At 45.5% G+C, this 72,089-nt stretch overlaps 1 protein-coding gene and 1 long non-coding RNA gene across 2 annotated transcripts; both read left to right on the top strand.

Annotated features, from left to right (window-relative positions):
- Positions 1-18,969: 18,969 nt before the first annotated feature.
- Positions 18,970-20,857, top strand: LOC124686496. The gene is made up of 2 exons (XR_006997843.1): positions 18,970-19,239; positions 20,608-20,857. It is a non-coding gene; the product is annotated as an uncharacterized LOC124686496 (long non-coding RNA).
- Positions 20,858-36,410: 15,553 nt separating this feature from the next.
- On the top strand, positions 36,411-37,723 carry LOC124686495 (polygalacturonase inhibitor-like). The gene has a single exon (XM_047220427.1). It carries the CDS (start codon positions 36,411-36,413, stop codon positions 37,437-37,439), a length of 1,029 nt encoding a protein of 342 aa, XP_047076383.1. The 3' UTR covers positions 37,440-37,723.
- The last annotated feature ends 34,366 nt before the right edge of the window (positions 37,724-72,089 follow it).

The raw sequence follows: 72,089 nt of genomic DNA, 5'->3' as shown, positions 1-72,089 counted from the left end.
ATCTTCACAGAAAATAATATGACCATCCTCCACATTTTCGAGTCACAAGATCTTTAACTATTGCAACAGAGAGGTTCAACTTTTATTTGTTCTTCAGGTTCTACAGGTTTCTTTTCACTTTTATGAACCACACTATTTATAACAGAGTACTCCTTCATTTTAGCAGGGAAATGAGTTTTTTCAATATAAACTTCAGGAATAACATGATCAGCAGTTTCAACTACAACGCATTTATTAATAGATGAATCAATTTTATCTTTATACGGTTCATGATACTTATCAAAATTCTTCTTAGGCAATTCATAATGAGAGGCAAAAGCTTTATAAAGGTTTGCAGCAACTTGAGAATCAAGACCATATGTAGCACTCATATTACGAAATTTATCAAGTATCCATAAAAGCTTCAATGCATTTATAATCATAAATTATACCTGATTCTCTATCCTTGTCGTTCTCCCAACCTTCAGTATTTTCTTGGATCCGATCAAGAAGGTCCCTTTTAAACTCTTCTTTGTTGCGTGTAAATGATCCAGAACAAGAAGTATCCAGCAAGGTCTTGTCTTGAAAAGAAAGTCTTGCATAGAAATTATCAATAATAACATTACCAGGAAGCTCATGAATGGGGCATTTGAGCATTAAAGACTTCAATCTCCCCCAAGCTTGGGCAATACTCTCTCCATCATGAGGCCAAAAATTATATATGCGATTCCGATCCTTGTGAACTTCACTTGGAGGATAGAACTTAGAATAAAACTGGGGCACAATATCATTCCATTCAAGAGAATCCCCATTATCCAGTAATTTATACCAATGCGCCGCCTTACCAGACAGTGATAAAGAGAATAGTTTCTTCCTCACTTCATCCATAGCAATACCTGCACACTTGAATAAACCGCATAATTCATGCAAGAACAATAAATGATCTCCAGGGTGGACAGTTCCATCCCCTTCATAGCGGTTATCGATAACACGTTCAATAATTTTCATAGGTATTTTATATGGTATCACTTCCTCACCTGGCGCCTCATCCACTACCGTTGCAGTAGTAGTAGATTTCCCAAATAGAAATTGAAGAGAAGATCTCTCCATAATGACTTATAGCAGCAGGCAGAAATAAAATCAGCACAGACAGTAAAGGTTTTCCTTACCAATTCCACTTACCAATAGCGCTTCACTCCCCGGCAACGGCGCCAGAAAATAGCCTTGATGACCCACAAGTATATGGGGTGTATCGTAGTATCTTCGATAAGTAAGAATGTCGATCCCAACGAGGAGCAGAAGGTGTTGACAAGCAGTTTCGATGAAGGATTCACTGTAAATGCTCACGGACAAGTATTCAGGGGGTTTTGATGTAACAGTTGAATAAAGTACGAGTAAGTAAAGTGCGAGAGTAACAATTGCAGCGAGTGGCCCAATCCTTTTTAGCACAAAGGACAAGCCGGTTTGATTTCTTATAATGACCAAGCGTTCTCGAGGACACACGGGATTTTAGTCTAGTGCTTTCGCTACATACGGCTAAATAATCTTCATTGTTATGATAAGTGTTGTGTGGGTGAACCTATGCTAATGTACCGCCCTTCCTAGGACTAATACATACTTGTGATTATACCCCTTGCAAGCATCCGCAACTACAAGAAAGTAATTAAGAATAAATCTAACCACAGCCTTAAACTCGAGATCCTGCTATCCCTCCTGCATCGATATACCAACGGGGTTTAGGTTTCGTCACTCCGGCAACCCCGCAATTGGCAAACGAGTACAAGATGCATTCTCCTAGGCCCATAAAGGTGAAGTGTCATGTAGTCGACGTTCACATGACACCACTAGAAGAATAACACCACAACTTAAATATCATACCATTGAATATTAATCAACCATAGTTCACTACTAACATTTAGACTTCACCCATGTCCTCAAGAACTAAACGAACTACTCACGAGACATCATATGGAACATGATCAGAGGTGATATGATGATGAATAACAATCTGAACATAAACCTTGGTTCAATGGTTTCACTCAATAGCATCAACAACAAGTAGAAATAGATACCGGGAGAGTTTCCCCTATCAAACAATCAAGATCAAACCCAAATTGCTACGGCGGTGACGAGGTGCTGCGGTGGAGACGGCGGTGATGATGGTGAAGATGATGGTGATGGCGGTGGAGATGATGTCCAGCTCGATGACGGTGACGATGGCGTCGATTTCCCCCTCCGGGAGGGAATTTCCCGGCGGATTCCTGCCCGCCGGAGAGCTCTTTTCTCTCTGGTGTTCTCCGCCCCGCAGAGGCGGCTGTAACTCTTCGTGAGGAACCCTCTGTGGCTTAGGTTTTCGGGACGAAGGGTTTCGCGAAGAAAAGGAGGCGAAAGGGGCTGTGGGGCCCCCACACCACATGGTGGCGCGGCCAGGCCATGGGCCGCGCCGGCCTGTGGTCTGGCCCCACCTTGGGCCTTCTCAGCTCCTCCTTCTGGCTTCCTTCGTCATCTTGAAAAATAGGATTTTTGGTATAATTTCCTTCCACAGTTGATCTTCCGAAATATTGCGTTCTGACGGTGCTTTTTCCAGCAGAATCCTGGCTCCGGTGCTTGATCCTCCAATAATGATGAAACATGCAAAATAGATGAAATAACATAAGTATTGTGTCCAAATATGAAATATATCAATGAATAACAGCAAATTATGATATAAAATAGTGATGCAAATTGGACGTATCAGACGCGCACCCGACAGAACTTTTTTGCACTCCAGGATCATGCCCGGGGACTTGATTCTGTGTAGAGTAACAATGTTTTGCCATCGGTGGTTAACCAGCAAAAGTTGGGCACGTTACTCATTATCCCTTGCATGTGGAAAATATATCGGATGACCTATGAAGACTTGTAGAAAAACTTCGGCAGAGCAAAATGTTCGAGTGGTACAACTTGAGTCTACGCACGGATTGCAAGCATCCGTACCTAGACTCGGGGGCTACTCCCATTGGGAGCGCTGACGCGCACCCGACAGAAGAAGATGATGCTGATTCAAGATGAACAAGGACAATCAAGGAGAAGAACATCAGAAGGAGACATGCTTCAGTCTCCACCCGAACTATGTTCGGCTGGACACTCGGGGGCTACTGACGTGGGCATTACCCTTCGGGTAACCGACATTGCCCTATCCCGTATTGTTTAATTGGAGGCCCATGAAAGGCACTTGGAGGCAAGACGGGCCACTTGGATGGCGCACCAGAAGATTCCTTGACGGGCAAGACAAAGAAGCAGCCGAACAAGGAGAGATTAGATTTAAAACTATTGTAAACCTAGTCGTACTCGGTTAGACCTCTTGAGACCTGGCCTCCTATATAAAGGCCAGGAGAGGGGCTGCCGAGGGACACAATCAATCTTAGCAATCTTAGCCACCAAAAGCTTAGAGCTAGGTCACCATAGCACTTAGCCTCTCGACGATATCTCAGCCGAACTATTCGGCACCCCATTGTAACCCAATATCTTCATAATCAAGATCAGACAGGCAGGACGTAAGGGTTTTACCTCATCAAGGGCCCCGAACCTGGGTAAATCGCTCTCCCCGCTTGTCTGTGAACCGATGTCTCGTATCAGCTTGCATGATTCCATCAACCCTAAGCCCCAATCGGAGGGCATTGCCGAGGAGTACCCTCGACAGCAGCAGCGGCTCATCGCCAGCAGCGACGACCCCAAGGACTGCTCAGGGCTGCGAGCGGCGTGCTTGGTGTCGCTGAACGACAAGGACGCCTGGAGGGGTGACCTTGACACGACGATCGCCATGTCCATCCGCGACATCGGCAAGCCGCTCGTGGACCTCACCGACGACGGTGAGGCAGGACCAAGCGGCATAGTGAAGGACGAGCCTGTCGACGAGCCCGACGAGCGCGTCAAGTAGGAGGTCGTCACCGACGACATATACAATTTCCACCAGTACTACGACGCCTCCGACCGCCACAACGGCCGCCGCCAGTACTTCTAGATTAGTGTTTAGTTTAAATTTAATCGAATTTCGTTCGAATCTATGTAATATATACCAAGTTTGGATGAATTCACTCAAATTTTAAATTTCAAAATTTTTATTTGGGGGACGTGGCTGGGAAGCGATGTCCCCTAAACGCGGTACGAACAAAACACATCCCTAAACGCTCGATCCTACCCTATTTGAAAGACAGTTTAAGGGACGCGAGGAGATGCTCTTAGTACATCGCTCGTCTGGCCCTGCGGTGGCAGCAGGCCTGGCGTCGGCTATTGTGATTTTGAGTACGCCGTGCCGGTCGTCAAGCTTCCGACTGTGTGCCTGAACAAGTTGGATGGATGTTGTTTTGCTTTTGCATGATACGTGCTCATAAACGATGGTGATCAGTTAGTTACCCCTGTTCCGAAAACAAATATATCTGTTGAATGATCCTACTCTGATCAATCATTTTGTCAGAAAAACATGCTGATATTGCATCATATAGTAGGAGTACATGAAACTGAATAAAAGTTACATTTTCTCGGTCTCGAAGCGAACCCAACAACAGTTTTACCGCCGATAATTGGTTCAATCCGTCCAGGGTCCGGTTTACAGGCTGCGAGCATCCCTAGAACGTCAGATTGACCAACTTCCAATAATATATGTTTTGTAATATAATATATCTTACATTACGTTGGTTAAATTTACAACCTTAAATTACGCACAGGGTCTATAAATCGGAACGGAGGTAACACTAGTAGAGAAGAGACCTTTTATCCAAAGCCCCTGGGAGCAATAGTCACGGTTTTAAAGCAAACCGGAACCAATGGGGGCGTCCCGGTTCGTTCCACGCGGGCCGATCCCACCCATTGGTTCCGGTCCGTTTGAGGTCTTTGGTGAGACTAAAGGGGCTGCAGCAGGGCACGTCAGGCCGTGTCAGGCCTCGGACCCCTTTAGTCTCGGTTTGTATTACAAACCGGGACCAAAAGACCTGGTTTTCCTTACCAACCGGGACAAAGTCCCCATCTGCGTACATATAATCTTGCCCATGTCCAAGTGTGAGCCACACTTAGCTATCACAAGAGGTGTGTATGTTGTTTTGCTCTCTTCACATGCACAAGAGGTGTTCGATGAAATGCCTAAGAGGTTTTGCCGCTTGAGTTCACACAAAACAAGCTACACTTAACTGTCTTTTTTCCTCTCCATCGAGGTTAACAACTTTATCCTTCCATCTGTCATTTATAAAATGCATGTGTGTATATATATACATATATATATATATATATATATATATATATATATATATATATATATATATCTGAAACCGGTGCTCGGAATATTATTCCGAGCACCACCGTTCCTAAAGGGGCCCGATCTGGGAAATGGCCCGAGAACAACCAACCGATTGGAAAAAAACCTAGCAATTAGGCTTCTTCCCGACCCGCCCCCATCAGCCGCGATCCCCCTGCACCCATCCACCCCGCGCCGCCGGCCACCTCCACCACGCGCCGCCGGCCAACTCCCCGCACGCTGCCGGCCACCTCCACCCGACGCCACCGGCCACCTCCACCCGACGCCGCCGGCCACCTCCACCCCGCGCCGCGGGCCACCTCCACCCTGCGCCGCTGGCCAACTCCCGCCGCCGCCGACCAACTGCCCGCGCGCTGGCGGACTCCTCCACCACGCGCCGCTCGCCGGAGCCCCGATTCCTTCCTCAGCCACCATCCAGGGCGCCAGCCGGACCTGTTCCCTACTCCCGCCCCGTCATCCAGCGCGCCGCCGCCGGTCAAGCCCCTGGTTACCTCTTTCCCCGCCGCCGGAAAGGGCGCGGCCGCCTTGCTCGTAGCCCGATGTGGAATCCCTGAGCTCCACCGCCGCTGTCGGGAGGATCTGCAGTCGATAATTCTCTCAGCCAGTTCATGGCGCGCAGTTCACCAAATGTAAGTAATTCTGCAGCTGGCTTCTTCACCAAAGGTCATTACTGGACCTAAGTACAAGATGGGGAGGGCGGGCAGTTCACTGCCTCATGCGGTGAAAATTCATGCTAGTTCATGGCGCCAGGGACGGAGCCAGGAATTGGAGATAGGGGGGGCGGAAAGTAGAAGTATTAAAATCATAGAAAAAATTTATCGCACATGACAGTAAATGTTATAAGGTATACATCATCAAAATATGCCTCTTTTTCTATGATATGAGTAAAGCTACAAATCTATCAAATTGAAATCGGTTTTACGAACACCAAAATTGAAGTTCTAAATAATTTGTTCAACACTAAATCTGTTTGATATTTCCCTCTCTATATAGAGTTATAGACCATCACACAATCGCGGGAAGTGTTTAGACTAGTCTTATCCAGTTTTATAGCAGAAAAAAGCTTGCTGTGTTGCAACTCGGAAGAGTCTCTCTTGACTAGAAATATCAACTCGATATTTCCACAAGACTACAACACAGGCACAAATAAGCATCCCAATATTTCTAATTAATTTCCCAATTTTCGAAGCAATGGACAAACTAATCTAGTAGTGTTGACGGTTAAGAGAAGGGCTAAAAAATAACTAGGAGGCTAAGACAGATCAAACCAGGAGTTTGGAAACGGGAGATCAGGAACAACCGTTTTCTTCCATCCGTCATCGCTCATGCTACGGCCGGCCGGCTTGATGCGCCCCTTCTCATCAGTACTCAAAGTCTCAAATTGTCGATTGATAACCAGAATTTTTGTCTTCTAGAATGGAGCCCGCGGTGGCGGCCGGCAAGTCGGCAAGCGAGAAAACGCCCTAGTTGCATCAAACACAGGGCGCAGGGCAACAAAAAGCGAAACGATGATCTGATCCGACCATGTGCCGTGCAAGCTGATTCCTTGACATGTCTCCCGACGGCCTTCTAATTCTAGTTTCTATACAAGTGTCCTAAGCTAGTCTGGGCCTGGATGTTGTCTCGTGCATGTTCTAATACAGTAGTAATTAACATGGGCATGGGCTTAGGTGCTTAGAAACTGGGATTGGCCAGTTGGGCCATCGGAGGTTGCTTTAGGCGCTCCATACACGGGATAGGGGGGGGGGGGGCGGACGTAGAAGGATTGCTGAAATTTAACCATAATCGCTAATCGTTACCACGGTACGAGCGGATCGATAGGGGGTTCTCGCCCCCGCTCGTCCCCCTTCCCTCCGTCCCTGCATGGCGCGTGGTACCAGTTCGTGGCACCCATTTTCGTCCCTGTTAGGTGCTCGCATGCGAGAGCTGAACTTCCATGCCATGGTTCCCCCAAATCGACCAATCGCTCGTGCTTTCTTCTCTGCAACATGTTTTGGATAGTGTCAATTAATAATGAGCAGCCGTACTATCCAGAGAATTTTAGCTAACTGAATCAACAAGTAGTCTGAGTTCTCTGAACTAGTGTTCAGCGCCAGTTCTACATATCAATCCAGGAGAAGAAAAGAGAGTAATCTGAATCCCTGCTGATTTAAAGTGGATCAGTTATACACCTATTTTCTGCTGCTGAAGCGAGAAAAACACACTGATGGCGGACTGCTTGGTGACCGCTGTGGATATGTTCCTTGCAACATTATTTATGTTTTTTAAATATAGTATGTATTCAGGACTTCAAGTGGTTATGTTCCAATAAAGACTTCTATCGGACTCAACATAATTTAATTTTCTCTTTGTTTAACATGAGTAGCAGATGCAAGCGGGAGAGGAAGAGCTCCAAGGAGAGAAACCCAATCAGGCAATCATCCGCAATGAACCCGCAAGGTCCAAGAACATCAAGAGCGGGAAGAACAAGGTATGGCTAGTACAAAATATGAAGTCGAGACGTTGATATGTCAGCACGACTGGTTTTAGGCAGCCGGTATGTAAATTCTCTCCCTTTAATGTCAAGTCATTTCTTTGGCTCGTATTTTTTCTTGTGACTAATAGTAAATTCTCTTACTCTTTCAGATGTTTTGGAGCATGAGTAGCTGTAAGTATGGCTGACGTGTTGTTTGCAGGCAGTGCTCCATCAAGGTATCAATTGTGTGTGTCTGTCTCTCGCTACTGTAAACATTTTAGCTTGCTGATGATAAAAAGCATGGGCCTGTTGATGTGATGCAACTAGTGGATCAGTGACAGCTTACTGCTGTTCATGGAGGCTTACGTCTTTCAATATTAATGTTGTTGTTATTGAAACTGTAGTATGGTGCTCCAAGAACATCTGTGTAACCTTTTATTTCCGTGGAAATGCTCAATAATCTATCGGCTTTCTCCAAGCTGGATTCTTTGTTTTAGCTATGTAACACTTTACTAGTTTCTTTCTGTAACTGTTGTATTATTAAGTAAATCATCTATATATACTTTTGTTTTTGTCATCCAATCTGAACATGTAGATCATGTGCAACATTCTTGTAATCATGGGCACATGTATCTTTTCAAGCAAACAGAGGAAATATAACATTGGAGTATCTTCTGCAGGTGATCCACTTGAAGGGAGATAAGATATGGCATGAACGTTGAAGAGAGTTCTTTGCTTCAGGTGATTCACTTCGAGTATCTTCTGCAGGGTATTCAGCCATATCTTGCATGAGTGTTGAAGAGAGTTTACTGCTACATATCTGATAAAGGAAAGGCTTTGATTTATCTAGTTTAGAATGGATTTCACTTATCGTATTCTCTGTTGTATTCTCAATTAAATACTGGCATCACGCAACATTCACTTGTCGCTGTCAATTGCGATGCTTGTGAGTTCAGTTTCATTTCAGAATTGTTGCTTGATGCTGCCATTGTCAAATTTTTTCCTATATGTTTACACAACAGTTCTGTGGATTATTATTTCCGATGAGTCTGGCCGCTGGGCGGAGCGCTGGGCGGAGCACGTATGCATGAACTAGGGTGACAAGCGATTGCTGCGTCGCTTTTGTTTGCTCTTCATTGTTTACTCGCATCGAACCTTGCCATTGTTTGTATATATGGAATAATATGTTTGTGGCATTGAAGTTTGATGCACAGAGGGTAGAAAACATACACAAAGGAAGTGGTGTTTTGCTTTGTGGTTTCATGCGGTCAACATATTTGGTGATCTGTACAAGAACTGAACATTTCTTTTTCATGTTACTCTGGTGTTTAATGCAGCTAAATTTTCTTGAGGTTTGTAACTACGAGAAGTATAGATGTCGATTAATCAGAATTACAATTTCTGAGCAAAGGCACTTCAACCACGTCTTTTTTCTCAAGTTCCTATAAATCGATTAGCAAAATGATGGTAGAATAGTACACATGAAAATATCGATGACCACGAAATCAGATTTTTTTTCCATCAACAACTACAATGATTTTGGTAGGGCAGTTCGATCTTTTTGTTAGGGAGTTGGGCAGCTCAATCTCTCTTTCCAAGCAGTGCAACAAATTGCAAGCAGGCTGATTTTTTTGAAGAAACAAATTGCAGTTATCTCTTTTTCATCTCCTTTTTGATGTGAACCAGAATTATTACTTTCGATACACCTCCGATTTGTCGCGGCGGCAACTTCTGTCCGCCCGTTCAAGTCCGACAAACGGAGGAAGTTCTGGTCTATCATTCTGTTAAGTACAACCCATTGCCCGAAGAAGTTCAAGTCAGTCCTTAGAATATTAAACTAGTTCTCATTCCATATAAAACCTTCTTGGTAATTAAAATGTCTGCTGGGAAGTACAAGCAATAGCGCCGGGAAGTACAAGACGTCAGGTTTAGAAAGTACAAGGCTTCTCTTCCAGGAAGTTCAGAGTACACGTAAAAATTTAATAAAAATCATCTAATTATTTACCTCACGGGAAGTAAAAGCGGTGATTTCCAGAAGTACAAGCGGTGACTATGGGAAGTACAAAGGGCTATTTTTGGAAGTGCAAAAGAAAATTGTAGTTGTTTTACTAAACACTTTATGTATCGCGCCAAAAAGTACAAACCACATTGCCCGCAAAGTACAAGCTCATGTCGAGGGAAGTTCAGTGCTCTATTTTTGCGGGGCAGCAATCTATTGTGCTAATATCATTTGAAAGTGCTCGAAAAAAATTAACCACGTGGATGTACAAATGTGTATTGCGGGAAGTACATGAAAATATAACAAGAAGTACATTGTATAATTCTAGGAAGTATACATATGTGGAATAATAAAAAACATCCAATATATTACTTCACGAGAAGTACAAGAAGTGGGTCCGAGGAGTGCAAGTTGTGACTACGGGAAGTATAGATGGCCATTTATTGGAAAGCTCTAAAAGATTAGAACAAAGTACAAACGTCAACATTGAGAAGTACAACAGATTAATTTTGGGAAGTACACGGTTCATCTTGTAGTACACTAAAAAAACAAAAAAGAACGTCCAAATTAATCTCATGGGAAGTACAAGATGTGATTCCCAGAAGTACATGCGGTAGCTACAAGAAGTACAAATGGTAGGTTTGAGAAGAGTAAAAGAAAATTTTAGAATTTTTCCTGAACACTTTCGTGAAACCACGCCATGAAGTACAACCGCACTTCCCAAGAAGTACAACACCATGTCGAGGGAAGTTTAATGCACTGTATTTGCGGGGTGGAAATTTGTTGTGAAAATAAAATATAGAAAACAATCTCGTCATCCATGAGGAAGTTCAAATAGTTGATGCTGAGAAGTACAACCATTCAACACGAATAGTACATCCACTTAATATTGGAAGTACAAAGAAAATCGCACAAAATCCAAATGTACAAAAACAAAAATAATCCCATCACCCGCGAGGAAGTTCATATACTTGACAACGAGAAGTACAACCATTCGACACGAGCAGTACACCCACTTAATATATGAAGTACAAGAAACCCGAGAAAAATCCAAATGTTGGAATAACAAAATAATTCCATCATCCACGAGGAAGTACAAGAAGTTATTCCGAGAAGTACAAGCAAAGACTACATGAAGTACAAGCAGTAATTACAGGAACTGCAAATTGTACAAAGAAAATACTCACACATAAGTTCACATAGCAATATTGGGAAGTTCAAATATTAAGTTCCAGGAAGTGCAGAATCTCTTAAATAGAGTCTAGGGAAAATCTAAAATTATCTTTCCGAAACAGATGTTTAATTATTGTAAAACACACTAATATCGACACATTTCCGGAAGTACAACCACGAAGGCCAAGAAGTACAAGGACATGTCCCGAGAAGTTCAGATGCGCATGGTTGTGCTACACATTTTGTGTGGTCTTGGACCTCAAATGGGCAGTGTATGAGAAACTACACCAAGAAGTACAACCGCATTGCGCGATAAGTACAAGTTCATGTCGAGGGAAGTTCAGTGCTCTGTTTTTACGGGGCGGAAATCTATTATCCAAATCTCATCGATTTGATCACCAACCACTTCAACCATTGTCACCAAAAGCTTTATATGGTAGAGTATATGTCTAATTTCATTACCTACAACATTTTACAACAAATAAATGGATCTAATCCATCAAATTCAAATCGTTATCCCACAAAATATACCGAAAATATGATTTCAAATCTTCTAAAATTACTTTTAAACCGTTCGGATTTGGCAAAAATGGTAGATACAAAAAAGATGTGCCATTTTGACACCTTTCCAACAGTATATCATTTCCATTGTTTAAATATACCGCATGAAAATCGCGGGGAGAATCATTCGGTGTCCGTCACATAAAACTGATGGACAGTAAATCGAGTTATTCTCTTAAACTGTAAGTAATTAGAGAAAACAATTTGAATAAAAAAGTTGCGCCTAGTCCATAGCTTTCCAACGCCATATCATTTGCATCATTCCGACATACGGTTGAAACAAATCATCCAAATTACTGTCCGCTCGTTTTTTGAGTACGTCCGAATTTCGGTATTTTCAAAATAATTCAAAAACTGTGAAGATTTCGAAAAAACATAAAACATGAAAAAGTTGCGAAATTTCATTATCTTTCCAACGGTATATCATTTGCATAGTTTTGATAAGCGATTCGAAAATCAAACTAAAAGTTCGTTTTCTGGCCATATAGAAGCATTTTCGTATTTTCAAAATTAAATTTAAACTGTGCAAAATCTGTGAAAAGTGTGAACATGAAAAAGTTGCGGTTTTTCATTATCTATCCAACGGTATATCATTTGCATAGTTCCGACAAATGGTTGAGAAAATAGAGGTATAATCATTACCTCTGAAGAAAACGGGAAGTTCATGTAAGTTCGATAGAAAGTTGAACCCTGTTATCCGGGAAGTACAACCTTGTGTCCAGGAAAGTACAAGTCGGTGCTCAGAATATTATTCTGCAACTGGTTGCAGAATAGTGCTGGTATATATATATATATATATATATAGGATAAATACTTCTTACCCCTGGGTGTAGTTACACCCATGTCTAATATACTACCATACGGAAGTATCTATGATACTTTATCGGTTTGAGTATGTTCGTATACTATATCTAAGATACTCCAAATAAAGTTTTGTGAAAAAAATGCAAGTGAACCCATAGTTTGCACTATATATCCGAAATACATGCATATGTGTACGTATAAAATGAGTCTACGTAAAAAATGTACATACTACCTGCAAAGTAGTATATATACTTCCAAAATAGTTTTATATACTTCATACTACATGTACATACTATCCGGTATGATAGATACTCTCTAGATTATGAGAAACACGCGTGGGTGTAACTACACCCGGGTGTAGTATGAATATGTATATATATATATATATATAGGACGTGGTTTTGGTACGTAACCTTACCCCAGCGTATGCTATCATCACCGTCCATTTGCTTTGGGATTGGTACCTCTTTTTCCCTACTAGTTTCTAGTATGAGTGATGGAAAGTGAGAAAAACTGTTTTTCTCTTTCCTTGAGTCACCCACGTGTACCGCCATGTGCAGGAATTTGAATCTTGTTTCCCCTTTTAGACTATCACATGCTGTCAAGTATGGATGTTTTTCAAATTTGTTCTAAACCTACACGGTGATACGGTTCGTTGGGCTGTAGGCCATTGATGAGTTGTTTGTTTTTACCGGGCAGGCCATTGATGAGTTTGAATATTTCTTCCACCACATGAACCAAGCCATGTCAGAAAATCAGACCATGGCAGACAACACAGTCCGGTGGGCATCTAGTATCGGTAATTTATTGTTCAAACTAGTCTGTCTGCCTGGATAAAGTGGATATTTCACATTGAAACGGGCCGGTACTCTCTCAGTAAGTGTGTGCGGACTCATTGGGAGTTGGCCGAGCTGGAGCTGGCTGACGCCAAGCTCATGCGGCACATTGAAACGATGCGCTGACCAAGCTAGGTTCCATCGTTGATGCCCATGTCCACTTAGCAACTACTCCTACCAACGAGTCACATGAATCCGTCCAAGATTAATTAAGCACTCATGGCTAAAACAATCAGTACCGCAACTTGTTTTTTCAAGCACCCTTCTATAAGTACATTCGACACATTTGTTTATAAGTAGCAAACAAAATGAGTATCTAAGGAAGGACTCAATACCACGAAATGTTGCTCAAGCTTCCTTCCACGCAACCTGTTTGACATGGGTTAGATGTGCTGCTGCTAGAAGTTCGATTGATTTGCAACTTAGGTTAGCTAGTACACGTTCTCGCTGGATCCTATAGATTGGGGATGAATTTTGTACTGGTTGATCTCGGTGAAAAGATGATGTATCTTTTCTGCTTAATTTGTCCTCCCATTTGTGCAGATAGTCAGTTAGTTTGTGCTATCTGTAGTTGCAGTTTTCTGGCTCCGGTTTACTTTTTCTGAATATTGTATGTTCATGGCGAAGCTGTTCAGAGCTTATGCAATTTCCAAGTCTGCAGGCACATGGTGCAACCTATCTATTCCAAGAATTGTTTTGTACTCAGCATGCTAGTTAGAAGGGATTCTTGTTCATAGTTATTATGCTGTTTTTAATCAGCTACGGACATTTTGTCTCATTAGTTTTTGGAGTTGGGGAGAAGTGTTTCAGAAACAACAACACCATGCCTTAAAAAGGACCATGTCTTCAAACTGAAACTTAAGAGCACTTTTAGAATTTCGAAGTTAGAGTAGATGATCAACAACGATGTATGATCAATTAAAAAATATGGTTGAGATGCCCTATGTTAATTAAGGAGTTTCTATATGTATATCATCTTGTAACTCAATATGAGTCCCATGGGGATTATTTTTTCATTTACTTGTATACATGAACTATTAAAGAAAATGAACTGGCACCATAACTGAATCAAGCTTGCATAGCACCAGTGCCACAAGTGCTTTGCATCGGTCTAGAACTAGTCAAGAAAATAAGCCGGCACCATAACTGAATCAAGCTTGCATAGCGCAGTGTCAAAAGTGCTTTGCGTCGGTCAAGCAAATTACTAGGGGCAAGCACTTACGTTTATAGCTCCCAACTTTTTATGATGGATTTATAGTCCTTCCTATACTTACTAGGGGTAAGGCTAGGTGTTGTTGTAAATCGGTACCGATAGCCCTATCACAAAGGTACGGCTTACCTCGGCGTAGGTGCTTGTAGAGAAATTTAAATCCATAAATCCTAAGTACTGGATGGTTGGTAAATCGGTACCGATAGCCCTATCACGAAGGTACGGCTTACCTCGGCGTAGGTGCTTGTAGAGAAATTTAAACCCCTAAATCCTAAGTACTGGATGATTGGTAAATCGGTACCGATAGCCCTATCAAGAAGGTACGTCTTACCTCAACATTAGTGCTCGTAGAGAAATTTAAATCCCTAAATCCTAAGTACTGGATGATTGGTAAATCGGTACGGATAGCCCTATCACAAAGGTACGGCTTACCTCGGCGTAGGTGCTTGTAGAGAAATTTAAATCCATAAATCCTAAGTACTGCATGATTGGTAAATCGGTACCGATAGCCCTATCACGAAGGTACGGCTTACCTCGGCGTAGGTGCTTGTAGAGAAATTTAAACCCCTAAATCCTAAGTACTGGATGATTGGTAAATCGGTACCGATAGCCCTATCACGAAGGTACGGCTTACCTCAACATTAGTGCTCGTAGAGAAATTTAAATCCCTAAACTAAGTATTGGACGATCGGTAAATCGGTACCGAAAGCCCCATCACAAAGGTACGGCTTACCTCGGCGTAGGTGCTTGTAGAGAAATTTAAACCCCTAAATTCTAAGTACTGGATGATTGGTATATCGGTACCGATAGCCCTATCACGAAGGTACGGCTTACCTCGACGTTAGTGCTCGTAGAGAAATTTAAAATTCTAAGTACTGAACGATCGGTAAATCGGTACCGATTTCCCTATCACGAAGGTACGGCTTACCTCGGCGTAGGTGCTTGTAGAGTGTGTGATTTATTTATATGAGGGTGTGTGAAAAGTTTAATTGTGGTGCCGTAATTTTTGAAGACCTATAAAATGTCTCGGGACACGGAATTTGCCGATTTGCAAACTTGATTACTTTATCTTTTCGTATTTAGATATTTATGTCGAGGTGTCGAATGTTTTTATAAGTGCGTGCTTCAAAAGTTAACTTGTGGTGCCATCATTTTCAATATCTATAAATAACTTGGATATTTTTTTATCATCGGGTACCAGATTAATACTAGTTGAGACACGAGTAAATAATTTAGGTACTTCGAAGTTCCAACTGGGTACTTTTTTGAGGGTGCTTCAAAAGTTATGTCGTAGTGCCGAATAATTTCACGTGATCTATAAAAGGCAATTGACATCGGGCATACCTGTTCAGAAGTTCGACTATCTTTTGGGTCAATTTTTAGGCACTTAAGAATTTCAACCGTGTGCTTGAAAAATTAAGTTGTCATGCCGAATAAGGGTGACCGACAAAATGACTCGCGGCATCGAAACTACCTATTTCCAAGTTTAAATATCTTTTGTGTCTATTTTTTTAGCTATTTATAAACCAAGTGTCGGGTGTACTTATAGGAGGGTGCTTGAAAAATCAAGTTGTGGTGTCGAATAGTTTTTCTAGACCTATAAAATGACACGCGACATCGGACCGCGTAACGATATGCAAGTTTGATTACGTATTGAGTCCTTCCTTAGATACTCATTTTGTTTGCTACTTATAAACAAATGTGTCGAATGTACTTATAGAAGGGTGCTTGAAAAAACAAGTTGCGGTACTGATTGTTTTAGCCATGAGTGCTTAATTAATCTTGGACGGATTCATGTGACTCGTTGGTAGGAGTAGTTGCTAAGTGGTCATGGGCATCAACGATGGAACCTAGCTTGGTCAGCGCATCGTTTCAATGTGCCGCATGAGCTTGGCGTCAGCCAGCTCCAGCTCGGCCAACTCCCAATGAGTCCGCACACACTTACTGAGAGAGTACCGGCCCGTTTCAATGTGAAATATCCACTTTATCCAGGCAGACAGACTAGTTTGAACAATAAATTACCGATACTAGATGCCCACCGGACTGTGTTGTCTGCCATGGTCTGATTTTCTGACATGGCTTGGTTCATGTGGTGGAAGAAATATTCAAACTCATCAATGGCCTGCCCGGTAAAAACAAACAACTCATCAATGGCCTACAGCCCAACGAACCGTATCACCGTGTAGGTTTAGAACAAATTTGAAAAACATCCATACTTGACAGCATGTGATAGTCTAAAAGGGGAAACAAGATTCAAATTCCTGCACATGGCGGTACACGTGGGTGACTCAAGGAAAGAGAAAAACAGTTTTTCTCACTTTCCATCACTCATACTAGAAACTAGTAGGGAAAAAGAGGTACCAATCCCAAAGCAAATGGACGGTGATGATAGCATACGCTGGGGTAAGGTTACGTACCAAAACCACGTCCTATATATATATATATATATATATATATACATTGTTTCACTAATCATGATGTTCTGTAATGGTTTTTGATAAGCTTAATTATATCATGCAGATGAATCGGCAATGGATGTACATTGACCGACGTTTTGACGAGTTCACTTCGGCCCTGAGTAATTTTATCGCTGTGGCTGAGGGAAACAAACATGGTGGCTTTATGTATTGTCCATGTGTTGACTGTAAGAATGTCGTAAATTACGCTCACTTGAGTACCATTCACAGCCACCTGCTGCGATCCGGTTTCGAGCAAAAGAGGCAAGCTCTATGAAACTGGGTTCATGGACCCAAACACCATTCATGAAGTTACGGTTCGACTGTACGCGAAAGACACAAAAGGTAACTTGCTAAGGTTTTTACTGAAGCAAGCAAACAAAGAGGAAATATTCTTTCCTTACAACTTCAAGTGAGTGTTATAATTGTCTTACATACATTCGATGTTGCTTACTTGATGGGAAGTCTAAATAATCCGGAGATTTATGCGTGTGCAGCTTCCACTATATTCTCCTAATCATTAAGCTTAACAAAGGAGTAGTACTTGTCATGGACTCGAAACATAAAGAACATGGGAAATGGGCGAACATGGATGTCCTGCTCCAGAGATAATTTCAATCAATATCGTATCGGCATCTTCATATGTTCTCATTCGATGATATCATAAACTAATCAATAACTCATTGAACTCATTTTTTCCGGGCAGGGCTTGGAAACGGTTCATCAATACTGTTTCGGGTAAACGGAAACCGGAGCTTACATTTAAAGATCACCCTGTAAGTAGTACTATATATATAATTATGTCCGCGAATCTCTTTGATATTTTGTTTCTATACCATGCTTGATTATTAGTTTGATCGAACTATTTTTCGTAAAGTGTTTGAAACAGGAACCCAAGAATAACTTATGTGGATACTACGTCTGCGAGTTCATTCGCGAGATGACCTGTCACAGGGAACCGGACGAGGCTATATCCACCATTTGTGTACGTGAACAATTTTTTTCGTAAAGTGTTTGAAGCATGAACCCGGGAATAACTTATATTGTTCTTCTTTTTTTAGGTTTAGATGGAACGCCTGCGGGACTCTCTCCTAACGGAGGATCGCATACGAGCAATTCAAGATGAACTTGCGAGGTTCTTTCTTACCGAGACCATAGCTCGAACTGGAGAATACCATCAGGAGTTCACATACGACGTTAGGCATATGAGATAGATATAGTAAAGAGGTCCGACTTTATATATATTGTAAACACGCATTACTTGTACTGTATTTCATGACGATGTCTATATATACATAACAATGTTTGTGGTTCTTGAATGATGTATGCATTGCAGAATTGAATGAATAATATAAATCCTGAGACTCTGTCGCGGCAGAGAAACGCTGCTCCACCCTAAACCTCTGCCGCGGCAGAGACCCTCCAGTCCCGGTTCGTATCTCGAACCGGGACCACAGATCCTCCACCACGAGCCCCCTGGCTACACCACGTGGCGGAGCCTTTGATCCTGATGCGCATTTGAACCGGGACTAAAGGGTTTTAGTTCCGGTTCGAAAATCGAGACTGATGGCCTAAATGGACCGGGACTGAAGCCCCGTTTTCCACTAGTGTAAGGCAGTATCTAAGCTTGTCATGCTAATGGCCTAAGGTTCGTAGTCTAATGCATGATCGTCCTTGTATTCGTGGATACGCCTGGCTTTCATAATCTGATCCACTTCGTCCTGCTGCTCTTCAATCGACGGTTCCCCGATATCCTCCTTGCATGATAAAATTGCAAAAAAACCATCACGTTTGATATTGTGACAAAAAAGAACATCAATTTTTCTTTTTGAAAATAGACGCCAGTTTTAGATGACACTGTTGCAGAGACTAGCCATCCTAGTGGTCTAGTTGGGTCCACGGCCAGTTCTGATGTGGTGCTAGATTAAAGGTCAATGCCAGTCAACCATTAGACACTACGATTTAATTATTACTTTCTATTTCTTTTTTCCACCACCTGTGGCATTGAGAACGTATCCAGTGAAACCGCCCAACTCGTGCACCTGCTGAACCCATGGCACATGAACCGTCAGATTGGAAAGTGAGGGACCTGATCTAACAAGAAGCTGGGCCGGTGGTACATTTTACAACTTGGACCTCGTAGAGTTATACAATCGAGTGAACAGCCCTTCCTCAATCCCATCGTCTCTTTCCTTGTGGCCTCTCCTGTACCACACGGGATGAGAGCTAGGGTTAGCAAAATTTGCTCCGCCGCCTCCCTCCCCCTCCGCCGTGCCACTCGACCTTCCCCATCTTTCCTGTACCTATGGCAGGCGTTGTTGAAGCACCAGCGCAGGCCCCTCCCCCCATCTAAAAATGGCCGCGTCTAGCGAAATCGTCTTTGCGGCCAGCGGCTGGCTGGCTGCGAGCGCAACTCCGGGACGTCGCCGCTACCACGGCAAATGAGTTGTTTATTTTTGCAGCTCACGTATCCAGGGTAATTTTCTATTGTTGGATTATCCATGTCTTCATATTTAGTTCTCCCATTTTGGAAATTTCCCCAATTCCTTTCAATCATGACATTGGGGATTTGGTTGAATAGGAGGAGCACGAAATCTGTTAGCCGCTTGTTACTATGTTAGTCATCTTACCTATTCCCGTTGCTGGAACACTAGGTTAAAGAAGTAGCTTTTCGGAAAGCAATTTTGCAAGGACCAGATGCGGTTGTAGTTCGTGTGCCAGGCAACCAATGGCAAGCATTAGGAAGAAAGAACCAGTGACAGAAATATAACCATGTCATTGTTGTCCCATTTAGCATGTGAAAGCAGTTGAGCCCTTTGCTGTTGTTTGGAAGTTGTGTTTGTCAGCTCATTTATTTGAAAACCAAGTCAGTTTTTGGGAAACCGCAGAGGCGTTTGACAATTACAGGCTAACCTAATTTTGGCACATGAATAATCAATTATTGACAGATACTCCCTCTAGTCTCTTTTAATTGACTCGAATTTAGTACAACTTTATACTAAATTTGAGTCAATTAAAAAGGACCGGAGGGAGTAGGACTTTAGAAACCGACTTACATGCAGCTAGCTAGAGGAGATCAAATGGGCGAGTTACTCCTAGTTGAATATAAAGAAAAAGTAGGCGATTTGCTTGCTGCTGCTATTACCGGTATATTGCACCTTCTTTTCTTCTCTCCCAGTTTAACAACATGTATGTGTGGTTCTACCTGCTCATGTAACAAGATGCACTTGGATGAGTTTAAGAATCCCTGCAAGGGCTATTGACTCTGAGCCTCTGAGCTTAGAGGATGCGTGACGCGATGATTTTATCTTTTCCCAGTTTAGAAAAAACCAGGGTCAGGCCTGTTTTTTAATACTAAAAAATACTACAGTTTTATGAATGCTATAGTTTTTAAAACTGCGGTATTAGTCAGAGCCAAACAACTCGGATTATTTTGAACTGCAGTATTTTTAGAAACTGAAATATTTGCAGAATACTTCAAAATGCAGAGCTATCAAGTGGGGCCAAATAGTTTATTTCAGCTCCTTGAAACTTTTTGCAACATCTTGCGTAAAATAGTGTATTTTTTTAATGTCCAGTCATGTGTTGTTTAATGCCGAGTGAACAGAGCAGTTGTCATGCTGATTGAATTTTCCAATTTCTAGGATGTAATGTAAACTACGTTTGTCTAGGAGTTGAGCAAGTGAGCAGTACGTACTACACATGGCTCTTGGCTGACCATATGATACAATATACTGGTCTGCCATGGATTACCAAACTTTTTCATTACTGAGATCTAAAGACCAAGTTCTGTGTGACTAGAATGGTTGCTTTTCTGACTTTGATATATTTGTCTTATCTTCAGGAAAAATTTATGCAGTATTGCATCAGTGAAGTGATTACATCTGACACGACCCATGCCTGAATTTCGGAAAATTATGGAACAGTGTAATAGGAGTAACGCCAGAGATGTATGGATATCTGTAGAGTAAGCATTTTAGTGACCGTGTGTTGTAACTGATCCTATCATGTGTATCTCAGCATAAAAAGAAGAAGATTAAGCCTGTGTATATGAAGGCATGAGTTATCTTTAATGTCTATTTTTGTTTGATTGAGCTTATGTTTTGAACTATGTATTGTACATAGAAACTTGACATTGTGCGGTTGTATCAGCTCATGCACTTGTTACCTGATTGCTCATTGCCGATTTTTGCAAAAGAGTCATGTAATTGATTGATTGAGCTTCTGTTTGGACATTGTACCTGAGAAAATTGAGAAGCTCTGCTTCTTGTATCGGCTCATGTACTTGGGCAGAAACTTCATGTAATTTACTTTTCTGTCGGTTGAAAAGCTCAAGCTTGATAATTGAGCTAATAAGTATCATAAAATAATTGCTTCTAAGCTCAGTACACAGTATCTCCTTTTTAACAACCTATGGATCACAAATAAACATTTTATATGCTATACTGGAATACACAGAAAACTCATCGCCCTTTTTACGGGAAGACTCCAAGTGCATAAATGACAGTGCATATACAGTGACATGGATTGGTTCCGATTATATCAATTTACACAAGGAAATGATTTAACAATATAGCTGCATCGCATACATCGATTTGGTGCTCGTACTGTTCAATATCCGAAACAATGGGGGAAAATGACGAATCCGAAGAACCAGATGAGACCATACACATGAATAATAGAAGAATTAATACCTAGGACAACTGATCTGTGGCCAATTTCCGTCCGCTGTTCCTGGATCTACAGCACGCCGTTGCTAACTGATTGGATGTCCTAGCATCCAATCGTGGAGGGCGCCGCCGGTGAGCTGGTCGGATTTGGATGCTGCGCACCAGGCTTCAATGTCAACGAGAGCAAGTACAAGAGAGTGGGAGAGTGATAAAGAGACGCGATCCTCCGAAGCTTTCTTAACCCTAGCTCGCCGCGATGTAGCAGTGGTACAGGAAATAGCTTCAATCCCGGTGGGCGAGAGGTACAGGAAAGGAATAAAGAGAGAGAAACGAACTAGGTTGGGGAGGTTGGTTCGCTCAATTCAAAGAAACTAGAAGGTCCGTCTTGCAAATGTAACAGCTGGACACCTCATGGATGGATCCTGAACCTCACTTTCCAATCTGAAGGTTCATGTGCCATGGGTTCAGCAGGTGCACGAGTTGGGCGGTTTCATTGGATACGTTCTCCTGTGGCATTGACTAACCGTAGCCATGCGCGTCCGCGCGTGAGAGTGGTCTTCTCTTGCGCGCCGGATTCGTTGTTGATGCACCGGCCCATGCTCCCACCGGGCAGCATAGAGCACTTGCTTAGCCCGCCTGAGCCGATGATGTTCCCAACCTGATCCCACGACGAATTAATCCATGTCAACGGCCTCCACATTAGGTTGTTCCACATCTGCAAGACTCGACGGACAAGGCGGGGGCCAATGTTGCCGCTTGCTCCACTCGGGTCGAGGTCAAGGTCTCAGGGAGGTTGTCTCCGACCACCCATGTCGGTCAAGGAGGTCGGCGGCAACAGAGCAGCTGAGGAGCGAGACACTCTCCCATATTCGTGTCGCAGGCACCTCCAGCGCTGGCTTCAGCTGCTTGGACGCCCATGGTTAGTGTAGTTCCACAGCGTCGGCAACGAGAGCCACCACCACGGCTGGTGCAGCATTCCTCCATCTGTGGCCATGGGTGGCCATGGAAGACGGCCTAGAGCCGGCATGGAGGAGAACTACTAGACAGACCCGGGGAAGGAGTAGGAGGGTCGGATAAAGCTGGAGGGAGCAACCATGTACTATTGTCTGTCGGGATCTAGCGTGGCTAGGGTTTGTCCAGGGGCAACGATTCAACGATTTCGGGCCATCGATGGAGGAAGAGGTGTTCGTGTTGGAGGTAGGGCTCAACAGCGCGAGAAGTGGCCAAAGTTTTCCGATGTTGGCCCGAATTTGACGGCGACGGAATGGGTCGGGAGAGGTGAACGGAGGAAGATAAATATGACATGCAGGCCCCACGTCTACTAGTTGGTTCACACTACTTTAACAGCTCACCAAGCGGTTTAAGATTTTATTTTATGCCACTCCATCAATCAAAGTGGGTCCCATCGGTTAGAAATTGTATTAACCTGCTTTTATTACCGAATCAATGCTTCCTGCAATGGTGTCATCTAAAACTAGTGGTTATTTACGGAAAATTAAAAACCGGCGATTTTTTATCATAGTGTCGTGAATTGTGTTGGTTTTTTGCAATTATATCTTCTAATTTCATTATCCTTGTCGGCGTGATGCGTGCCACCGGCGACCCATCGTCCCTGCTGTCACCTGGCTCGTTCTCTGCTATTCAGTGAATTGTATTGTCATCCCCAAGTTCTGGCATGCCATGATAAGGTTAGTAATAGGGCACGTGCAATTTTGGATAGCTAGCCTCCATGAGCAACAAAAGATATTGAGGGGGGGGGGGACTCTTGGTAAATATCAAGGTGGGATCCCACCAAGATTTCATTTTTAGTGTATTTTGAATTTTCTAATTTAAATTTTGGTGTCAATATTTATATTAGAAATGGCAAAAATACAGTACAAGTGGAACTTAGATAGGATCCCACTTGACACCTAACTGCAATACTGTATACTTGGATATCATAGGCCGATGATGCGCCCATGATAACCACAACCCCATGGTAAGAAAACGAGGAAGGTGCCTATGTCATATCCACCACCACATGCTTGTGGCTCGTGACTCCTGAGCATCAATATGCTGGTTTTTTCTTAGAAAATAACTACTCAATACATCTTTACTAGTTGAATGCCCGTGCGTTGCTACGGCTTGTCGAATTTCATCACTGTGCATATAAACATAAAATTTTACATGTATACGAAGAGAGTCAAATATTACTAAAAAACAATAAAGTTCTTTTTTTTTTGCTAAAAATATTCATTGGTCAACAATGCATATAAATCAACAACTCGGTATTTTTTCTCATAGCTATAGACCAAACACAACCATGAAAAATTTGCACATATGGGTATGAGTTGAAAGAATTATTTTATTCTGCGGCTACACTCTAGCTCCAAGGGCATTACGACAAACTTGTATTTTCTTCCTTTCACCATGGGTTCGTTGCTCCAAACCATGACGTCTTCCTTTGACCATAGAAGAAAAAGAAATGTAAAACTTCACTTTGGTTACATGTTTTCCGGTAAAAATCAAAAACTAACAGAGTGCCTTAGGTTTCTTGAGTTTTTGTCTCAAGCACCACATATAATGTACGATCAACAATATAAGCACAACAAGCTTGAGGAAAATCGTATGCTGCAACATCAACATCATCGTCTATCATGTTTAAAAACAGAATCAAAACAACCGTTGAGGGGTTTCTGTTGCAGTTTTCATAACAAAGGGAGGTAAATTTAAAGGTATCAAAGTTGATAGTGCATGTTCAACCAGGGATCACTTCGAAATTAATGAACCTTAGCTTACGGGCACTACCATTATGTTGCCTTCCCGATAAAAGACAAAATTAGGTATCATTTGAGTACTTTTATCGGACAAAAAATCACTATTTTATTTTTCATATTCTTGTTTATCTATTTTACCAATGGCTCCTCCATGGAGTCTCTCAGCTAAAAACAAATCACAGTGAAGCTTCGTAATTAAACAGCCAAAACCAGATCACAGTGAAGCTTCGTAATTAAACTATGGATGTTTCATGTCTATGTTGCACTAACATTATTGCTTGACTTCACAAAATAATTATATAGAAAAATTCAAAAAAAAAGTGTAGTCATCCTTAGTAACATTATAAAATATGGAATGAGTATGAAATAGTTATCTATAATTAGGAAAGTATAGAAATAGTGTAATTATATAAAATAGATTCTTGTGAAATTAAGCTTCCAAGCGAGATGCAACAATATTAACTTTTTTTTAAACGAGGGATGCAACAATATTAACATGATTATGAATACAAATGATCTCTCTCTTGTACGAAATTGATTATTTTTCTATGGAAATGGAACATACTTGTTTCCACGAGATAAATTTTATATAGTTTTAGTGAATCCAAATATTGTCCAATTTCATCAAATATTAGTAATTTTTCATTCTAAGTATGGGTACAGGATAGTGAAACATATGAGGCTGAAATTAAACACATGAAAGGACAGAAGGTAATATAAAATTAAGGTTAAAATTATATAATTCATTTTCCTGACCATGGCTGTCTCATGCTCATGCTAATAACACAAACAAATTTTATAAGTTGAGCATCATAAGAAAACATAGCATTGAATTGGAACATATACCTTGTATTCATCGGACATGGTATATGAGCCACTGTATTGAACTGAAACATGTACCATCCATACGATGAGCCACTGTATTGATCCAATAAAAGCACCATAAATTTGTGAAAGACCCCAAGAAAGAACATTGTATAGTAGGTCTGCAAGAACATGACATGACTAATAAATAATTGAAATCACAACTGTGGCTTTCATTCTTCCAATATAAGGCAAAGGTTAAAGTAATCATAGAAGAGAAGGGACATTTTTGCATGGAAATTTCAAAATAGGCATGGTACAAGATAGAGTTTTTTTTTCCACCTTGTGGTCATTCTGGTTATCTTTGTCCATCTACCCATTATCCAATTTTTCATCTCCATAGAGGGCTTCATTAGAATGTATGGACACTCCATCTAGGAATAAAACATGTGTATACACATACATGCCAGATGCATACACAAGCTGGGCGTGCACAGCACCTATACCTAATCAATACATCATGTAGCATATCACCATTAGAATGTCTTCTAATGTATTCCTGCATTTTACTATTATATAAGTGATTGGTGTCCAAACTTAAAAATATATACTACATAATCAGGTTATGGTCAAGTACATACATAATAAGGTAGAATTGTTTCAGTCAAGTTGTCCTAGAAGTTCTCCATCTATTTCGTGAGGCATAACACCATTTCCTAGAAAACCTAAGAGACACAATGCATGTTTCTATCGATAATATTAACTTGACTTAGTTGTCGTCAATCTTACACACATTACCATAGAAAACAGCAAGATTTCAAACATCTTGTCACACCACATTGGAAACTGATGAGGTTACAAATTTCTTATGATCAAACTTTGTGCTAATTTATAGCTTGTGAGGGGCTGAAAGTGTATGCATTAGCAGATTGGAATTAATCAATAACCCGAGACAAATTGCTAGAATAATTATTCAGCTAAAAAAGGCTAGGATAAGTATGGAAGTTTAAAAACCTTTACTATCCACATCTACTTCACTAAATCAACCAACACTAAGCATCTCTTTCTTATACGAATGTTCCTTATAGTGAAGATGCATGAACTCCCTAGCTAGACCATAGTGGCCCGTTCTATTTGCTCTGCATAGTGATGCATTAAGCTGTAAATTCAGAGGAATATGCGATGGTAGCGTTTTCTTCCGATGTGCACGTCTCACTGTTTTGGCATATCGATGCAGGGAGGAATTTCAAAACTAACCACAATAGATAGCTCACTGCCGTTGAAATCACAAATCAGCAGCATCCTTCATGCCTGAACAATAGTGAAAGCAAGATAAATTTGATCTTCGAGGCATACAACTGCACGTGATGCTTAGCAGGACAACATAATCCAAATCATGCATCAAGATACCATCGAGACATACCATAGAGAGATCTAGTCCCGTATTTCGTCGAGCTTTCCGAGCAGTTCCTCAGGGCCCTTGATGCGCCCTAGTACACCGCGCCCCTTCGGTCGCCCCATTGCCCATAGTCCCCTTGCTTGGAAATCTTGCTCTCCTACTGTAATTCATCTCTTTCTCCCCGCTCCCCATGGCACCTGACTGAACTGTAAAAAGTGCAAACATGTGAATGAATCTGCAGAATCTAGAGCCGGAAAACGGAAGATATCGAGGTGGATCAGTGCAGAGCAGACTGTCACCTTGACGGGAGGCTTTATGATAGGAGCTTGGTTGTCACTCGATGGGAGGAAATCGCGGCAGAAACATAGAAGCGACAACGCGGGAAAATAATGGTGATGGAGGACAAGGCTGAGGCGGCAGGTCGTGGGAGGAAGACGATGACGCCAGAGGAGAACGACGACTCTATATCTGATGTCCCAGAGTCCACGTCGAAATCGTCAACCTCCTCCGGTGGGGGAGGCAGGGAGTGGGCTTGGCGACAGCAGCAAGAGTGGCATTTGTGAGATCCGGATGCCTAGGAGAGAAGTGGACGCGGTGGTGGAAGACAAGCCGTGGTGCGAGCTCTCCCGTCGAGGTCCGGATGATGGGGACGTGGGGTCTATGGCAAGGTGCAGGTGCAGCGGCCATGAAGGGCGGCGATGTGGGGATTGATTGACTTGATTTGCGGGTGGGAACGTGTTCGCGGAAGGAACATAGGGAGCAGACGGGATTGCATGCACAGATTGCTTTACCGTCATGATTGATTTCCATATATTCATCATGTGATTGCTCATGCCCTTGCTCCTGTCGTCATATATTTGGAAAGTGAAAGGTTGTCATCATGTATGGCTGGATATCAAGCGGAAGATGTTTAATACGATTAGACGGTCCGGATGCTTTGGATCTTTGACATCGACTATTATATTGCAGTTCGTACGTCATCAAAAATATTTGATGTCAAAGATTGGAGATATGTAAGCCGTCTAATCTTATAAAACGTCTCCCGTTTTTATCCAGCCATCCGTTATATACTTCCCAAAAATACGACAATAGAAGCAATCAGTCACGGGATTTTCCATATATAGTTAATCAAGCGAGCAATTAGAGGGGCCAAGGAATGGGATCGCATTCTATGGAAAACAATCAGTCACAGAATCGCATACACAGATTTACTCCGCTCAACATCTAACCAACGTGCACCGTTTGATAAGATCATGTAGTTCCGTGGCCCTCTCCTCCCATGAAAGCCTCAATTAGGGGTTATTTTGTTAGGAAAGCAATTACGGATTGTGAGGGATCCTGACTTCCAAGGTTATTTGTTGGAAAGCAATCATGGATTGACAATCTAGCTCTTGCAATTACTAAACCAAAGCCCTCGTTGTTCCCTTGCTCTCCCGCGAGCTGGGATTAGAAGGACGGCGGCAGAAGGCACAAATTCGACAAAGGTCATGCGCTTGATCTCATGCTTCCCCTGGTTCATCAGGTATGTATGTTTGCTACAGGACACCGTTATTTTTTGACATTTGTTCAAACACACCGTCCGATTGTGTCTTTGCCAGATACCATTACAATTTTGTGACACATTTGCCAGAACACACCATCTAACTAAAAACGAAAAAGTTTTGCACTTTTGCGTGGGATGACTGGTTTTGAAGACAAAGGGCAAAACTTTCGGTTTTCGGCCAGGTGGTGTGTTCTAGCAAATGTGCCACAAAATTATAATGGTACCTGGCAAAGACATAATCGAGCGGTGTGTTTCAGCTAATGCGAGAAAATAATAGTGTCCTGTAGCAAATTTTCCCTCCTTTGTTTTTCATTTGGGATTGCGTTCTGTGAGGATTATTACTCCTATATTATAGGCGTTGATACCATCATGGCGGACGCACGTGAAAACGAGAGACGGCGCCGCCGTGTGTTCCTACACGTCGCCATGGAAGGCGACCTCGACCTCCTTATATGTAATTCCGTTGGACATGCAAGGGTAGCGGTGGAGCTGCGCAAGGGAACTGACGCTTGCGGTCGCAGAACACTGCACCAGGCCGCGGTGAGCGGTAGGAGTGTAGGACTTCTATTGCGGGCTGCTGCTCCTGGCTACCATGTTTGGCCACACCTTGTAGTGTATTTTTGCCAATCCAACTACGGAGGAGCCAACCTAAGCCTTGCCGGTGGACGGTGGTGGATGAGCTTTCTTCCTCATGCGTGCAACAACTTTGGTAGGGGAGGCTCGGATCTTCAGTTTGTCGCGGCCTTTAATTCGGCTTCCGGAGGTGCGGTGGCTGATGGCGTCAGGGGGAGGTTCGTGACACCCTATGACATAGGGGACCCGGTGCAGTGGCTGATGGCGTCCGATGGAGGTTTGTGACACCCTATGGTGCGGGGGACCCGTTGCGGTGGCTGATGGCGTCTGGTGGAGGTTCGCGACACCCTATGGCGCGGGGGACCCGTCGCGGTGGAGGCTGGGGCCATGGCTGTAGTTGGGTCAAGGATTTGGGCTACGACAGCAAGCTTCGGACAACATCTCGACCAGCTGGGGCCGGGTGGCGCCCCTGCCTCCTAGGTTCCTTGGAGGCTCTCAGCTGCTCTGCGAGACTGTGACGCGGTGGGAAAGTCGTCCGAACTGGTGCTCGGTTCTGGCTCGTTGGCTTTCTTTTGTGGCAACGAGGATTGTGGTGGCTCTACCACTGCAGTGGTGCTGGTGCTGCTCTAGAGGTGCACGGGACACTGGATCCGCGGGCCGGCGATGCCGACTACGCTGGCCTTGTCGGACGGTGTTGGGGGCTTCCGTGGACGTCGTGGTCCTCTGTGGAGGTGCCGCCGTGTAGCTCTCCGACACACATGATCCCAGGCCATGTTCTTTGGGTAAAATCTAGGACCCTGGCGAGGAGTCAGATGGCGGCGGCTCCACGTAGTTGCCCTCTTTCGGCGTCGTCTTGAAGATCATCTGCCTCGTTCATGCTTTTCTTGGGGCGAACATGCACAACATCGCGATTGGCAGGTGCCCGGGCAGCGATGAGTGGGTTTCCCGTGGTGGCTTGCATGGCACTCGTGACGACGATGAGCGATGGTCCGGTTGTGGTAAGACCTTGTTAGTCGGCTTGTTTTGACGTGTCTGAGTTTCTTTGGGTTGTTCTTCACTTGCTGTGAAGTCGGAGATGCTATCTTTTCAATCATCTTCATTTGAGGGGCGTAAAATGGCCTACAAGGATGACCTGGTGGGAGCGGGTCGTGCGCATCTCCTCTCGGGAGCTTGTCATTGCAGTCGGAGTTGCAAGTCTCTGCACGAGGAGTCAACTGTTTGGCTTAGGCTGGCTTGAACTTCAGTGTTCTGCTACGGTGACATCTTCCTTGGTGATTGCTTCTTCAGAGATGTCGGAGTCAATGTAAAATGATGATGATGGCGCTGGTGGGCAACGTCGGCGACGGTCCTTGCCTTAATGATGTGTGTGCAACTTCTATGGGTAGCCAGATGGCTGAGTGTGCCCTCTCGACTATCATGCTCCATAACAGTCGGTGAGGTTGTTTGTACCGTTTTTTGGCAGATTTGACGCTAATAAACTAACCATTTTTCTCCGTTAATGAAAATGGCAGGTATTTTGTCTTGTTTACAAAAGAAACGGTTTAGACCTATGTCATAACTTTGATGGTAGAAATATTTTTCTCAAAAAATTCACTCAAAAAAGCATGGATTACGATAAATGACAGTAGATGTTACCATTTTGCATATTTTCAATTTGGTTTAACTGTAGTACAACTTTAGTTATCACGAAATGTTTTTTAACCATGCATCTTTCAAGAATTATTTTATTTTTCAATATTTTGATCATATAATTGATTACTATCTTGAATCATTTGTTTATAGAATTTGTGTATAACTAAGTAGTATATTTTTGTTCTTCGAATTAAAAAAGTAATATATTTTGACATATAATTCAGTAGTATATTTTACATGTAATTAAAGGTTCGGGAGTGACTTTCCATATCTATATATAAATTGAACTCCCTAAAAGCGGTCACATAATGACTTCACGAAATTCCAATGATACCCTAAGGTGAAGCACCTCGGAAAAGCTCTTAGTTCTTGCTCTCATACTTCGAAAGGAAAGCTTGACAATTGTTTGCATGTAATCATATGGGATCGGAGGAAGAACAATTGTGTAGAACGGCGAGATGTGGTAGCTCTACAATAAACACATCTTAATGTTTCCTGAATATTTTGTAGCTATCTTTTTTATACATGTGAATTTCACGTGCATCATATCTATAAATGCACTAGCAAAAAGTTTAATAGACCGTGGCAACGCACGGGCATTCAACTAGTATGCACATATAATATGTATTTACGCCACAAGTTTTGCTCAAATACGTTGCGTTTTGGGTTAAAAAGAAATTTGGGGATTAAAAACGTTTTGTATTCTTTTAATACGGCGCGTTCCGCAGTGGAGAAGGAACGATCTCTTCGTAAATTTGCCTCTGTCGGACGGCGGCTAATCAGACGGTTCCATCTCAAGAGACGCCAACTGTATTCTTGGCGAGGCCTAGGGATCAAAATAGAATGACGGCCACGGACAGAGACAGGAGCGGCAAACTTGAGCGCAAACGCGGGAACTACTACTACCCCAAACCCGCGTGCGCACAAACGCGACAATGGGGAATGCAGGAATCGCTACCAACGCTCTAAACCAATGCGCGAGCGACTCCTCAGGGAAAGGATACAATACAAGCTTGTATCTGATTGCCCTACCCGGCGTGGTTCGGCTCGCACCACCATAGCTCAAGCTCAGGGCTTATTCGGTTTGGGGCAATCCAAGGGTGGTTGAGGTGGATTAAGGTGGTTTAAATTCCACCCCAATCCATTCCGGAGATTAATGAACAAGGACTCAGTTAGGGAAGATCTGAAAATTTCAGAGCAAGAAAGAGGATGAGAACCCGCCGCGCAACAACAACCAACGTTGTCCATGGATCCTCGTAGTAGCACCGGGAGGCCACGAATCAAGCGACTCGCGTGGTGCGCGCATCGTAGGTTGGAATCCCCTTCTTCAGGACTCCAATCGACAACCTCGTAGCGGCGAACAACCTCTTCAACGAGGTCTTGATGAAATCAAACTAACGCCTGCACGCACCGTCAAAAGGGCTATCAAGCAGTAAATATAGCGACAGAACTCAGAGGGGAGATTATACTCTTGAGTCTTGTCAACAGTCGTCATCCGGCAATGTGGGCGGCCAACCAAGTCGCCGCAACAAACCACCACCCAATCCCCACCCGCAGGTCCCTAGTCGGTGATTGAGGAACCGGCCATTTCCAAACACCCACACCCCGAATCACAGGAGCCCGACTTGCAACCAAGCTTTGTACGACCCGACACCCGCCTCCACATCTTGGAATTACAAGGCAGCTCGAGCAGCATCATTAGGCGACCCAGGAGTCGTGTTGGCGGCCAACTATCGGCTTCTTCAGCAGTCTTGGGCTCTTGGCCCCCAGGCAACAAAAACCCCGGAGGGTACATATTACACAGTTGTCACAGCTAACCACGCTAGGGGCTGCAATTGCATAGAGGCGCCAAGTCGTTTTCCATCTTTCCGAGCACTCGCACCGGCACAAAGTTAAATAACTTACCTTTGATTGCGTCAGCAAATGGAGTCGCTGATTCAAAATCAGTCTGCACATTTGTCCTCCCAGGATCCTCGGTAGGACCCTCGGAGTCATAGAACTTGCTCAGAGCCACGCATCTCTCGAAGCACGCGCCATATGCTGCGTAGAAATTCATGACCTTGGCGACGTTCTCGTGGTCGACTGGTCCATTGCCACCAGGAAATCCCATGGACATCGCAGGGAAATTGGCATTTGGGTGATGCGCCTTTGTTAGGTCCAAGACCATAGACACATCTGCACGATAAGCATATCGTTTCCATCAATAAACTACAGTGGAAGTTTACTCAAAATGTATTTACTTAGGGAAATATCAGCCTCTTGATGAAACTTGTAGATTCAGAAAGTGCAAAACAAAAAAAAACATTCAGAGATTCACGAAATATACTTGACCTGATTAATATGTCTTTTATCTTATCTTCTGCCTAATCCAATTCATATTATACCCTTGTTGTTTTATGGAACTGAGGAAAAACGTAGATTTCTTAAAGCTCACTGAGTTCATACAACAAAGCGAAATATATTTGTCCAATATACATACAGATAGAAGCATAGCTTTTAGTAAAGCTAGAATGAGTTTAGCAACAAAGAAACGCACAGTACTGCTAGATAAGGCATGTATTGGCATACGAAAGCATAACTAAGGGCTTAAGGGACGCCTACTTCTAAGTCCAATTCTACGCGATAGGCTTAAGGGACGCCTACTTCTAAGTCCAATTCTACGCGATAGGCTTAAGGGACGCCTACTTCTAAGTCCACCAATTCTACGCGATACCTCCTCCTGGTCATGTCTGAAAATATGGTCATTGACGCCTCGGCACTCCCATCACTAGCGCTGTTGAACTTGTGCACAATCCTTGCAATATTGCTGAATCTCTTGAACCGGCGTTCCATCTCGCGACGGTCACGCGATATGCCATGATACTTGCACCAGTACTCATAGAAGGCCCACATGGTTCATCCGACTTAAGTGCATTCTCATCAACATCGAGATGTCCATCGTAGCCTATGGGTCTGGCATCATCATCATCTGACATGGTGTCTCATGTCGTTCAGTAGGCATAGAGTTACAGTTTGATCTGTGGAAAGTAGGATCATTTGTTCCATTTCTCAGTAGAGTTAATTTGATTGATTTAGCCTTGCAAGGAAGAAATAATATAACAAATTATCAGTCAGTATTACTAAATGAACAACATGCTTGTTAAAGTGTTTGGTGATTAGAACAACTCATAATGAATAAGGTCCAACCCCTGCATGTTTATTCAAATATATCTACTGATGATAAGAAACTAATATTCATATCAAAGTAAGAAGAACTCATTTGGGAAGTAAGAACTCATTTGGGAATTTCGGTACTGAGGATTCATACCCAAATTCCAAAAAAAGGCCCTTAGAAAGGATTACCTCCAGGGCAATCTTCAGCGACCATGTTCTTGCCGGGTGACGGACAATTGCCCACCGAGCTTGGAGCACACCAAATCCGCGCTCCACATCTTTCCTGCAAGCCTCTTGCATCTTGGCAAACCTCCTCGTCTTCTCGGAGTTTGGATTACGGGCAGTCTTCACCAATGTGGCCCAGTCAGGGTAGATGCCATCAGCAAGATAATATGGCTTGTCATATACATTTCCATTGATCTCATAGCTCACCAGGGGAGCTTTGCCTTGCATGAGCCGGTTGAAAACCGGTGATCGGTGCAACACATTGATGTCATTGTTGGAACCGTCCATGCCAAAGAACGAATGCCAAATCCATAAATCTTGAGATATGATAGCTTCAAGAATGACAGTTTTTCCCTCCTCATGCCCGCTGTACGCACCCTGCCCTCGATGCAGACTCGCTGCCAGGCGGGCCCGATGGAGACGCGAGCGGACACTTTGCGCGTCCGCGCAACGTCCGCAGAGACGCAAACCTGCTGCAATGCGTCTCTGCGGACGGCCCGGTCACTTTGCGTCGTGCCGCTGGAGAGGGTGCCAGACGCATTTTTGTTCAAGGAGGACGCAAACGGTTGCTCAACGTCCATTTGCGTCGCGCCGCTGGAGATGCCCTAAGAGGAACCAAGTATTTCATTAATAGAGAAATAAGTTACATGACTAAAAAAACGTGAAAACTACCATCTAGACCAGGAGTAAATAAATGTCCTGAAAACTTTGCAGAAAAAATCCTAAAGGAAAGGAAAATACAAAACTATCCATATGGTTTCATGCACTTGTCGAAGCCAGCAGCCGCCACCAAACTCCAATGCCGCCTAGACATGCGTTAGAAGAGTCACCGAGCCTCCACCATTGTCAGATCCAAGAGAGAACCATCGTTAAGGAGGCGTTGTGAGTCGATGAACAGACCCACTGCAGGCAGCGAGGCACATGTCGTTGTGGCACGTCGACCAGGGCCATCCCATGTTATCTTGAACCAAGATCCACCGCATCCCATCGACGAAGCCGGAGAATAACGACATATCCACCACCTACGAGCCAACATCCATAGTCCACAGCATTTCTCAAACTATATCCCAGTTTGCGGAGTTTATAGGTATGCTAGTGATGTTCATACTCCTAATGTAACCATCGGCCGGAGATGAGGGATGGGCCATCGTCCGGAGAGCAAGGAGGAGAGAAAGGAGGGGCATCAGAGCGGAGGGAGGGCCGCCGGAGAGGAGCCCGGAGAGGAGTGAGGGACGCCGGAGAGGAGAGGAGGTCGGGGAGAAGGGATGGTTGCTGGAGTGGAGGCAGGAGAGAAGGATACGAGACCGGAGAGAGGGGGAAGAGGAGTGAGCAGAGGAGGGAGGTGGATAAGGGATGTGTGGTAGTGTGGTAGATGGCCGACCGATTCAAAATTCGAAAGAGAGAAAACTTAGGAGTGGCGCACCAAGATATTTTTTTCCCTAAAACCTAAGAAAAATCCTTCTTCACTTTTGATTTTGATGATTCTAAAAAATCAGTAAACGATCGTAGGCTGCTGAAAACAGATATAATTTTTTTTGTAGATATATGTTTATCTAAAAAACTTTTTCATCGGATGTCATACGTAAAATCTAGAGCCACTTTAACAAAACATAGTCATTTTGCAAAATATATTGAAATTCATGTTTCTTAATTTTCCTAACAACTAGATGATGTAAGTTATGTAACATATGGATGTCTTGAAGGATTTTGAATTTTGATGTTTCTACATTTTATTTTAATTTTTAAAAACTAAAATGACGATCATGGGTTGAGGATTTTGGTCCCCACTTACCTGTAGCGCACCAGCCACAGGTGTGTCTGGTAAGTGGATCAACCCCAGCCAACCTAGTCTAGATATACGAGTGGCGCACTGCTTGAAGTGGTGGGCCACTGCTAAGTTCCTGGTAGTGGCGTACAGGTTTGTGGTGCACCACTGGTACATAGTAGTGGTGCACCATTATTATAGTGCGTCATGTGTAGCAAAACCACACATAATTGTATTTTTCAAGTAATGTACCTACATGTGTACCTCGAAATGATACTTCCATGTGCATACACTAGAGACCGAAGAATTACAGTGACATACCAAGACACAAATTACATTATGACACATGGTGATTTGTTTTGTTGAAACAGTTTGTTTCACTGTGTTTCAAACTCCGTTCATCGTAGTTAGAAAATAATTGGAAATTTCCTTGGAGTTCAAACCATAAATGTATTGATGAAAAAATAACCAACATCGAATTTCGAGTTCAAACGTTAAGGGAAACACCAAATTGTTGCATTAAAACCAAGGTGGCCACAACTCCGGTTTCGTTGAGTTTCATCGGGTTTCAAAATCTATCATGATGTTTCATTGTGTTTCAAAATTTAGGTTTTCAAAAAAAAATCCAAAAAATCTATTTTGGGCTTGTTTAGAAGATATTGTTAAGACAAATACAGAGGTTCAAACCGAGTTTTAATTTTATGATTATTTCAACACTTGAAACCATTTTAAATATATGATTGTATAAGTCACCGTACCATTTGCATGTACAAAAGAGAGAATTTTACTTTACATGTACAAATTTCAAAACAACCACACGCCATTAAACGATGCATGATAGAAATAGAAGTGCCTTTCTCAAACTATATCTCACTTTGCGAGTTTATAGTTATGCTACTGGCTGTTGCCGTTCGAAAGAAAAAAAACCGGTACAAATCCTCCAACACTTGAAGCACTCAAAAGAACCATGCGGCAGACGTGGTAAAGCAGATCAATCTAAAAGAACGGTATTCAACAACGGTGTGCTTATTCATGTCGGCCAGAACAAATCTAGTGGCGCCAAACTCGTGTATATAGACAGGCACGACACGCTCGTGCATTTTGATCGTAGCAATACAAAACACGGGATGCGCGCAATCCACATACTCGCCGTCCTGCTGCTCCTCGCCGCCGGCGCCGCTGCCGGCGCCGTGAAGAAGGCATGCCACGGCGGCGACGAAGCGGCTCTCCTCGCCGTCAAGGCTGACTTCAGCAACGCCTCCTCCTTCGTGTCATGGACGCCCGACATCCCGTGTTGTCACTGGCCCGGCATCGACTGTTCGGACGACGACGGCTCCGGGGGTACCACGGGCCGCGTCGTCAGCCTCGCCATCTTGCGTGACGACGGCATCACCGGTGCCGTGCCAGGCGACGCCATCGCCGGGCTCACCCGCCTCCAGATCCTGTTTCTTTTCAAGCTCCCCCGTGTGTCCGGCGCCATCCCGGCGGCCCTCGCCAGGCTCTCCGGCCTCAAGGAGCTCACCATCTCGCGCACCGGCGTGTCGGGCCCCGTGCCGTCATTCCTGGGCGCGCTCAAAGCGCTCGAGTCGCTGGACCTCTCCTTCAACGCGCTTACCGGCGCCATCCCGGCGTCCCTCGGCGCGCCCCCGCGCCTCATCAGCGTCGATCTCAGCCGCAACCGCCTCACCGGCCGCATCCCGCCGCTGCTCCTCAGCAAGGCCGGGCCGCAGGCCTTCCTGTCGCTCTCGCACAATAACCTGTCCGGCGGCATCCCGGCCGAGTTCGCCGCCGTGAACTTCGAGCAGATCGACCTGTCAAGGAACCAGCTGACAGGCGACGCCTCGCTGCTGTTCGGCCGGGGAGATGACGACAAGCCGGTGCTGGATTCCGCGGACCTGTCGCGCAACGCCCTGAGCTTCAACATGTCCGGGCTGCGGCTGACTAGGCGGCTGGACTCGCTGGACCTCAGCCACAACATGATCTACGGCGGCATCCCGGCGGTGGTGGCCAACCTCGCTAACCTGCAGGTGTTCAACGTCAGCTACAACCGGCTCTGCGGCGCGGTGCCGGTGGGCGCGGCGGCGAGGTACGATTTGTACTCCTTCGCGCACAACAAGTGTCTCTGTGGTGCCCCGCTACCTGATCCGTGCCGTTGATTACAGACTGCGACTAGCAGTCTAGCACTCGTGAATCACGATCCGTCTACGTATCAAGCTAGAGTCAGTAAGCGTAAGCAAGGCTCATTTTGCTCTGATCTGCTGACACACTAAACCATAAGTGAAGAATATATACTGTTGTAATTCTTTTAAGTTTAGAGAAGAAAGTTGTTGTAATAATGTTTTAATTTAGGGCCCCAACATGCGAAAATACTCTGGAGAACCTGGCAACGAGCGAAGAGCCTCGTTTATGAATTCAAGATCTGTGTTCTATTTTGATTTTACCTTGCATGCATTTAAGTAAATTTTAGTTATTGTAGCCTCATATTGACTAACGAACCCTTTCAATTCCTAACAATATTCACATACAGTCCATCTCAAAGCTTAAGGTTTTGTTTTCAAAAGACAATCCAAGTAAAGTTTGACCAAACTTTTAGACGAATCTATCAACAAATATAATATTTTATAAATATTATATAAAAATATATTCCATTATCTATCTAATCTATACCTAATAATAAAGGCAGTAATGTTTCTCTCCAAAATTTTCGTCCGTTTCGTAATTACCCATAATTTTCGATCGAATTTACCGAAAGTGCCACCACGTAAGTCAACTTAACCCGCATTCTCCCTCCGCTCGTTCAACCAGCCTGAAACGTTTTTCTCTACCAGGTCCGACCTCCAATTCTCTCTTTTTAGGGTTCCTCTACTTCGAACCCCGCCGCCGCCACATGCCACCGTGGCTGCCGCGGTAGCCTAATCGCTAGATTCACGTCCAGCGAGCCATTCTTGGTTCACTGGTAGAAAAACGGCCTTTGGTCGCGGTTCGCAACTGCCATTAGTCGCGGTTGCGCAACCGCGACCAATTAAGCGCGACTAAAGGCCCCCCCTTTAGTCGCGGTTTCTTACGAACCGCGACTAAAGGCACGTCCACGTGGCCGCCAGCAGTCCGTCGGGGCGGAGGACCTTTAGTCGCGGTTCTCCTGGCCAACCGCGACTAAAGGCCGCGGCAAGTTTAGGGTTTTAGCCCCCCCCCCCCAAACCTGTTTTCTTTTTAATTTGTATTGTTTTATTTCTTTTGTGTTTTATTTTAATTTTGAAGGAGTTTCACATATTCTACGGTACTACATACATGCATATGAATGTACAATTTCAAACAAATTTGAAATTAGAACCAAAAAGAATTCAAGAGGAATATACAATATATATTCAATATCGGATGACCATATACAATTTTGAACAAGTTTCCATACATAATTTAGTGCATATGAAGTTCTACGTCCTCTACATAGTGTTGTCCTTTAGGATGGACGACTTCCCTCGCGAACCATCCAGCTAGTTCCTCTTGAAGTGGTCGGAAGCGAGCTTCGGACTAAGCATCTTCCGAAGGTTATTCCTCTTGATATTGTTCTCACACGGAACCCGCTCAGAGGTGTATCTCCGGATCATCTCACAAACATAGTATCCACATAGATTGGTCCCCGGTGGCTGAATATCCCCAGTCCCACTCACTGGCCTTTTAAATTGTAGCTCTTTTTTGAATTCACCGACCTTTTCATCTACGAACCGTCTCCAAACCCTACGAGGCAAAGAAAATTAAATGAACAAGAGAGTTATTAGTTACTTGATATTAGGAAATGAACGAAATAGGCCGATCGATATAGAGCGCAAATGAATGAAAATAATTACTTCTGCATCATTTTTCTCATGTCGGCCCAAAGCTTTGAATCCATATTCGAGAGTCGTGGACGAGAACCGTGGAGTCGTGAAATTGAATTACTAGCGGAATCCAGTGGAACTCACGGACACGATACATGCACAATCATGCATAACTCATCGATTAGCCACATACCATGCATGGAGTAAACAAAAGAGAATGTGCTCAAGACAGAAACACTCACCCAAAATGGTAAGGAAATAGAATATCACTTTTGAGTTCCCGTTTTCTAAAAAACCGCCACAGGTCTTCCTGCACGTCGGCGGGGTGATGTTCTAACACATATCCATTAACGATGTGTGGTTCAATGAACCCAACATCATGGATGTTCTTTACTCTGCATTCCTTAATCTTCATTCTGCATAATAGCGTACACAACAATATAGTTAGGACATATATAGTGCAGGCAATGAACGAGATGGGGTAGAAATAAATCACTTACAGAACGTAGCAACTGATGATAGATTTGTCGAGCTCGCGCAGATTGAAAAGCTGGAACAATTCACTCAGATGAATTGTCACATAGTAATGTTTGAAGTGATGCTCATGTCTAACTTCCGCATAAATATATTCTTTGGCGTTTTTATTTTTTATGTAACCCTTGTACCAATTTAGCAGATTTTTCATTTGTTGAGGTAGATCCTCTTCCTACGCAGGCTCGACGAGGGGCCCATTCCGCACATATGTAATTACTCGGTTTACTCATTGGCGCCTCCTCAAGGCCTAACACCGCACGAAGAGTCATACCTAAGTTGGCCGCTTGTTCTCTGGCACTCGTTACAGTCAATCCCTGTGCTGCCGCAGCTGCTATGATATCGGGGGCATCCGGACCGGCGGCTTTCACTATGAGCGGGGCAATCGATTGTTTACTTTGTTCCCCGAGCTGGGCAACTCGTTTCCCGCTTTTTTTACTTGCTAATTCTTTCTCGGCCTCCTCCAAGGCTTTCTTCTCCTGCTTCTCCGCCCGCTCTTTCTTCTCCTTCAACATGAGTGCCTGCCCTACGAAGTTCACGTGCATAGTCGTCAGGCAGATTCTTCGCGGCTTGGAACGGTGTGCTCAAAAATGACTTAGCCCACTTCTTTTGCTCATCAGAAAATACTGGCTTGGGCTCGGGCTCTCTTTTCTTCTTGCAGTCCGCCTTCCATTTCTCATAATCAGCAGCCGCGGCCGCGTCAGTTTCCTCGGCACTGCGTTCCCAAGGCCTTGTGGGGAGAGGCTTCAGTGATGGCTCCGGTACCTTTGTGGTCTTAGGTACATAAGGGTCCGAGTTAATAGTCCAGGACTGCTTCTGCTTCTTTGCCGGAGGTGGATTGGGGGGCGGCGTCTAATCACCCGCCGGACGAGGATCGGGGGCGGCGGCTGATCACCCGCCGGACGTTGTGGACTGGGGGGCGGCGTCGGCTGACATGACGGAGGTGTAGGTGAACCACCACCACCACCACCACCGGAGGGGGGTGGACTTGTTGGCCTTGGCGCCTCGCCTGGAAACTTGATTAACTTCTTTTTCCATAGAATGAACTGGCGCTTGACACCTCCAAGTCTTCTCTCCCCTTCGGGTGTAGCAATGTAGATCTCCAGGTCCTCAAACCCCGGGACTATGTCCTCCACCGTGACACGAGCATAGCCATCTTGAATGGGGTTGTTGTGGTGGAGTGCTCCGAGTTCACATGGTAAAGCATCGCCGATGGCTACCTTCGTGGACATGTTCCCAATTGGATAATGCAGATGACATTCTTTCATCTCCTTTACATCGTCCACGGGGTAGCGAGGAGGCTCCGGTGCAGTAATATCGATCGTCGGTGCATTAGCAGTAGCCGACGGGGCCTCCGTGGAAGCCACGCTGCTTCTCCGCTGCTGGCTTCCGAGATCCGCTGGATGATCTTCATGCGTCCCAGCTGCCGATCTTTCTTGTACTAGTATATTCACGGTTTTCTTCATCTCATCGAATTCCGATGCCAAACGCGCCACAACATCTGCATCCCGATCCATATTTCTCTTACGGCTTCTGTAACAGTACGGGTCATCGTTCTGGGAGAACCCTATTTTCCACGGAATGTTCCCCATGCCTCGTACACGTCCTCCGTGTTCAGGATTCCCGAGGGCTTTTGTCAGCGCGTCGTTCTCTCTGTTGAACTTGATCTTCCCCTCTTGAGCATCCCTCATTGCGTCAATAAGGGCTTGGGTGGGTTTAAACGTTTTGTTCCGGTGAACACACGCCCTGTCTCCGAGTGTAGCGTTCCCCCATGCTCGTACCACCAGCTTTTGGCCCTTGGGTCCCATCCCTCCGTACCTGGACGGATTCCTCGCACCCTCAGCTCGTTCTCCATCTTCTCCCACCTAGGCTCCCAAAGGATATACCCTCCTGGCCCCATAATATGATTGTACTCCTTCTTAGCCGCATTTTCCTTAATTTTTTTTCGATATTTCAGTGAACTGCTCCGATTTCTTTTGCCTCACAAATTCTGGCCAATCATGTTTCAGTTTCTCATATTGTCCTTTGAAATCCGGAGTCTTGTTCTTGTTGACATAGTCACGGGCTAGATTTTGCTTGAATTTCCGAAATGCACCGGCCATCTTATGAAGAGCTGAACTGTTTGACTAGCCTCCTCCTCTCCTTGTTTTCCTCAATCTTGTTACCCTCCTCATCGAATTTGTTGTATTCCGGAGGTAGAACGAAATGTTCCATAAGCTTTTTCAAGCAATCTTTTTTTGTTCTCTTCTCGACAAAAGTGAAACCAAGACGTGCCTTCTTTGGCTCATTCCACTCCTGGACGGTGATCGAGACGTTGTCTCTAACAACGGCTCCGCATTGGTTGATAAACTTGGTGGCGTTCTTGTGGGGCTCCAGCGGCTTGCCGGTTGCACTGACAACCTCGATGGTATATGTTTCTCCTTGTTTCAGCGTCTTGGTTGCGCCACGCTTTGACGACGTACTTGATTGTTTCGACGATCCGACCGAGGGCTAAAATAAGAAAGAGAGTCGCGCGCGTTAGTACACACATATTTATTCAAATCAGTAAGTTTGTATCACCAGAGGCTCAATGTATATATATACCTCGGCGCCGGAGGTGGTTGCTACTTCCAATTGAAGATCGTCGTTTATCGACGTTTCTTCGTCATCATCTTGCTCGACGGCCTTCATCTTGACCGTCAAGGTTCAGATAAGAAGAGATATCCTGATCTTCTTCATCTTGTTCGGTCGGCACATAAAGAATATCGCCAGCAATGAGGCCCATTATATGTTCTTCAGCGTCCGGATCATAGTTGGCCATAATCGGGTCAGCTCTATCGTCCGCCATATGTCAGTCCTGAAAACATGTAGTAAAAACAAATTAATTGTGTATATGCCAGCATTATCACATCTCTTCTACATATAAAGAGAGAGGGTGACGAGGGAGGCCAGAGGGGGGACGCGTATTAGATGTGTATATGCGGACGATCGACCTCGCCTCGCAGTGACCGCGTGACCGAGAGACCGTCGCGTCGGTATATATAGGGATACCCCAACGCCGGGGGTCGAAGGCGGAGCAGGACGGAGCGAGGGCACTATGTAGGAGGGGCGAGGAAGGATGGGAGAGGGTGTCGCGGAAGAGCGCGAGACGGGGCGGCGGACGACGGCGTCACGGAGAGGGAGGTGGAGGAGGACGTTAAGTCAAACTTTTTAAGTCAAAATTGTTAAGTCAAACTTTTTAACTTAAAATTTTGTTAAGTCAAAATTGTTAAGTCAAACTTTTTAAGTCAAAATTGTTAAGTCAAACTTTTTAAGTTAAAATTTTGTTAATAAAAAATGTTAAGTCAAACTTTTTACGGGGGCCGGCGGCGTCTCGGGTACGGTGCGCGCGGCGGCGGGCCGTGGGAGCTCGAATCGGCGACTTACGGCGGCGGCGGAGGAGCTTCGCGGTTCGTCGGCAGGGGAGAAGATGGCGGCGAGCGCGGGCGGGCGGTTTGTAACTCCGTTTTTTTTAGTTTTTAAAATTTGTAACTAAGTTTTTTTTGTTACACTTTAATTACACTTTATTTAAGTTACAATTTAATTAAGTTACAAATTTAATTAGTTAAAAAAAATCGGCCGGCAGCGGCCTCTCTCTGTCCTCGATCTCTCCTCTCTGTGCTAGCTCTCGATCCCTCTCTCTCTGTCACACGCGCGCGGGCGCACACGCGCGCGACGACATCGAACGGCGAACACGGCGAACGGCGCGGCGACGACGAACGGCGCAGCGGTGACGAACTCGCGGGGCGGCGCAGTGGCGGCGGGCGTGTGACGCATACGGCGCGGCGGCGACGAACTCGCGGGGCGGCGGCGCTGGACGTACTCGGGGCGGCGTGCGGCGACGTACTCGGGGCGGCGTGCGGCGACGAACTCGGGGCGGCGGCGGCGACGAACTCGGTCGTCGAGGGCATCGAGGGCGGCAGCGGCGTCGGCCATCGACGGTGTGACGAGGGCGCGCGGCGAAAACGAGGAAGAAGAAGAACTGGCGCGGCTGTTCGCGCCCGCAGTATATATAGGACCCCCCCTTTAGTCGCGGTTGGGGTGCCCAACCGCGACTAAAGGGTACCTTTAGTCGCGGTTGGTCACCCCAACCGCGACTAAAGGGTTTTTTCGCCGGGTTTTCGTTTCCCGCGGAAAAATACCCTTTAGTCGCGGTTGGCGAGGCCAACCGCGACTAAAGCTATTTTTCAAATTACTTTTCTTTTTCAAAATGTTAAAAGTACATATAATATATCAATAAATTCAGAAAAATAAAACTAATTCATTTCAAAATCTGAAAAATACAAATAATATATCAAAAAGTAAAGAAAAATAAAACTAGTTCATTTAAAAATCTTAAAAATACAAATAATATATCAAAAAATTCAGAAAAATAAAACTAATTCAATTCAAAATGTTAAAAATACCAATAATATATCAAAAAATTCAGAAAATAAAACTAATTCATTTCAAAATCTTAAAATACAAATAATATATCAAAAATTTCAGAAAAATAAAACTAATTCAATTCAAAATCTTAAAAATACAAATAATATATCAAAAAATCAGAAAAATAAAACTAATTCAATTCAAAATCTTAAAAATACAAATAATATATCAAAAAATTAAGAAAAGTAAAACTAATTCAATTCAAAATCTTAAAAATACAAATAATAAATCAAAAAATCAGAAAAATCCAATTTCTTCCCTCATCTGTCTTCCTGCCCCCCGCTTCCCCGCCAGTTCTTCCCGGCCACCTCTGTCTTCCCACAAGTTCTCCCCGGCCTGTCTTCCCGCCAGTTCTTTCCCGCCTATGTCTTCCCGCCATTTCTTCACGCCTGTGTCTTCCCGCCTCTGTCTTTCATGGGCTTGCAGAAAAAAATTCCGAGGCGCAACTTCCGAAGATGTCGTAGGGCGTGTAAACCAACGACATCTTCGAGAAGTTGCGCCACGGGAGATTTTCCAACCCTTTACCCAACACTGTTAGAGGAGATGAAGTCTTTCACGGGCTTGCGGGAAAATTTTCCGAGGAGCAACTTCAGAAGATGTCGTAGGGCGTGTGCACCGACGACATCTTCGAGAAGCTGCGCCACGGGAGATTTTCCAACCCTTTACTTCATCCATGGGGATGAAACTCTCCCTACCTGCTAGGTTGGCTTGTTGGTCTGCTTGCCAAGGCGTAACGATGCTCCTTTTATAGGCACGGCGCCGCTTCGGCTTTGGCTTGTTCCTCCGACGGGCGTCGTGCGCTACATGCTTTATCTCATCGAGCGGTGCGTCCACCCACGCGTTCTTATCCTGCCGACAGACTTTAGTCATGGTTGCACCCTCCAGCCGGGACTAAAGCTTACCCAAACATCCTTATCCCACCGACAGTTTTCATAGATGACACAAAAACCACCTTTAGTCCCGGTTGCACCCACCAGCCGGGACTAAAGCTTACCCAGACGTCCTAATCCTACCGACAGTTTTATTAGATGATACAAAACCACCTTTAGTCCCGGTTGCACCCACCAGCCGGGACTAAAGATTAGATGACCAGCTCTGGATTCCTCTTCTTCCCGCCTTTTCTTCCCTGTCTTCCCGCCTCTTTATTCCCGCCTCTTTCTTCCCGCCACTTTCTTCCCGCCACTTTCTTCCCGCCTCTTTCTTCCCGCCACTTTCTTCCCGCCTCCTGTCTTCCCGCTCCCATTTTTCCCGCCATTTCTCACTACATATATGTAGCCCGGCTTGGCTAGTATTATCACATCTCTACAATCTCTCATCACTCTCTCATGGCTTCCACCGCACCCACTCTAACCTACCAGCAGGTGGAGGAGCTTTGCGCCTCGAACTACCCTTGCCCACCGGGCTACCGCGTCCCCGCCGGCTGGAGCCTAAGCGCCGGAGGCGTGCCGGTCCCTCCCATCCCTCAGGGTACTGCGCGCCGGGCAGCCATCACGAACCACTAGTACCTCGACCTCACGCCGGAGCAGCGGATGAATCCCCGCTGGCATCCCGATAACCAGCATACTTGGGACGCCTTCTTCATCAATCGGCGTGAGAGGGCGCTCGCCGAGTATGAGGAGGATGGTCCGCCTCCCGGGAACTTCCACGAGGCCGGCCGTCGGCTATGGTGGTACGGCCGGACTCTGCAGAGCGTCGTGGACTACATCACGGCCGGCGATATCCCCCGCCTGCGCTACCCTCAGTTCGAGCCACGAGCGCCACCTGACGACAGCGACGACAGCAGCGACGACGACGGCGGCAACTTAGAAGGCGACGACTACCAGTACAACGGCGGCGGCTATGAAGACTACGTGTCGAGGGTGCTCCTCGGCAATGCCCTCCGATAGGGGCTTAGGGTTGATGGAATCCTGCAAGCTGACACGAGACATCGGTTCACAGACAAGCGGGGAGAGCGATTTACCCAGGTTCGGGGCCCTCGATGAGGTAAAACCCTTACGTCCTGCCTGTCTGTTCTTGATTATGATGATAATGGGTTACAATGGGGTGCCGAATAGTTCGGCTGAGATCTCGTCGAGTTTTGCTAAACGCTAAGGTAACCTAGTGATAAGTCTCCAACGTACCTATAATTTCTGATGTTCCATGCTTGTTTTATGACAATACTTACACGTTTTGCTTGCACTTTATAATGTTTTTATGCATTTTCCGGAACTAACCTATTAACGAGATGCCGAAGGGCCAGTTGCTGTTTTCTGTTGTTTTTGGTTCCAGAAAGGCTGTTCGGGCAATATTCTCGGAATTCGACGAAACGAAGACCCAACATCGTATTTTTCCCGGAAGCATCCAGAACACCGAAGGAGAGTCGGAGAGGGGCCAGGGGGCCACCACACAACATGGCGGCGTGGCCCCAGGCCTGGCCGCGCCGGCCTACTGTGAGGGGGGCCCAGGCACCCTCCGACTCCGTCTCTTCGCCTATTTAAGCCCTGGAGACCTAAAAACGCGATACCAATTGACGAAACTCCAGAAAGACTCCAGGGGCGCCGCCACCATCGCGAAACTCCGTTTTGGGGGACAAAAGTCTCTGTTACGGCACCCTGCCGGGACGGGGAAGTGCCCCGGAAGCCATCTCCATCAACGCCACCGCCTCCATCATGCTCCGTGAGTAGTTCCCCCATGGACTACGGGTTCTAGCTGTAGCTAGTTGGTATTCTCTCCCCCATGTGCTTCAATACAATGATCTCATGAGCTGCCTTACATAATTGAGATTCATCTGATGTAATCGGTGTTGTGTTTGTCGGGATCCGATGGATTGTTACATTATGATTGTCTATCTACAAAGTTTATGAAGTTATTGTTGCTGCAATCTTGTTGTGTTTAATGCTTGTCACTAGGGCCCGAGTGGCATGATCTTAGATTGAAGCTCTATACTTATTGCTTAGATTGTATCTACAAGTTGTATGCACATGTCTATGTCCGGAACCAAAGGCCCCAAAGTGACGAAATTGGGACAACCTGGAGGGGAAGGCTTAGGTATGAGGATCACATGTTTTCACGGAGTGTTAATGCTTTGCTCCGGTGCTCTATTAAAAGGAGTACCTTAATTTCCAGTAGATTCCCTAGAGGACCGGCTGCCACCGGCTGGTAGGACAAAAGATGTTGTACAAGTTTCTCATTGCGAGCACGTATGACTATATATGGAAAACATGCCTACATGATTAATGATCTTGATGTTCTGTCTTAATGCTATTTCAATCCTATCAATTGCCCAACTGTAATTTGTTCACCCAACACTTGTTATTGGAGAGTTACCACTAGTGTAGATAGCTGGGAACCCCGGTCCATCTCTCATCATCATATACTCGTTGACATAGGCATCCCCAATGGGCCTGCCGAAGATACTACCCGGGGTTTACTGAAGGCCCACGACTCGAAGAGTAAGAAGAATCAGAAGCCCAAGTTGATATTAAGGAAAGTTAGAGTTGTATTAGGAGATGATGTTTGTAATCTTGCGGGATGAGTTGGAAACCCTCCCGGACTCTGTAACTTGTACAATACGAATCCCTCGGCTCCACCTCCTATATAAGGGGGAGTCGAGGGACAAAGAAAGCATCAAATCATTGTCTCTCAAACCCTAGTTTTCATAATCGTCGAGTACTTTTCGGCTGAAACCTTCGAGATCTACTTGCCCTCTACTTCCAACTAAACCCTAGTCTACAACCCGTAGGCATTGATAAGTTAATCCCTTGTCAATTGGCGCCGTCCGTGGGGATTAGAGGCGTCAAGGATTTGATCTCGATGGCACGTTCAAGATCGTCGACTTCATCAACTGCAAGCAACGCAATGGATCGAGGTAAACAGATCACAACTGGTTCTGTCGATTTTGTTCCTCACCCGCCCTCCCGTTTGGATGCATATGCGTATCTGGAGGAGCCTATGGAGATGACGTTCGGAAGATTCCACTTTCGCGTCGAGAAAGAGGGAGCGTATCGTCTCGAAATTCCGATCTCGTCGGGATTGTCGGCGGTCGATTCCGATTTTTCGAACTCAAGCATCGTCAATCGAGTCAGGCGAAGAGGAGACTTCATCGCCACGCTTCATCAGCACCAGGGCAAGCGAAAAGCTCGCCAAGATCTTCAGCGACATGTCCTTCGAGTCATCCGCGGACTCCTATATAAGCGATGACTCAAGCAGTGTCGACAGCTTTAACTTCATCGACAAATCCACTACAGTGGGCAAGGTCTTCACCAACCTTTATGGTGGTGTCACCAAACATAGCACAGATTTGAATACAAAATACCATCAGATTTATGCCATCGGAGAGCCAAGCCGTGATCAGGAGGAAACATCTGAGGCTTTCGACGATTTGGGAAATCCATACGTCGATCCCTCTAATTTACGACAAGGTCTAGGCAATAAATATGTCGGACCTGAGCCTCGTGATAGAGTTCAACTCCCGCAAGCAGCATGGGATAGAGCCGCAAGAGCTATGGACGGCTCAAAACCAATGGCTACAACAGCCACGCCAGAAGAACTGCAAGCATATCAATATAGGCTCGCACGAGCTGCAAGGGAGTTGGAAAAACAGACAGCTGCTCTGAACAGAAGAAAGGAGGCAGCCTCCGCGTCAAGCAGGCGAAGAGCGGAGTTAAGTCGACAATCTGGAACTTCGGGAGATAGCCACAGGGAAGATCGGAATAGAGCAAGATCAAGGCTGCAAAACATACCTGAAGGAGAAAGAGAGCACTTGGTGCAAAACCTCGACATGTCTTTTATGTCGATAGACACGAGAGGGAACATCATCCCCAAGACACCGAAGCTGGGTATATGGCGACACAAGCCTTTATCCTCGCATCCAGGCCACCTCCAGGAGATCCAAGGGAGGCACTGTACAACATGGCAATGGCAGGAGTCGGAGCCATGGGAACGGCGTTTGCATCAACACCTCCCGAAGGAACAGCAAGGAAAAATAGTCCACGACCTGCGGCAGCAGCAGCAGCAGCTCCTGAAGGAACAAGTGGAGCAAGAGACACAGCAGCACAAGCAAGGGTGGACAGAGCACGACAAAGTAGAAGGGAACATCGGCATTCCCCAGAACTTAACGGCGAGGATATGTGCGGTTTGCCATGTTTCACAAGGAGAGTCAGAAAAACTCGAGTCCCTTCGGGATTTAAGCTGCCTGATAACTTCAAGAAATTCGACGGCCTGCAAGATCCAGAAGATTGGCTAGTTGATTACCTCGAGACAGTAAACCTCACAGGAGGGACCAGAGCAACAGCTATGCAAAGCATCCAGGTGCATTTGAGTGGAGCCGCGCGATCTTGGATAAAGAAACTTCCTCCAGGATCTATCGACAGCTGGGATAGCTTCGAGGACATATTCGTCAAGAATTTCTGGTCCACCTGCAAAAATCCTGCATCGCTAGAGGAATTGAGGGCGTGTCGACAAAAGCCAGACGAATCAATGAGAAAATACATCCAAAGATGGAATATCATTAAAAACTCGGCAGAGAATATATCTGACGAGAGAGCAATAGATGCGTTTGTCGCAGGAATCAGGCGAGGAGATTTTGTCGAAGATTTGGGGAGGACCAATCCAAAGACAGTATCCGCATTAATGGAGATAGCAAACAGATGGGCAGATGGAGAAGATGCCGTTCACAACAAACGGCATAGGTCACCAGAGGAGGACCGCGGCCGAAATTATCAAAATAGGCGACGATTTCCTCGGCAGTACTCGAATTATGATGCTCCTGGGCAAATTTCGGCTGGCTTCCGAGCAAGCGCCGGAGGAAACAATAGAGATGATTACCAGAGGAGCAACGAGCAGCGAGGCGACAACAGGGATGATTCTCGAAACAACAGGCAAAATACCGGGTCAAGGTTCCAGAGACCTTTTGTGTCCCCTGAAGAGATGATGAACGGGCCGTGTCAGATGCATTTTTATCTCGACAATAATGGAAAAAGACAGTCAGGACACTTGCAAAAGGATTGCCGAAATTTCCAGGCAATGTTAAGGTGGGCAGGGCATGCTAATGCTCAGGCAGCGCACAGAAATCCTCAAGGACCCAGGAGTGAGATTCACTTGCCACCTCCTCCCGCGATTACGGACGAAAATCGACATCAGCTCAGAATAGCGGCAGCACCTGCTCCACCGCCTTATGTTGATCCGAATAATAATGGTGCGGTCTCGATGATTCAAAAAGCTAGGCCATCTAATAGGGCTCAAAAGGTAATCTCGTGGCAAGTGTTTATGGCAGAGAAGATGCCTCCACCAACGGTTGAGTACTTAAATTGGTCAGGGCAAGACATCGGCTTCACCATAGCGGATCACCCGCAGCAAGTTCCTCGACCAGGGCAATCAGCACTTATCTTACCAGCAGTAATTGCGGGATTTGATGTATCTCGAGTGTTTATAGATGGCGGCAGCAGTTTAAACCTTATGTACGCGGATACGCTAAGGAAGATGAACATCTCCCTAGCAAACTTGAAACCAACCGACACACGTTTCCATGGTATCACACCAGAGAAGCCAAGCTACCCATTGGGGAGGATCAATCTCGACGTTCAGTTTGGGACCCGAGAAAACTACAGGATAGAAAGGTTGGAATTCGAAGTTGTGGACTTCCCGTCGCAGTATCACGCTTTGCTTGGACGACCAGCATATGCCAGATTTATGGCGGTACCACACTACACGTACCTGCTTTGGAGGTTGCCTGGGCCCAAGGGACCAATCACGGTCAAAGGAAGCTTCGCGTTAGCCGATAAATGCGACAAGGATTTTCATCGACTATCAGAAACCTTCGGGATGCAAGCAGAATATGCAGCGTCAAGGCTCATGACCGATTATGATGTGCTGCCAGATGTAGGGAGGCCCAACAAGGAATCAACTTTCAATACCGCGAAAGATTCTAAGGAAGTGCAGATCCACCTGACAGATCCGAAGAAAACGACGTCCATCGCAACAAACATGGACCTCGCATAGGAAAGCGCGCTCGTCGAGTTCCTCCGTGACCACTGGAAAATCTTCGCATGGTGTCCAGCTAACATGCCAGGAGTACCCAGGGAACTTGCCGAGCACCACCTAAACTTGGATCCACTAGCGAGACCAATCAAACAACCTCTACGGCGTTTTTCGGAGCCAAACCGCAAAGCTATGCTGTCAGAAATCGATCAACTAAGAGAAGCTGGTTTTATCAAAGAGCTGCATACAGAGGCCACATGGGTAGCAAACCCAGTGTTGGTGCCGAAGAAAAACACTAAAGTCCTTCGCATGTGTGTCGACTTTACGTGTCTCAACAAACATTGTCCAAAGGATCACTTTCCCCTCCCGAGGATCGATCAAATTATCGACTCCACGGCAGGATGTGAACGTCTTTCCTTCCTGGGTGCTTACTCTGGTTATAACCAGATCAGATTGAAAGAAGAGGATGAGGTCAAAACAGCGTTCATTACACCTTATGGTGTGTTTTGCTATCGAACAATGCCTTTTGGTCTGAAAAACGCGGGAGCAACATACCAGAGGATGATGCAGAAGTGCTTAGCAACACATATTGGGAAAAATGTACAAGTGTACATCGACGACGTCGTCATCACATCAAAAAAGGGGGCAACGTTAATCGAGGACTTGAAGGAAACCTTCGACAACCTCGACAAATTTTGTCTCAAGTTGAATCCGACGAAGTGTTCTTTCGGCGTCCCTGCAGGAGAACTTCTCGGGTTCCTAGTATCAGCAAGAGGGATCGAAGCTAATCCCGAAAAAATCCAAGCTATCGTAACAATGAGGAAGCCAACAAAGTTGAAAGAAATACAACAGCTAACTGGGCGAGTCGCAGCTTTAAGCAGATTCGTCGCCAGGCTAGGAGAAAAGGCGTTACCGTTCTACGCCCTAATCAAACAAGGAGATAAGTTCCAGTGGAACGAAGAAGCAGATAGAGCTTTCGAGGATCTTAAACGTGCAATCTCGACACCACCGATCTTGGTGGCGCCAAAAGAGAAGGAACCCCTCCTGCTATACATTGCGGCTACACCCCAAGTGGTCAGCACGGCGCTAGTTGTCGAAAGAGAAGAAGAAGGAAAACTCCATGGAGTGCGAGAGGCCGATATATTTCATTAGTGAAGTATTATCGCCTTCAAAACAGAGGTACCCGCAGTACCAAAAGCTAGCATATGGAGTATTCACAACCGCAAGAAAATTGCGGCACTATTTTTCGGCGCATCCGATAATAGTGGTCAATGAGGCGCCTTTATCCAATATACTCAACAATCCAGAAGCTACAGGTCGTGTCTCCCTTTGGGGAATAGAACTTTCTCCTCGGGACATCACGTATGAAAAAAGAAAGGCAATAAAGTCGCAAATTTTACCAGACTTCATCGCAGAGTGGATGGAGTTGCAAAACACAGGACCTCCGGATTTATCGAGAACCTAGACTATGAACTTTGACGGGTCCAAAAGGTTAGAAGGAGCTAGAGCAGGGGTGATACTCATATCACCTGAAGGCGACAAATTGAAATATGTCTTACGGATGACGTTCCCAAACGCATCTAATAATGAGGCAGAATATGAAGCTCTTATACATGGGATGAAGATGGCAAAAGCCTGCGGCGCAACTCGATTAAAAATATTTGGCGACTCACAATTGGTGGCTCAGCAAGTCATGCACCAATGCGATGCAGTCAATGATAGCATGGTGGCGTACAAAGAGATGTATAATGAGCTGGAGAAGCTGTTTGATGGATGAGAAGCAAACCACATCAGTAGGTTGAGCAATGATGAAGCCGGCGTTCTTGCAAACATCGGATCGCAGTGCCTCGCAATCCCTCCAAGTGTGTTCTGGGAGGAGATAACAGAAAGATCCACAAAGCCGAAGAAATCAACAAAGAAGGAGAAGAACGAGAAACCCTCGGGGGCTGCGAAAGAAACATTGGAAGAAGAAGAAGAGGAGGAACATGATCTAGTACTGATGGTGCAAACCCCATGGATGCAGGCGTACATATCATACATCCTAAGAAAGACAATACCTGATGATCCAGTTGAAGCAAGGCGAGTTATTAGGCGATCCAAAGCTTTCACGGTGGTCAAAGGGGAGTTGTACAAGTGAAGTATCTCGGGTGTGTTACAAAGGTGCGTTACACCCGAAGAAGGCAGAACAATCTTGAAGGATGTGCACCGGCCTTGGCAGCGCCGATCTCGTTCTTCCCCTTCTGCTGCGCTTGATCCGGCCTGGCGACCTTCTTGCTCTTCGCCCGCGCCGTCGTCTGCTGCCTCCCCTGGCCTAGCCCTCGGTCTCCGGGACCTGAGAGACCAGGACGGTCGCCCTACCCCCTAGCAGAGGCACCACCATGTTGCTGTTCCCAGAGCCTTGACTCTTCCTCCGCCCGTCGGTCCTGCTCCGACCACCACGGCGGTGGCTGACCCCACTGCTCCCCACCGCGGTCATGGTATCGCAAGTCCTCATCTTGACCCCGAAGCCCGCCCACCTGGCGGCTCCCGCCCGCCTCCATGTACCGGTGCTGATCCTCCTGGCGCCCGCCGCCCTCCTCCTGGGACCGAAAGCCCTCTCCACGGCTGCCCCCGTCGAAACGGTTGCCACCGCCGTCGAAGCGCCCTCCCCCGCCGCCCAGCTGGCGACCGGCTCCGCCATCTTGACACCCGCCCGCACCTCTTCCTCCGCCTTCCTGCCTCCTCCCGTTGCTGCTGTCGAACCGGCGCTTCCTCCCGTCGTCCCCACCCCGCTCCATGGACACCGCCTCAGCAAAGGATCGGAGGAGTGGCGGCGCCTCCGGGATCTTCCTCAGCAGGCGATGTGGCGGCGCGAACGGGTCGCCCAACCTTTTCCTCACCTCTCCGCGTCTGGCAGGAAACCCTAGGGTCGGATCAATGCAGCCCTTAGGTAGCCACAACCAGCGGAAAACGGGCCGTAGCACCCCGGCGCTGGGTCGCACAGGCTCGGTCATGCCCATCTCCGAAACCCCACCGGGCCCTAGAGACTGGTGGGCTTCCCCCTCCGGGCCAGCTACAACCAGCTCCCCACCATCCAAACCAATGGTACGGGCATCCAAGTCCGGCCCACCCCCGTTGCTCCTCCCTGGGCTCCGCTGGGCCGGCCCAACACTGAAAACCCCGCACAGCCCCACTGGAGAGAGAGAGAGAGAGCGTGCCCTACGCTCCCCCTCCAGGCCGTGGGCGCCCTGGCAGCACCCCCCGCCGCCGCCGCCGAGCCCGGAGATCCCTCTCCCCTGGGTCCCCGCACCTCCGACGACATCACTGCCATCGGCGACCCCAAACAGTCAGCTCCGAACTCGCTCCGTCTCCCTCGTCTGAAGCCGCCCGTGTCCCCCAGGCGATGGAACCGACGCGGTAGCACAGGACCGAATCGCGAGCGCCTCCCTCCCGTCGCAAACATCGAGCGTCGGCCGACGGAGCGATCCCCCAAGATCTTCCGCCCGCTGGATAAAGCTCCCCAGAGAGATGGCATCCGTCGGCCCTCCGCCCGGACTCCCACCCCCCTCCTGATCCGGGGTCCCTTCCTCCGCTTCCGCCTCCTCCCAAACCTCCTCTTCCTCGCCGTCAAGCTCGAGTGCCCAGAACCTGCCTCTGCCCATCCCCTCCCCCGGAGACGACCACGAGCACAGCCCCGGTGAACCCATGCCCAAGCCGGCCGCCAGCCTCTCCGGCGAGGCCCCTGGCCGGCGGGGCAAAATTCAAAATCGCCCCCCTTATCGCCTCCCTTATCGCCTCCCTTGTCGCCTAGCTGGCTAGCTCCCAAATCAGATCTTATTTTATGCCTAATCCAATTCATATTATACCCTTATTATTTCTTATATGGAACTGAGGGAAAACAACGCAGGTATTTCACATTGAAAGGCAACATCGGAATCACAATTACAATTGTCCTAATTACCATATCCGCCCTTGCAAATCTTTTGCCAAGTTGAACAAAAGGCAAAAAACGGAGGAGACACACAAAGTATAACAGGGGTATTTCTTTATTAAAGCTAATAACTGAGCTCATACAACAAAGCGAAATATACATACAGATAAGGTTAATATAGCTTTTATTAAAGCTAAAATGAGTTCAACAACAAAGCTAGTACTGCTTGATAAGGCATGTTTTGGGAAACAGAAGCATAGGGCTTAGGATTCAGACCAGTGGACAGGAGAAATTCCTTTTCCTCTAGGTTTACCAATTAGCAGAGCTGCCTCCTCCTTGGTCATATCTGCAAATATGTTCAATGACATGGGGCCACTCGCACCACCAGCACTGTGCACAGCCCTTGCCCTCTCGCTAAATTTCTTGAACCGGCGTTCCATCTCATGACGTTCACGAGATATGCCATGATGCTTGCACCAGTGCTCATAGAAGGCCCACATAGCTTCATCCGACTTAAGGGCATTATCATCAACATAAAGACGTCTTTTGTAGCCTATGGGTCTGGCATTATCATCAACATAAAGATGTCTTTCGTAGCCCATGGGTCTGGCATCATCATCACCTTCTTCTGACTTGGGGCCTCCTGTTGTTCAATAGGCATGGAGTTACAACTTGATTTGTGGAAAGTAGTATCATTTGTACCATTTCTCAGCAGAGTTAATTTGATTGATTTAGCCTTGCAAGGCAGAGCTACGATAACAAATTATCACTCGGTATTACTAAATCATTAAAGAGCATGCTTGTTAGAAGTGTTTGGTGATTAGAACAACTCCTAATGAATAGGGTCCAACCCCTGCCGGCATGTTTATTCAAATATATCTACTGATAATAAGAAACTATATGTGAATTCCAGGCATTAAATTCGGAAAGCATTCGTATTGATGCAAGAACTGATTTGGGAATTTCGGTAATCAGGATTCATACCCAAATTCCGATTGAAGCCCATAGCCAGGGATTACCTGCAGGGGAGACACGGACGGCGGCTGCAGGGCGAAGTTTGGAGGCGCGGGTGGAGAAGGCTGCCCGCGCGATCTTGGACACGATGGAAGCCATAGCCTGGGCGGAGGGTTTGTGCGCGGCGGTGGTTACCTGGGACGTTATATATGGAGCGAAGAGTCTCCTGAGGCCGTTGGATCGCTTTCGCCTGCCTCTAACCTAGGGTAAGTTTGGTTCCTTGGCAAAATCCGTTATGGCCTAGCTAGGCCAGGCTGAGTGTTTGGTTACGAAAGAAAATCTTGATTCAGAGGGCAAGCTAGCCTCGTTGGGCCACAAAAGTCCTCGCTCCCGATTCGGCTCGCTCTCGATGGCAAAATCCGCGTAGCAAAAAAAAAAATCCTCGTGCAGTTCCAAAAAAAATCGCCTGTCAGGGAGCTAGGCTACATGCGCACGGCGCGAGCCAGCCTGGCAGCAGCGCGCCGCGGTAGCTCTCCGCGATTAGCTCGTCCCTCCGTCTCCGTGTGCGCGTGCGTGATTCCATCTCCTTCTTTTCTCTCTCTCTCTCAACTGAATCACGTACGAATCTACCGGCCCCTAATCCATCTCTTTCTTTCTTTCCTGGCTGCTGCTACGAATCTACATACCCAACCAAATGCCTGATGCGTGCATGGATGAAAACCACACATACATTATTTTTTTTGCAGGGGAAAACCACACATAAAGGAGATCAAACAAAAAAAATCTGAAAATATACAGGAGCATCCAATCCAAAGATCGATCTGGGAAAATGCATATACATACGGAGGGTGGTCACGGATCTTTAACTTCATGCGTGGAATTAATTAACCAGATCGACGAGAAAGAAATTAAAGCAGATCGACGATCATGCGTACCTACAGGTTTGGCTGGGCGGATACGGATCAAGTTCTCGAACAACCAGCCAGCGACGGCTCCTCCAACAGCGCGCCGGAAGCCCATGAAGCCAGCAGCATGGCGCTCTCCTCTCATCTCCTCTCCGAGCAAGAGTCTAAGTCGTCACACACGACGCACGCGTTAGACTCACACCCCATCTCATACTTATAGACTACCTAGAGGAGACGAAGCTGGGAGAGAAGGGGAGAAAGAAGGGCGGGAAGAAGCTGAAAATCTGGGGGTTCAATTGATTGACGGAAGGGGGAGTCTGTTTCGTTGCCTGTTAGTTAGAATACTATTGGTGGAGATGGAGAGCACGGACGGCCCAGATGGTAGTGTGCCACGGATTGGTGACCTGGACTATCAAATTAATTACACGAGACTAACTTTTTGACGATCACTACCCCGAAATAAATGGGGTGCCTTTTACTGTCCTATTTTATCGGGACGGGATGAAATCTCCTTTTATGACCTTCCTTAATTATCTGGGCCACTCGATTGCATGCCCTACTGCCCAATTGTTTCCTGTTGACCTGTTTAGATCCCATCCAATTATTGCCCGGATTACCATACAAACCCCCATGTGCAAGTGGGAGTTACCTATGCAAAGGTGAATTTTCATGCTTCTTTTATAAACGAGAATCAAGATGGTGGTGCTTTCGGTTTCATCCTGAGGTCTGATAACGGGACAGTCATTGCCGCGGGTGCAGGTAAGTTGTACCATCTCCAGAGCGCTTTATAGGCAGAAGCAAGTGCGCGTGTTGCTGCAATTGAAGCCACGGCTAATCTGGAGATATATCAAGTGAAGTTTGAGTCTGACTCTTCCACTCTGGTTAATGCAATTAATAATGGAGGTTTTGAACCGGTAGCTAAATTATGTTGCTAGTTTGTCACCCATAATCAAGCAAAGCTTTTAGTGCTAGCCAGAGGAAAACGATCCAGTTATGTGATGGCTGAGCTCCCGTTGGAAGAGCAAATATATACAATACAATACCACACCACTGTTTCGAGTCTGGCAAGATAGAAACACTAGTCAAGTGACAAGGAATGCAAAGGAAACAGCTATATAATACCACTAAAACTCCAGAACTACAAAGCCAACATTACAATGACCAAAATGACAGTATCACACACAATCCGTGCGCTAGACTCTAAATTAGCCCGGGACGACCCTTGGCAGCCTAACATTAAAAGGACCTGAACTACTCCCTATTTAGTGAAATATAGGATGTTTTAGATTGGTTCCAACTAGGTGAAAAGAGCAACAAAAAAAACACAATGCTACCCTTCCCATATTTTGAACCGGTACTCGTCGTCGATCACCCTCCGCCTCCGCCCTCGCCCACGCCGGCAACTCCATTCCCGTCCCTAGCAGCTCCTCCTCCGCCCCCTGCACATCCGGCCCTAGCAGCTCCTCCTCCGCCCAGCACCTTCGGCCCAGGCAGCTCCTCGCCCAGACTATTTCTGGAGGATGATCTCCTATGGCTCAGGCAGCTTGCACCTCGCCTAGGTACTCATGGAGGACGATCTCCTCGCCGGTGATGATCTCCTCCAGCCTAGGCAACTTCTTGCCCTGGTGCTCCTTGCCTCTTCGTCGACCAACGACACCCAGGCTCTTACTCACCCAACGCCTCGACGCTGAGGTGCTCCTTGCCTCTCCGTCGACCAACAACGTCTATGTACTTTTTCACCCAGTGCCTCGATGCTCAGATGCTCCTCGCACATTCCTGACCAGCAGCAACACATATCAGAACACATGTTGAACAAAGAGAGCAACAACAACACATCACAGCAGTAGCCTCATACCTAAAAAAAAGAGCAGCAAGCTGATCAGTATAGTGCTTCCAAACTTTGAATTTCACTTCACCCGAAGAAGACGATGTTGAATAACATGTTGATTTACTCACTGCCACCATAGTCCTCTTCATGACTTATCGTGCAACCGGTGAGAGGAATAAGACATCCAGACTTGTTAGTAAATGTCACTTGGACATCATCTAATCAAGCAAATTGTGAATGAGCACTAGTACTAGACCGATAAGGCTACAACAACTCTATTTTACTTGTAGCACTACTGCACTAGACTTTGCACATGCACCGCTTTATATTTTGTATTCTAAACAGAGTCAGCCATCACATACCTTTGAACGTTTTTCTCTAGCTAGCACCAAAAACTAAGCTTGATTATGAAAGACAAACTAGCAGTAGGAATTAGCTAGCAAAAGTGTTCATAATTTTGGCATAACCTCTAATATTGTTTGGACATTCACAACACACAGCAAATAATAATTTTGGCATAACCTCTCATCTCGTTCCAAATACACAAAGGCACACGACTCGCAAGTCTGACCAGATAGAAACACTTGTCAACTAACAAGGAATGCAAAGAAAACAGCTACACAATACCACTACAAGTCCTGGACCTAGAGCACTACAAAGGCGACATTACATGGACCAAAGCGGCACTATCACACACAGGCCACCACCAAAACATCAGCAGCAGTGTCGCCGCGCCATTGAGGCCAGGACAGCTTTCTGCGTCGTGCGCAAGACTCCAAAGCAGCCAGGGACGAGCCTTGTTGGCCTAAAACGTTACATGGACCTGAACTACTCCCTCCAACCAGGTGGAAAGGAGCAACAAAGACAAATGCTACCCATGCAAGATTTTGAATCCTTACTCATCGTCGATCTCTCTGCCCTCGCGAGCGACTCCATCTCCATCCCCAGCAGCTCCTCCTCCGGCCCAGCATCTCCTCCTCCACACCTTCACCTCCGTCCCAGGCAGCTCCTCGCCCAGGTGCTCCTATGGATATCTTCCTTGCCCGGCCCAGGAAGATACTCGCCCAGGTGCTCCTGGACGATGATCTCCTCGGGCAGATCCTCGCCCAAGTGCTCCTCGAGGACAATCTCCTCGAGCACACAACTCTCGGAGGACAATCTCCACCGGCACAGGCAGCTCCTCGCCAAGGTGCTCATGGATGATGATCTCTTCCGGCCCAGGCAGCTCCTCACCCAGGTGCTTCTAGAGGACGATCTACTCAGCCAGAAACTCTAGGAGGACAATTTCCTCTGGCCCAGGCAGCTCCTTGTGCAAGTGCTCATGGAGGACAATCTCCTCACACATACAGTGGAGGATGATCTCTTCCGGCCCAGGCATATCCTTGCCCAGGTGTTCCTAGAGGACAACCTCCTCGCCCAGACAGCTCCTGGAGGACGGCCTCCTCCGGCCCAGGCATCTCATTGACCAGGTTCTCCTCGTCTGCGTCTCGATGCCTAGGTGCTCCTCGCACATTCCTCGCACGGACAGCAACAACAGCACACGTCAGAACACATGTTAAACAAAGAGAGCACCAACAACACATCACATCAGCAGCCGCATACCTGATCAAAGAGCAGCAACAGCAGCAATCTGATCAATATGGTGCTCCCGGACTTGAATTTCACTCCACCCGAAAAAACTATATCCATCTACCTGCAGGTACATTATCTACTGCAAAACTGGAGTTATAGTTTAGGAATATTACACTAACACATGTTACTCAACAACACTTAATAGTGTTCGGTTGCTAAGATTTTGGAATACTTCACGTGTTCCAAGCTGAATGTAGCATCGAGAGTGCAATTTTGAACCAGTGTAAGAAATCTGGTTGTAAATGAATTTAGCATGCAGTTTTATTCCATGTGTATGTTCAGTTTGGAGATATTAATCACCTGGTTGCCAGAGCATGCCGTGTACTATAATATGCATCGACGCCGCCCCCGACACCGACCAGCAGGACATGGCATCGCCGCAACAACTGCCGCCGTCATCGCCGGCAAAGCATGGCACGCTGCCCAAACAACGCCCTCCAACACAGACCGAGTAGGATGCGGCGACGCCGTGGCATTGTCCGCCATGCATCCGCCTCCTCATAAGACAAAGCTATATGAGACAAGGAACGGTCAGGGGCTTGGCCGCTTTAGATGCCGCTTTAGACAAATAATGAACTTAAAAAATACTAAAAGGAAAAAAAACAAGGCTTGAGAAAGAACACGCGATAGACAAGACAGACTGCGCAGACTACATCAGACTACATCGGACGGCCCAAGAGATGACAGTTTACCAATTGCAAAGCAGCTAGCCGTTTATTAGGAAAGGTGATGTTTTATTCAAAAATCCTCTCTCAAATTTGGTACCAACCATACAGCTAACGAGCTAAGCACAAAGAGCCTTGCAAGGTAAGCTCAAATTACGATGTACAAGCATACTCAATGTGGACTAATCGATGATATAACCAACAAAATCAGTGGAATGACAAATCCACTCTCTACTAGAAAATGGTAGCACATAATATGTCAAAGAAATTACGTTCCCTTCTCCCTAATTAGCTAAATACAAAAATACTTACAGTAAACAAGCATCGATGCTTGAACATGAGCAAGTAAAAATGGGAGTATGTATCCTAATCTCACCAAGAAACATATGTGTACTTTTTTAGTTCACGAATAGCAACTCCATAGTTGGTGTTATTTAATGCATGCCTTATATACACAATAATAACATGTGTAGATCATTTATAAATCACTGAGCAACATTAACTTCCTGACAGATCAATCAATCCAACAACAGTGAAAACCATTCAGGGACCATAGATTGACAACAGCAACGATCTCACATCATGCATGCTTCTAAGGCAAACAAAAATATGCATCTTTCAGGCTGCAATCAGTACATGCATGTGATACGTGTCTATCTATCTATGTATTGCAAGTGAAATTTTAAAGAGAATAGTGACCACGAGACAAATACAGAGCACCACTAATGTTAATATGAGCAAAAAGCAAAGCCAAGTTATTTTTTCTGCAAAAATTTATTCATTGCATAGTCCAGGAGTGACCATTGATTGGGCGGCAATAACTAAATCAAGAACGACCGATGTGCCAAAACTTTGTATCTTTATCTTACACAACATAGGTGGCTGGGCAAGTAGGAGAGCCACGATCAGCACCAGCAGCTCCTGCAAACCAACCCAACCACATCAGAACGTCCCCACGTAAATGGACAGAATCGAATCAAACAGGAAATGGCAAGCTCACCTTGCAGAGCACCTAGTACTCCTTCTGGAGGCGCTCCATTGTCAGCCATGGCAAAACCCTAGGTGGACAAAACACTCGAATAAGATCACAACTACCAATCTAGGTGGAATCGGCTGTTGCACTAGCTTCGGAACCGTGGTCCGGACTAAGCACTAGTGTAGGACAACGTTGCATAGAAAACAAAAAATTTCCTACCGCGAACACGCAATCCAAGCCAAGATGCAATCTAGAAGACGGTAGCAACGAGGGGGTATCGAGTCTCACCCTTGAAGAGATTCCAAAGCCTACAAGATGAGGCTCTTGTTGCTGTGGTAGACGTTCACTTGCCGCTTGCAAAAGCGCGTAGAAGATCTTGATCACGATCGGTTCCGGTGCCACGAACGGGCAGCACCTCCGTACTCGGTCACACGTTCGGTTGTTGATGAAGACGACGTCCACCTCCCGTTCCAGCGGGCAGCGGAAGTAGTAGCTCCTCTTGAATCCGAGAGCACGACGGCGTGGTGTCGGTGGCGGTGGAGAACTCCGGCGGAGCTTCGCTAAAGCACGCGGGAGCTATGGAGGAGAGGGGGCGGCTAGGGTTTGGGAGGGGGTGGCCGGCCACTCAAGGGGCGGCCAGGTTGTGGCTTTGGTGTGGCCGGCCCCCTCCCCTATGCCCCTCATTATATAGGTGGATCCCCAAGAGTTGGTCTCCAAGTCTTCGAATAAGACCCGAACCAAAAACCTTCCATAGGGAGGGGAAACCTAGCCAAGCTAGGACTCCCACCAAGGTGGGAGTTCCACCTCCCATATGGGGGGTGGCCGGCCCCCTAAGGGGAGTCCACTTGGGACTCCTCCCCCACTAGGGTTGGCCGGCCATGGAGGTGGAGTCCCATGTGGACTCCACCTTCCTTGGTGGTTTCTTCCGGACTTTTCTAGAACCTTCTAGAACCTTCCATAGAACCTTCCGCGACATTTTATTCACATAAAATGACATCCTATATATGAATCTTATTCTCCGGACCATTCCGGATCTCCTCGTTATGTCCGGGATCTCATCCGGGACTCCGAACAAATATTCCAACTCCATTCCATATTGAAATACTACCATTTCAACATCCAACTTTAAGTGTGTCACCCTACGGTTCGTGAACTATGCGGACATGGTTGAGTACTCACTCCGACCAATAACCAATAGCGGGATCTGGAGATCCATAATGGCTCCCACATATTCAACGATGACTTAGTGATCGAATGAACCATTCACATACGATACCAATTCCTTTTGTCACGCGATATTTTACTTGTCCGAGGTTTGATCTTCGGTATCACTCCATACCTTGTTCAACCTCGTCTCCGACAAGTACTCTTTACTCGTATTGTGTTATGTGGTCTCTTATGAACTTATTCATATGCTTGCAAGACATTAGACGACATTCCACCGAGAGGGCCCAGAGTATATCTATCAGTCATCGGGATGGACAAATCCCACTATTGATCCATATGCCTCAACTCATACTTTCCGGATACTTAATCCCACCTTTATAACCACCCATTTACGCAGTGGTGTTTGATGTAATCAAAGTACCTTTCCGGTATAAGTGATTTACATGATCTCATGGTCATAAGGACTAGGTAACTATGTATCGAAAGCTTATAGCAAATAACTTAATGACGAGATCTTATGCTACGCTTAATTGGGTGTGTCCATTACATCATTCATATAATGATATAACCTTGTTATTAATAACATCCAATGTTCATGATTATGAAACTAATCATCCATTAATCAACAAGCTAGTTTAAGAGGCATACTAGGGACTTCTTGTTGTCTACATATCACACATGTACTAATGTTTCGGTTAATACAATTATAGCATGACATATAAACATTTATCATAAACATAGAGATATAAATAATAACTACTTTATTATTGCCTCTAGGGCATATCTCCTTCAGTCTCCCACTTGCACTAGAGTCAATAATCTAGATTACATTGTAATATACCTAACACCCATGGCATTCTGGTGTTGTTCATGCTTTGCCCTAGGGAGAGCTTTAGTCAACGGATCTGCTACATTTAGATCAGTGTGTACTTTGCGAATCTTTACTTCTCCATCTTCGATGTACTCGCGAATCGAGTGGTAACGCAGCTTGATATGCTTCGGCCTCTTGTGTGACCTTGGCTCTTGTGCATTGGCGATGGCACCCATGTTATCACAGTAAATGATTAATGGGTCCAATGCACTAGGAACCACACCGAGCTCTACAATGAACCTCTTCATCCATACCGCTTCTGATGAAGCCTGTGAAGCCGCTATGTACTCTGATTCTGTTGAAGACTTCGCCACCGTGCCTCGCTTCGAGCTTGCCCGACTTCTATCGCAGCACCATTCAATATAAACACATACCCGGATCGTGACTTAGAGTCATCGGGATCGGTGTTCCAACTTGCATCGGTGTAACCATTTACAACGAGCTCTTGGTCACCTCCATAACAAAGAAACATATCCTTAGTTCTTTTCAAGTACTTTAGGATATTCTTGACCGCCGTCCAGTGTTCCATTCCTGGATCACTTTGATATCTGCTAGTCAAACTAACGAGCATGTGCTATATCCGGTCTAGTACATAGCATGACATACATGATAGATCCTATCGCCGAGGCATAGGGGATATTACTCATCCTTTCTCTTTCTTACTGCCGTAGCCGATCCTTGAGTCTTACTCAAGACCTTGCCTAGTAACATAGGTAAGAACCCTTTCTTACTTTCGTCCATTCTAAACTTCTTTAGAATCTTGTCCAGATATGTACTCTGTGATAGCCCTATTAGGCGTCTTGATCTATCTCTATAAATCTTGATGCCTAATATATATGATGCTTCACCAAGGTCTTTCATTGAAAAACTATTATTCAAATAACCTTTAACATCTGCTTAATAGTTCTATATCATTCCCGATCAATAATATGTCATCTACATATAATATCAGGAATGCTACAGAGCTCCCACTCACTTTCTTGTAAATACAGGCCTCTCCATGACACTGTATAAACCCGAAGTCTTTGATCACCTTATCAAATCGTCGGTTCCAACTTCTCGATGCTTGCTTCAGTACATAGATTGAACGCTGAAGTTTGCATACTTTGTCAGCATTTTTAGGATCGACAAAACCTTTGGGTTGTACCATATACAACTCTTCCTCAATGTCTCCATTAAGGAACGCTGTTTTGACATCCATCTGCCAAATCTCATAATCGAAAAATGCAGCTATTGCTAACAAAATCCTCACAGATTTTAGCTTCGCTACAGGTGAGAAAGTCTCATCGTAGTCAACTCCTTGAATTTGCCGGAAACCTTTTGCGACAAGTCGAGCTTTATAGACAGTAATATTACCATCAGCATCTGTTTTTCTCTTGAAGATCCATTTATTCTCGACAGCCTTTCGGCTATCGGGTAAGTCTACCAAAGTCCATACTTTGTTATCATACATGGATCCCATTTCGGATTTCATGGCTTCTTGCCATTTGTTGGAATCTGGGCTCATCATCGCTTCTTCATACGTCGCGGGGTCCTCATCATTGTTATCCACAATCATGACATTTAGACGAGGGTCAAACCAATCGGGAGTGGTACGTTCCCTTGTCGATCTGCGAGGTTCGGTAGTTTCCTCGTTCGAAGTTTCATGATCATTATCATTAGCTTCCTCTCGTTGCTCGGTGTAGGCGGTACAGGTACAACTTCCCGTACTTGCGCTACTCTGATCAACGAGTATAGATTCATCAATCTCATCGAGTTCTACTTTTCTTCCAGTCACTTCTTTAGTGAGAAATTCTTTCTCAAGAAAGGTTCCGTTCTTAGCAACAAATATTTTTGCCTTCGGATTTGTGATAGAAAGTATACCCTATAGTTTCCTTAGGGTATCCTATGAAGACGCATTTCTCCGCTTTGGGTTCTAGCTTGTCCGGTTGTAACTTCTTTACATAGGCTTCGCAACCCCAAACTTTCGGGAACGACGACTTAGGTTTCTTATTAAACCATAATTCATACGGTGTCGTTTCTACGGATTTTGATGGTGCTCTATTTAAAGTGAATGCGGCTGTCTCTAATGCATAACTCCAAAATGATAACGGCAAATCAGTAAGAGACATCATAGAACGAACCATATCTAAGAGAGTTCGATTACGACGTTCGGACACACCATTACGTTGAGGTGTTCCCGGCGGTGTCAATTGTGAAAGTATTCCGCATTTTTTTAAATGCATGCCAAACTCATAACTCAGATATTCACCTCCACGATCAGATCGTAGAAATTTGATCTTCTTGTTACGTTGATTTTCTACTTCACTTTGGAATTCCTTAAACTTCTCGAAAGTTTCGGATTTATGTTTCATGAAATAGATATACCCATATCTACTCAGATCATCTGTGAAGGTTAGAACATAACGATAACCACCGCGCGATGCTACGCTCATTGGTCCGCACACATCGGTATGTATGATTTTCAATAAGTCAGTAGCTCGCTCCATCATACCAGAAAATGGAGTTTTAGTCATTTTTCCCATCAGACATGCTTCGCATCTATCAAGTGACTCAAAGTCAAGTGATTCAAGTAATCCATCGGTATGGAGTTTCTTCATGCGTTTCACTCCAATATGACCAAGAAGACAGTGCCACATATAAGTAGAATTATCATTCAATTTAATTCGCTTAGCATCAATGTTATGTATATGCGTATCACTACTATCGAGATCTAACAGAAATAAGCCATTCTTTTGTGGTGCTCGACCATAAAAGATATTATTCATAAAAATAGAACAACCATTATTCTCAGACTTGAATGAATAACCGTCTTGCATTAAACAAGATCCGGATATAATGTTCATGCTCAACGCGGGTACAAAATAACAATTATTTAGGCTTAAAACTAATCCCGAAGGTAGATGTAGAGGAAGTGTGCCGACGGCGATCACATCGACTTTGGATCCATTTCCAACGCGCATCGTCACTTCATCTTTCAGTAGTCTTCGTTTATTCTTTAGTTCCTGTTTCGAGTTACAGATATGAGCAACCGAACCGAGTATCAAATACCCAGGTACTAGAACGAGAACCGAGTGAGATAAACATCTATAACATGTATATCGAGATATACCTTCTTTCTTCTTCTTGACAAGGCCGTTCTTCGGATCAGCCGGATACTTGGAGCAATTACGCTTCCGGTGTCCCTTCTCCTTGCGGTAATAGCACTCGGCATCGGGCTTAGGGCCGTTCTTAGGTTTCATAGGAGGCGTGGCAGCTTTCTTGCCACCCTTCTTGAATTTTCCCTTAGACTTGCCTCTGTTTCTTGAAGCTGGTGGTCTTGTTGACCATCAACACTTGGTGCTCTTTCTTGATCTCAATCTCAGCAGCTTTTAGCATGCCAAAGAGTTCAGGTAACTCCTTGTTCATGTTCTGCATATTGTAGTTCATCACAAAGTTCTTGTAACTTGGTGGCAGTGATTGAAGAACACGATTAATCCCCAGTCTGTTAGGAATCACTATTCCCAAGTCACTGAGTTTCTTCGCATGCCCGGTCATGGCGAGCATGTGCTCACTAACGGAGCTACCTTCTTCCATCATGCAGCTGAAAAATTGTTTCGATACTTCATAGCATTCCACGGCCGCATGAGTCTCAAAAATAGTCTTCAACTCTTTCATCAACTCATGAGGATCGTGGTGCTCAAAACGTTTTTGAAGATCGGATTCCAGACCGCATAAGATGGCACATCGAACGTGAGAGTACCGAGTTTTCCGAGTCGCGTAAACAGCTTTTACTTCATCGGTTTCAGTTTCTGCGGGAGGGTCACCTAGCGGTGCATCAAGCACATATTGCAGATTTCCGCCGGAGAGGAAGATCCTCACATGACGGAACCGGTCGGTGAAGTTGCTACCGTTGCTCTTAAGCTTTTCTTTCTCTAGGAACTGGTTAAAATTGATTGGGGATGCCATCTCTACAACATATATTTGCAATAGTTTAGACTAAGTTTATGACAAATTGAGTTCAAATTTTAATTCAACATAATTAAAAATCTAGGTGAACTCCCACTCAAAACAATATCCCTCGCATTGTCTTAGTGATCACACGAACCAAATCCACCACACCATAGTCCGATCATCACGAGACAAGGTGTGATTTCAATGGCGAACACTCAAAGTGTTCATCATATCAACCATATGATTCATGCTCTACCTTTCGGTATCACGTGTTCCGAGACCATGTCTGTACATGCTAGGCTCGTCAAGGCCACCTTAGTATCCGCATGTGCAAAACTGTCTTGCACCCGTTGTATGCACTTGTTGATTCTATCACACCCGATCATCACGAGATGCTTCGAAACGACAAGTCTTGGCAACGGTGCTACTAAGGATGAACACTTTATTATCTTAAGATTTTAGTGAGGGATCATCTTATAATGCTACCATCGCGATCTAAGCAAAATAAAATGCATAAAAGGATTAACATCACATGCAGTTCATATGTGATATGATATGGCCCTTTTGTCTTGCGCCTTTGATCTTCATCTCCAAAGCACGGACATGATCTCCATCATCTTCGGGCATGATCTCCATCATCGTCGGCGTAGCGTCAAGGTCAATTGCGCCGTCTTCATGATTGTCCTCCAGGTAGCAACTATTACAACTACTTTGAAATACTACTCAACATGAAATTTAAAGACAACCATAAGGCTCCTGCCGGTTGCCACAATACAATAATGATCATCTCATACATATTCATCATCACATTATATGGCCATATCACATCACCAAACCCTGCAAAAACAAGTTAGACGCTCTCTAATTTGGTATGCATATTTTACGTGGTTTAGGGTTTTCGATATAGATCTAATCTACCTACGAACATGAACCACAACGTTGATACTAATGTTGTCAATAGAAGAGTAAATTGAATCTTTACTATAGTAGGAGAGACGAGACACCCGCAAAGCCTCTTATGCAATACAAGTTGCATGTCGAACGAGGAACAAGTCTCATGAACGCGGTCATGTAAAGTTAGTCCGAGCCGCTTCATCCCACTATACCATAAAGATGCAAAGTACTCAACTAAAGATAACAAGAGCATCAACGCCCACAAAACCATTGTGTTCTACTCGTGCAACCATCTATGCATAGACACGGCTCTGATACCACTGTAGGACAACGTTGCATAGAAAACAAAAATTTTCCTACCGCGAACACGCAATCCAAGCCAAGATGCAATCTAGAAGACGGTAGCAACGAGGGGGTATCGAGTCTCACCCTTGAAGAGATTCCAAAGCCTACAAGATGAGGCTCTTGTTGCTGCGGTAGACGTTCACTTGCCGTTTGCAAAAGCGCGTAGAAGATCTTGATCACGATCGGTTCGGTGCCACGAACGGGCAGCACCTCCGTACTCGGTCACACGTTCGGTTGTTGATGAAGACGACGTCCACCTCCCGTTCCAGCGGGCAGCGGAAGTAGTAGCTCCTCTTGAATCCGACAGCACGACGGCGTGGTGTCGGTGGCGGTGGAGAACTCCGGCGGAGCTTCGCTAAAGCACGCGGGAGCTATGGAGGAGAGGGGGCGGCTAGGGTTTGGGAGGGGGTGGCCGGCCACTCAAGGGGGGCGGCCAGGTTGTGGCTTTGGTGTGGCCGGCCCCCTCCCCTATGCCCCTCATTATATAGGTGGATCCCCAAGAGTTGGTCTCCAAGTCTTCGAATAAGACCCGAACCAAAAACCTTCCATAGGGAGGGAAACCTAGCTAAGCTAGAACTCCCACCAAGGTGGGAGTTCCACCTCCCATATGGGGGGTGGCCGGCCCCCTAAGGGGAGTCCACTTGGGACTCCTCCCCCACTAGGGTTGGCCGGCCATGGAGGTGGAGTCCCATGTGGACTCCACCTTCCTTGGTGGTTTCTTCCGGACTTTTCTAGAACCTTCTAGAACCTTCCATAGAACCTTCCGCGACATTTTATTCACATAAAATGACATCCTATATATGAATCTTATTCTTCGGACCATTCCGGATCTCCTCGTTATGTCCGGGATCTCATCCGGGACTCCGAACAAATATTCCAACTCCATTCCATATTGAAATACTACCATTTCAACATCCAACTTTAAGTGTGTCACCCTACGGTTCGTGAACTATGCGGACATGGTTGAGTACTCACTCCGACCAATAACCAATAGCGGGATCTGGAGATCCATAATGGCTCCCACATATTCAACGATGACTTAGTGATCGAATGAACCATTCACATACGATACCAATTCCTTTTGTCACGCGATATTTTACTTGTCCGAGATTTGATCTTCGGTATCACTCCATACCTTGTTCAACCTCGTCTCCTGACAAGTACTCTTTACTCGTATTGTGTTATGTGGTCTCTTATGAACTTATTCATATGCTTGCAAGACATTAGACGACATTCCACCGAGAGGGCCCGAGTATATCTATCGAGTCATCGGGATGGACAAATCCCACTTGTTGATCCATATGCCTCAACTCATACTTTCCGGATACTTAATCCCACCTTTATAACCACCCATTTACGCAGTGGTGTTTGATGTAATCAAAGTACCTTTCCGGTATAAGTGATTTACATGATCTCATGGTCATAAGGACTAGGTAACTATGTATCGAAAGCTTATAGCAAATAACTTAATGACGAGATCTTATGCTACGCTTAATTGGGTGTGTCCATTACATCATTCATATAATGATATAACCTTGTTATTAATAACATCCAATGTTCATGATTATGAAACTAATCATCCATTAATCAACAAGCTAGTTTAAGAGGCATACTAGGGACTTCTTGTTGTCTACATATCACACATGTACTAATGTTTCGGTTAATACAATTATAGCATGACATATAAACATTTATCATAAACATAGAGATATAAATAATAACTACTTTATTATTGCCTCTAGGGCATATCTCCTTCAACTAGGACGAAGGAGGGGTCAACAAGCTACCTTTGAAGCCGAGGCGTCGAGGTCGCTTCGGGACGAGCAACACCGCATTGCGCTCCCTCATCCACGCATACCGGTGAGTTCGACAAAGCCGCGCACACCATCGAATCGATGCAGATGACACCGTCGAGCAAGCCAGCAACGCCACCATGATGGCACCTATGCAGCACCTCCACTTTATATGTGAGGATGGGAGACACCTAGGATTAACCCTAGGCCACGAGGGAGGCGTGCGTTTCGATGGCCGGTAGAAGACGCGCGAGGCCACATCATCCTCAACTCCAGCCTAATAGGGTTAGCGATTGGAGGCGCGGTGGGTGGATGCGGCATCTGCAAGGAAATCAAGCTTGGAGGAGCCGGAGTAGGTCCGCTGGCGGGTGTGGAGGCTGTGGGAGCAGCGGCAAAGGTGCAGGCGAGCGGCTGCGAGGGCAGGGAAAATGGGGATCGATCGGGATACGGAGCAAGGGCGTTTGGTGAGCGCCCAGCGGTATGCTTTGCGTGAATTTTGTTTTCCCTTTTCTTTGACCTTACTTCAGAAGTCTGCATCTATCAACAAAGCCGAATAAGATTCGAAAAACTGAACTTGTAATATATTTAGTACTAATGTATCTTCTAGAAAACTGTTGTGGTACCTGAAATTAAAATGTAGCAAGACATGGGAATTTTTCTTTAGCCTTTCTACCATGAAGAAGATAACTGTTCCAACATTAACCTTGCTAGTTGCAACAAAAATAAAAATAAAAGCACCCACTGTAGAGTAATTATTTAATTATTTCCAAGTACAATACACATGAACATTTGTCTTGCATACCTCGCTATGGAGCAATTTTAGTCTCATACAAGTACACAATAATGGAGAAAAAATGTGCATATATTTCGAAGTAAGGGAATAAATTTGATTTTTTTTCCTATCATATCTGTCATGTGATGAGACAATAGGAATGTCGCACTTCCACATACGAAGCCAGTTGGCTACATGAGGCCAAATCAGAGAGGCCTAGCTTTGTAAAGCTAGCCTTTTCTCTTATACTAAAATACTGCCGAAGCAACACAAAGAATTCCTTATGGAAATTGCTGCGGAATTTCTGAAACAAAACTACTGAAAAATGTCAAGACAGAATTGTAGTTTACAAAATTTAGCGCCAACCTGATAAGAAAATTATCATATTATCAGATTCTCGGCCTCCAGCCCT

Source organism: Lolium rigidum, chromosome 2, assembly GCF_022539505.1.
Source record: "Lolium rigidum isolate FL_2022 chromosome 2, APGP_CSIRO_Lrig_0.1, whole genome shotgun sequence".
Classification (NCBI taxonomy): Eukaryota; Viridiplantae; Streptophyta; class Magnoliopsida; order Poales; family Poaceae; genus Lolium; species Lolium rigidum.
This window is presented reverse-complemented; position numbering and strand designations above follow the sequence as displayed.

Excerpts from the sequence above, each read along its gene's own strand:
- LOC124686495 (XM_047220427.1), top strand. The coding sequence starts at position 36,411 with ATGCGCGCAATCCACATACTCGCCGTCCTGCTGCTCCTCGCCGCCGGC.